The sequence below is a fragment of the Orussus abietinus genome, unplaced genomic scaffold, assembly GCF_000612105.2.
Source record: "Orussus abietinus isolate OABI.00-Male unplaced genomic scaffold, Oabi_2.0 scaffold282, whole genome shotgun sequence".
NCBI classification, from domain to species: domain Eukaryota; kingdom Metazoa; phylum Arthropoda; class Insecta; order Hymenoptera; family Orussidae; genus Orussus; species Orussus abietinus.
Window position 1 is genome coordinate 1 of NW_019394430.1, and position 72089 is coordinate 72089.

The 72089-nt window shown below is 39.7% G+C and overlaps 1 protein-coding gene across 2 annotated transcripts; it reads left to right on the forward strand.

Annotated features, from left to right (window-relative positions):
* The first annotated feature begins 2948 nt into the window (after positions 1-2948).
* Positions 2949-32333, forward strand: LOC105697768 (epidermal growth factor receptor substrate 15-like 1). 2 transcript variants are annotated; one of them, XM_012421406.2, is made up of 14 exons: positions 2949-3275; positions 4653-4697; positions 4771-5004; positions 5068-5337; positions 5543-5749; positions 5815-5978; positions 6052-6211; positions 11345-11590; positions 13199-13261; positions 14536-14879; positions 16362-16557; positions 16639-16752; positions 17001-17324; positions 30498-32333. In XM_012421406.2, exons 1-14 carry the CDS (start codon positions 3249-3251, stop codon positions 31287-31289), a joined length of 3186 nt encoding a protein of 1061 aa, XP_012276829.1. In that variant the 5' UTR covers positions 2949-3248; the 3' UTR covers positions 31290-32333. The 2 variants fall into 2 exon arrangements, with proteins under 2 accessions (XP_012276829.1, XP_012276830.1); XM_012421407.2 differs by lacking the exon at positions 13199-13261 and having other exon boundaries at positions 2951-3275.
* The last annotated feature ends 39756 nt before the right edge of the window (positions 32334-72089 follow it).

The window sequence follows — 72089 nt, forward strand, 5'->3', positions numbered from 1 at the left end:
CGATAATTAGAACAACTTCATTTCGCGGATCCCGATCGGATTTAAGTTCGGTCAAGATCTCGCCCCACGCGGTCTAATAAACCGCGTACGGAACAGTATCTGTCAAAGTTATTTGGTCCCGTTTTTCTCGCTCGAGTGCAATCTGAAAGGTTCCTTGGGTGTTATTGTTATACACTCGATGGCCAATCTTCCTAACGTAGTTTCTAACCATCTTTTCCAGATTCGGCCCGACTAATACACTGAAGAGGGAATAAATTGCGAGAAAATTGATGGTTTAATTTTTCTCAACCTGACATCAAATACATTTCTGTAAAATGCAGTGAAAAGATTGAAGTACGCATAAATTGAACGAATAACGCTGGAAAACCTTAATATTAAAAATAAGTTTATGAAGCAATGAGAAAACCACAGAATTTCTCGTTAATTTTAAAATTTGATTACATGAACACATTGAACTTACGACAGTAAAGGATTCAACCATAATTGGAGAGAAAATATTATATTGTTGAACGAATTGACAGTTTTGCAATATGATATTATATGCAAACAAGTTGTAGAGTATTTCGCGACGATCGAACAGCCCCGTTACAGCCCAAAGTAAATTTAAATGGCCATTATTTCGTTATTTGAGTTCCCTGACGAACATTACACATTGTGGGTAAAGGGACGGAGGGGGGTGAGTCATACGGGAAGCGTTTGACACTCAGCCTGGGCGGTAGCACATAAACGCAGGGCCGGTGCGGAAAGGGGACTGCATACTTGTGTCTCCCTCTCTCCGCCCTAGAGGCCGTGTGTCCGAGTGAGATGGCCTATTTGATGCTTTAACCGTCTCGTAGAGTAAAGACAGACTTATGCGTCCGGGCTTCGAGTCCTCATCAGTTGACGCTTTCGCGCTGGCGTGGCCGGCACGGCTCGGTAGCCGACTAGTGGCTCGAGGGGCGTGGCGTTCTCGCTTGCTCCTACGGGTCGTATGGCCCCGGACTTCCACTACCGCTCTCAAGACTCCGGTCTCGGGCCTCCCACCCCCTGTTGTGAGGGTATCAATGTCGGTTTCCCGATAAGTGGATTACTGTCAATGTTTTCACGTCGGCGAAGAAGATTCTCTTTCAGCCCCGGCCTACGGCCTCGTTCCTTCCGAAGCGTCGTTCTCCCTTGCTCCCTCGCGGATCTTATGTCTCCCGATGGCGTTCTCGCTCGAACTCGTTCACCCGCAAGCCTTTATCGCCCTTTCCTTCCAGGGCTCGCAAGGTGGATTGTCATTTTGCGACGACCGCGATCAAGTAATTGACAGAGGGAAAGGAGGACCGATTCCGTAGCGAAAACTGTCGTCCCGAATAAACTATGCCGTCTACACGTAACTTTAACCTTTCGACGCCCCCGTTTTATTAAGGGGTATGGCCACGGTAGAATTTTCAAAAAAACGATTTTTGTTTTTTTGGCTTAAACGATGCTTTAATATCATAAGAATAAGTTAGCATTCGACTTACAGCGAAAAAAATTTTCTTTATCGACTTTGAGCATGTAACATAAGCCTACTTGTAGCGCGGCCGTGGAGTATCCGAGCGCGCCGCGTGACGACCTCGGATTTTCGGAGCTATACCATTAGAGAGCACTGGTTGTCTACCTGTACGAAAACATACCTATAGAGGATCATCTAATGCCAGTATGACCGTTGAAAGAACGCCATTCAGTTGCTCTTCTGCTTTTTGTGCGTGATTTTGTATTGTGCAAGTTGAAGCATTTTTTGTGAGCAGCCGAAATGAGTGGCCAAAAAAAGGTTTATCTATCAAAGAAGGGGTCAAAATCAAATACTTGGTCTTCGTATAAGACCAATATTTCGAAGCGTAGACTGGTAAATCGATTCTTAGCAGAGGCAGATGCAGAAGGCGTGAGCGCGTCGGCCAAGAAACTACGACTGTCAACGAGTTCGCGTGATAATGACACTAACGCTAAATTCGGTAACAGATTTATAAATTTCGTAACTGTTATGAACGCAATTGCTGAAGTGGTTGTTTGCAAAACGTGCGGTCAAGATGTAAAAATCACTGAATCGGCCATGCGCGGTTTGGGTTTCAAGATCGTAATTTCTCGTAACCAGTGTGAGAAAACTGAAATACCTAATTGCCTTTATGTGAGAAATGGATATGAAATTAATCGCAGAATCACCTTAGCGATGCGATTATTAGCTGTAGGTTTGAATGGTATAAAAAAGTTTAGTGCCTTCATGGAATTGTCACGGCCGATATACCATTCCTTTTATGACAAACTTGTCGAAGCAATTGCTGTAGCAACGAAAACNGTTGATGCGTCGTAAATTTTCCGACGGTATTTCACTGTATATATATTTAGAAACTATTTCTTTTAAGCTAAGATAATATTCTAACTTCGGTTCAGTGAATGGAACAATTGAATCACTAAGAAACTTGTTAACATTTAATAGAACATGTTCTATTATATTCTTTATAAAATTCTGTAAATTATTATTTTACAAAAACTACGTTAGGTGGGTCAGGGACGCTCCACAGTAATACTAAAATAATTTTCATTAATTGTTTTTGTATATAAATATTTATTTTCTTTATGAAATCCATTCTGCCCCTCGAGCGATTCAAATTCCGCGCTGCTCCTGCCGCTAGTACGCTGCGCGGCCGGAGAGGCAGAGCGGACAGGAAGAAACCATCGACGGAATCCAGTGCAAATATAGTCACTGACTCTTTGATCCGGTTCCACGACTCTAGTTAACCGAAGTTTAAGTCGTTTATACATGGTTTACATCTCTTTTAAACTAATTAAACTTTTGTTAACTCTCGTTGTGGAACAGGGCCTAAGTCCGGCATTTTGGTTTCTGTGAAAACCATTGGAAATGCAATTCATGAGTCCTTCCCCAATTCGAAAACCTCAAATAGTGTTCTCATTGGTCACTGTAGTATTTAGGGTTGAAATTGGACCTATCAGCGTGCTGGTATAGGTTCAAGGCAGACGAGTGAGCTTGAGTGAAGTTTGACGCTAGTACACGCCAGTAGGATAACAGCAGATAACGTGGGTGAGGTTTCCGATAGCTGGGTGGGAAAAGTGCTCGAGAACTTGTTCCCGTTTACGGAATTCGAATTGATCGCGAAGAAATCATTTTAAAAAATTGTGTAGAGGTGTTAACGTCGTTAATCCATTCAAAAAATGCAAGAGGAAATCATTAAAATGACATCTATCGATTGAGTGTCTGATTGGTTAAGGCAGTATTCGATGCAAGTATGGCTGCCCTGCCATCACCTACGCAGGTATATAACAATTTTTACGATTCTACTGTGCAGCAGGCCTCGCCGCAATTCGGTTTATCACCGAAAATGAGTCTGTACATTTCTCTTCGGTATTACATGATTAACCAAGTTTACGCGAGGAAAGACTGTCGAGTAAGACCGAGCTGTTAAAGTTGCTCCACTCGACTTCCTCGTAGTGTTCCTGACAGGAACAGAGTATAAGCCGGGAATTGCTCCTTATTTAGGAAACATGTTCTCAAGTATTTAGAACGTAGATGATGGACATGCATACAAACCACAAAACGCATAAACATGCATAAAAAATGCATAAAAACCTTGTATAGCTGTATTTGTATTTATGATTTTGTACCCTGTCAATGTGATATGAGTGTTAACGTCATAAAGTCATTTGGCATTTGATAATACTTGTCTTTTATGGTGTCGAATTGGGGTCAGTGATAGTAATGGAAACAAGATTTTAACTTTAAATATTGTGTACTTAAAAGTGTTGCCAATTTTATTTTATACAAACATACTAAAGCACGTGTAAATTCTAAGGTTGATCATAATACTTGATATGTTTATATATTACTTACATGTGATAAATGTAATTTAATTTCCTAAAGAACCAATGTTTACAACTATATCATACACAGACTTCTGTTAGAACATGGACTGCTAGCATAAACTGTTAGAAATGATAAATTGTGTGATTAACTAGATATCCAGTTGCCCATTACATGCATGACCAAAATGAATGAAAATAAGATCGAAAATACCACCGTTAAAATGAGGTTTGCAGGTTACAGTAGACTTGTTATTTTTTAACAATTACTTTCTTTTTAAAGGAGAACAATAATATTAAATATAAAAAACACTTCTGTTGAAAGTAAAGCACAAAAAACGTTATGTTCTGTAACCTAAATTTCATACATAGATGAGTCTGTACGTGAATAATTTGTTCTAATATTCAAGCAGTCTCGAATGCAACAATATTGTGGTATTACAAAATGTCTATTTTCAAATAGGTCACTTTTTTAAAGTAAAGTATACCATATAGGCACTGGGTATATAACAACTGCTATTAAACAATCTCGTGGCATATAAAGGATATCCTGTAGAACATAGGTTTCATTTCACTATCATCAATCTAGTTTTTAATTGAAATCTGTGTTGTCATGGTATTATATATTCCATTACCCCATTTAATTCTGAACCTGTTCTGTAAATAATAAAGTTGTAATGGTACATATACACATTCATATATACGTGCGCGCGCGCGCGTGACCATGTATCATGGACTTCCGACTAGACAAATGTGGCATCAATTGCGTTTTTTCAAAAGATTATTAGTAAAAATTAGTGATTCATTTATTTTACAATAGTAACTTGTTATAGGTGGCTGGAAGCCATGCTGCCATATATGAAGCATATTACAATCAAGTAGGTTGTTTATTAATTCATATGCTGATTTCATCAGCTCAGGAAGAAAGATAAAGTCTGTCTTTGTTTAAAGGTTGATCCAAATGGATGTGGGCAAATCGGTGCGATGGAAGCTGCTAGATTTCTTAAGAAATCACAGCTCAGCGATGATGTCCTCAGTAAGATATGGGATTTGGCAGACCCATATTCTCGAGGTGCTCTGGACAAATCTGGAATGTATGTCGCGCTTAAACTATGTGCCTTGGCTCAAGCAGGCAGAGATCTTAGTATGGCTAACTTAAGCATTGAAATGCCTCCTCCAAAAATGGTAAGATTCTTTCAACCCATCGTAGTAAAGAACTAAACAATTATATTGTTCAATACCCACCAGGGAGACATTCCAGCAGCTTTAAAGAAGGGTAACATCACGGCTCTTGTGATTACATCCATTAGTAACGGAGATTGGTCCATTAAACCAACAGAACGTGCAAAGTATGATCAACTATTCGATAGTTTGCAGCCTGGAAATGGATATATTCCAGGAAATAAAGTAAAGGGCGTTTTAATGGATAGTAAACTCCCTTTGGATACGCTTGGAAAAATTTGGGATCTTGCAGACATGGATAAAGATGGAATGTTAGATAGACATGAATTTGTCGTTGTAAGTAATTTTTGAATAATGAAAATCATTACTACTAATATTGCTATTGATAAAGTAACTTTGGGATTTAATTGAACATTTAAGAAACTAACATTTGCATATATGAAATGGTACCAGGTGACAGATTTTAAATCATGCTTTTTGCAGCAGTAATTATCCAATCACCTGTCTCTTGGTAACATTGCTGCTTTTTATAATCTCACAGGCTATGCATTTGGTATACAAAGCATTAGAAAAGTATGCGATTCCCAGCGTATTGCCACCAGAATTGATGCCTCCAGGGAAAAGGAAAGAATCAGCAATACCAGTTTCCAAGTCTCCGGTACCACAGGGAATGGGAGGCCCGCCACCTATTCCACCTTTGCCGAATGTACATGCTATTAACACACTAGTCGGCTTAGAAAATGTGAAAGTGAGTTTTACCATAATTTTTAATTTCAAAACCCAATGATATTAAAATATTTTAATGGTTAACAGCCTCCGGCAGTGCTCTCATGGATAGTACCAGCAGAAGATCAGATAGCAGCGGATAAATTATTTTTGCAAGCAGATATGGACATGGACGGGTTTGTGTCAGGAGTCGAAATTAAAGATGTCTTCCTTCAGAGTGGACTTCCTCAATCAGTACTTGCAGACATTTGGTATGATATACAGACAATTATTTTCTAGCTATTCGCATAAGAACCAGTAAATACAAAAATTCGTTGCCTTTAGGGGTCTATGTGATATAAATCAGAGTGGAAAGTTGAACAAGGAACAATTTGCCCTAGCAATGTGGTTTATAAAACAGAAGATCAGGGGTATTGATCCACCACCAAGTTTGGCACCAGATATGATGCCACCAAGCTTAAGGAAGTTGCCGGATGGTGTTGTGGTACGTTTTTTATTTAATCAGATATAATAATTCCTAAGGTAATGTTTAAGGTATGCTTTTACTACAATTCAAACATATATCCTTCATTCAAAATATATGTTGATCTACAGTGCCTGAGTATGAAGTAATGAAACCAAATATTTTTCAACTAATTCTTTGCACAATATCTGTAATATTTATTCAATTATATACATATAACTAAGCGTTATATCGTACTACGCAAAATTAAAATATCATTTAATATCATAGAAAAGTTTGAGAACATCTAAACTGCAGGGAACATAGACAAGTAATATTGTTAACATATTCATTATCTACCGAAAACCTATTAAGTGGTTTTGCGATATCCGTGATTGTCAAATATCCCTAAATTCGCCGGTAAATAATGTGTTAATTTTAAACTTTAATTGCATAAAATTGGTAAATTAATGTTTCGTATATTGCTTGCGACCTGTGAAGGCCCTCCAAAAAACTAAAAATATCACAAAAAGTATAGCGACCCCGCCAATTATAACAACATAGTGGTCAAATTTTATTTCCAATTCTCGAGTTACTTTCAACTTTATGACTCCGGCAAGTTGTCCATTTTGCCAACAACTAAAATCAAAGTAAAAATGGGGCTAAATTTAAAAACTAATTCCTGTGTTGCTTTTAAACAATAGACTTATAATGTACGAATATTGTTATTTGCGAACCTGTAAATGTTGCCGTCTGCAAATTCTAACTTTTTAAACGATATACGTTTTTTCGCGTTAATGCGTATTCTTCCTCCTGTCTGCTCTTCTATGAGAGAAGGTGTGATTACTTGGCCTGCAACTTTCCATTCAATAGGTGTCTCTGAGTTCAGATTTCTAGAAATCATTGATAGTATTTCATTTTGATGATTGAAAAACTAATTAAATTATAAGCTCTATCTCACCCTGGACATGCAATTTCACATTTTGTGTTACATTTCTCATACAGAGTTATTCGAACTGCCGTCGGTAGCAGTTCAGGAACACCTTGAATCATCGAATAAATTCCAGCACTATTATTAGCGGTTTCTATTATTCGACCGAATTTGTCACGTACTTCAAAAACGATGTTTTTCCTGCATTTTACCTGTCATCACGTAAAAGTCCTTTTATTTTTGCTGGTAATATAATTAATAATATATTAAACGATTACTTCATATTTATTTTCGAATTGTTTTTATTTATACGTTTATATTATTATGCTTCTTATTTAAAGTTTATGACTCATACTTATACCTTACTTAGTGCTCAATGACGTTTTTTACGTAATTAAAGACTACCGATAAAAAATATGTTTTAATATTAAAAAGGCTGTATGAGCGCAATCCATTGATTACATATTAATTCCGTAACCAAGGTTATTTAAGAATTACTAACAATTTAAATTGATTACTTACATTGTACACGTAATACCACTGTTACTAATTAATAGTTGTTTCAATATACCTTACAAAAACCGACCATGATCTCTGTTTTTCGGTCTTTCACAACTTTGATATCCTGAATTTTTTTCGGTGTGTGTTTAGATCTGCATGGTAGTTTATTCCTGAAAATGGGTAAAATAGTCTTCATCAGAGTCCCAAGTTCTTCACTGTAAACTTCATCATTCTGAGGTTCAGTTATCCCTACAAAATTTTCTGTTTGTTCATCCACAGATTCTTGATCTTTGACCGTTGTTGATTCTTCTTGGGCCATTATGTCTTCTAATTCACTTTCTTCAACTGTACGTGTTAACTTTGTTATTCTCTTCTCTACTTTATATTAAAATTAGAATGACTAAGAATAATTTTTTAAGCAATGCGTTTGAAATATTTGTGCCTTAAGGTGAAGTGAAACCTCCCTCAAATCAGTCAATTCGAATACAACACTTTTTTTTAACGGTATTGGACCAAACCGTCCGAAGCTTTGACACATTACTCGTGATCATCTAAGAAGTGTCCTGACACATTCAAAATTTGGATTTTTCATATAAATTTTTTAACTTAGCCCAGACCAGAACCAAAATGGCGTCAAGCCATCATATTTCGATCAATACACAATTATCGAAGGCTCTGATATGAGAAACGAAAGGGTCAGGACAATTTTACGCCAATTTAGAACATTCTGGTAATCGATAAACTCGCATTTGAACGGGATAAACGCAAAAAAAGGTGTTGTATGCGCTTCTATGCTAAAACGATGGTAATACGAGGTTTCGGAGTGAAAATTTAATTGACCTGGAAATCACAGATGATGCAGGGGGTCCCTCTGCAGTCAATCAGGGCCCCAGAAAGCATGAATCCAGATAATTTCTAGCATTTTACTTCGATTTCATTATAATTATTGTATGAAAACAACAGGTGGAATATGCCATTTGGTACAATACCCAATATAATTCGACACAGCTGTCAATATAAAAACGAACGTCGGCAACGTAGGCATTTAGAAAAATCTTCTTTATCGACGTTGATCAAGTTCCTCGACGTGTTTCACTTCACCTTAAAGTTACGAACATGTTAAGGTCTGTGTACAATCCTTTTCAAAAGTTTTATTTATCGTAATGATTTTTAATTATCAAGATATTTAATTTTCATTGGCCTACTCCGATTATGCTTTACAAAAATCAAAACAATTTATAATAAATCGACCCTTACCGTATTTTGAACTCCAATGTATATACATAAAGATTGTCTAGGAGAATTGGAAATATCTTACTTTGTCGTTTGTACGGTCGTAAATTTAATTTAGGAGCACTTTCGTTAGCAACGTATCTATGTGCGGAAGACTCTAACAATGACACGGTACAGTAACCGTATTTGATCCTTTTACCAACAATGTCACACATCGAACATTGTGACCAGTCTGTCCAGGTGGAATAAATTTCTATGTCTAATTCTTGAATTACCGAGGGCGGCATTACATGTTTTTTTAAAGGTGCAGTATCAGGATGCACTATATTTATATTATCTAAATTACTATCTATTGATAAATAATAAGGAGCCCCTATTATTTCCACCAATTTGCACCAATATTGGCCTGCTTGGTCCATCTGAGTAAAATTGTATAAAATCACCCTTAATTTGTATACATTACGTGTAAACTAAATGTTAAATTATATAAACATAACGTACGTAAGCATAACGTATAAACGTAACGTAGTAAACATACGATATTTTACAGTAATAGTAAAATAACCCACAAAATATTTACTTGAATATCGAACATGCCCAGGCTTTGATCCTCCAAAGAAAATACAGTGTGTTCAGAATAGTCTACCAGTTTATTGATAACACTATGATTGCTGCTACTATTAAATAGCCACTCTACTGTTTCTGGTAAAGTTATTTCCAGAGGTGAAATACAAATTTGGCACTGTAACCTAGTTAAGAAGTCGGGGGGGTGTATTACTTTGCAATTTCGAAACTGATTTTTTTAACAAATTGATCAGTGACATTGCCCTTGTTTTGAAATCATAATAATGATAAATATTACAAAATGGAGAAATAAAATTGCAATAATACATACGTTATGGATGTTCCTTCCATTGCCGATAACGCAATCGGATATAGTGTTTTTTCTGGGCCAATTTCCATGAACTTTTCTCTTAAGCAATTGTAATACTTTTGCCATTGTTCCCTGTGCATTTGACGAATAGTCTCATTGCTTCCCGGATATTCAAATTCATTAACATCCAAAAATATTTCATTTCCTACGAATAGGGTATATATTCTGTTAAACAAAATTTCTCTGAACATTTGAAAGATTATCACATTTCAAACCTTGCATAAGTTTATTCATTTTGTTCTTTAATGTTCCGTATTTGTCTTTAAATCTTTCTTTCGCGTCAAAAGTAAACACTATAATTATTCTACAGTGCAGCAAAAGCGAAATGCTAGTGAATTCACGTATCATTTCTATCTTCTTGTTACGTTTTTATATAATACTGTAAATGTTTATTTTCTGTTTTAATTTAGTTATGTGTTTGCTCTCAAGCCTTTGACATTCATGTATGCATTATGTATCATTGGTTACTGGATATTTTAAGCTTTCTCTTGTTTACCTGATTTCTCACTTGTTAGATAAATTTTCACAATTCGTAAAAGTCAGTTTTGACATCAGTGCTGAATTTAATGCAAAATGGAGAGGTCAAAGGCCCATAAAAATTTGTTGGATAATAGAGAGCGACAAAATATAAACGTGGAATATTATCTGCACATTTTACCAGAATGCATTCAAAAAACACGATCCTCCATTGATAGCTTTAGCGAGGAAGAAGGCTACAAATTCTTTGTACATAAATAAACTACGTCAAGAAGCGAGGGAGTCAAGATTAGAAGCATTATGTACCCCGGATAATTCCGGAAAGCTTTATCTTAAATCGTTGAAAAAATATAAAAAAGAATTTAGAATTCGCATGTTATACGATAAACATTTTATCCCCATTTCTGAGAACGATAGGCCAAATGAGTTGAAAAATATAAAATCATCGAACATATCACTTAACAAACAAATGTAGATCATGTCTGCAAGGATTAAACAAGTTTGCCGAAAGATTGCATAAGTGATATTCTTTCGGAAGAGTTGTACTACATACTAGTTTAAGGGCCCAGTAAAACCAGGTCAGCCATATTGAATTTTGACGTCAGAGGTGAGGAGAACCCGCAAAATTCCCAACTGGTATTTGGATACATTTTTTTCGTTTTCGTCAAAATGTGGTCGCCGTAGTAATTAATGGATGTGAAAAATGTCAGCTGGTCCATGTTTATGTTGACGTTGTGTTCATTGCCGAATTATCACTTCGGAATCCTAACCTCGTTAACGAGCTAATTATCGGAGAGTGATATCTCGTTTCATTGGGCACGATACGTCATAAACTGACCGGCTGACACATTTCACGAGTACATAGCTTCTTCGCGTCGTGTTTTTTATTAGCAAACGTTATTAGTTTCGTAGAACGCTGATTGGGAATTTCACGCAATTTCGTCGCCTCTGACGTTAAAATTCAATGTAGCTGCCATGGCTTTACTGGATCATCAAGTATTGAACGACCAAGCATTAATATTTATAATTCGTATTTTATTATATCAATTAAATGAGATAATTATGAAAGAAAGAGGTTTGAGTCTACTTAATATTTCAGGAAAACAACAACATTTCTGGTTATTCAAATCCGGAGCTGGACATGATAAGTAAGGACATTGCAGAGTTAGCGCGCGAAAGGCACACAATGGAGCAAGACATCGCGCAAAAGGAAGCAGACATTAAAATAAAAAATGGCGAGATCAAGAGTCTGCAAAGCGAATTGGACACTCTTGCTGCTACCTTGAAACAATTGGAGAACCAAAAGGGGGAGGCTCAAAAGAGACTGAATGATTTAAAAGCACAGGTGATTTATTCATGTTCGTGGCTAATTTCGAATGTCCTGCTTGGTGGACTTGCAGTTTCGCTTAAATATGTACGTGCACTTTTGAACTGCGCGTAAAAGATAAAAAGGACGAATGATAAAGAAGGGTGTTTTCTTTGTGAAATTTGTTGATATAAGTAGTTTCTATTATTTTTCTGGTTTAATCTTGTTGTGTAAATGAATGTTAACCCATCATGTACTAAACATTAATGAAAGTTGCATTTTTGTAAATCATTTTTACAAACGGTTCTTTAAAATACTAATGACGATACAATTATCTATGATACAAAGAATGTCTTAGTATCGACAAAAATATTTTTCTGATATGTTAAGGGGGAATAGTATGTTTCAAAAAAGCCAGAGTGCTGCCACATAATGGCAAGCAGTGGCAACATTTGTGATGTAACACTTGAGATGTAAGCACTGATGCCGTATCGTGCCGTGGACGTCACGGCACCGTGATTTTGATATTAAACAGCCTTATCCCAGTAACGTCAAGCGTTAGTCACCGGGTGCCAGGCATCAATAAAAATTTCATACTTCACGTAAAGAAATAATGACTTTGTTTATGAGAAAATCATTAGTAAACAGATAGCTATTATATTACACACCAAAAGAACTCGGCATTTATCAGTTTCGTGCTTTTTTCATGATGTGTGTACGTATTGCATTTAATGGAAAATTTTACAAGGCTTCGATAAATATGGTAACGTAGCTGGCTGTTTCTGCCGGTCGTCCACTGCGAATCTTCTACAGCGCATAACGTCACGATGCCCTATCAGCGCTCGTGGCGGAAAGTCGGTAAAGTTTTATGCGAGGGAAATGTCCTCATTGACGGCTTCGCATGTTCGCATCCATAAATGTCGAGTTCGGCTATTTAACGGCAGTTCCCAAAGATAGCGTGTGAAGTTGACAAATATACAATTTTCCCTGCGTGGCCCTTTTTTGATATTCATTAGTGGTTTAGTGTAACAATGCCGTAAGCGTTGAACGAGTAACGACACAGGCCATGTTGGACCGCTATGACAGATTCGTGGGCTAGTAATACGGTTTTTACTCATTATTTATATTTTTTTCGAACAAATAATTGAAAAATCTGGCTCCGCAGGGAAAATTATATTTTCCGAAGGCTGTGATTTTATCCATTCAATTTATTCAAAATGCATCCTGTACAAACAGTTTGGGGAGCAAAGTTTCCCCACTTCCAGGTCATAGAAGTGAAAACGCAGACAGAGAAAATGATATACCATTCCCACTTAATGCTGAATATATATTTATCTTCCTCGTCTTGAAATTTTGACTAGGTCGTTCTTTTTATCTAACCGCAGACAAACGAATTGCGATTTGGAAAGCATTAATAATTGCTTAGAAGTATCTTAAATTCGCCAAGCTGTTGCACAATTCGGATATCCATGTAGTTTTGATAAGGAATACACTTCTACTTTTTTTTAATGTAATTTTAATTGTACATTTGTATTTTTTTCATTTTTTATATATTTATTTATTTTTAAAAGTTGCTTATTCCTTCATTAAGATTTTTGCTTCGATGGATATGTTTTGTTATGTTTTTTTGTTATGTTTCGCTTGTAGAGGACCGATGTAGATAGAGAGTTGAGTGAGATCGAACAGGAGATATGCAACGAGCAAGAAAAGGTACACAATAAGCAAAATACTTTTTCCAATGTTAAAATGTCTAAAACATTTTCTATCATTTCAATGCTGAGATATCACTGCTATGCTTTATTGCTATGCATGCAATTCCTCAAATGTATACACAATACCTAATCTTGACGGAGAAATACATAAAAAATATGAACAAAACATTATTAAACTATTGTACAAATTTATAAAAATATTTCATTACATAAGGTGGCAAATTATTAATTTGGATCTAATGACTGGAATATGGAGATTGTAAGAGTACCTGAAGACAGAGATTTAAACTGTGCTATTGACTACATTTCTTTTTAACGATTTATTCTGGTATGTGACTTGCTGCCGTAATGTACTAAGCTAATGAATTGTTGGGTAAATGTGGGGTATAGGGGATCCATGTCCGATGACCTTGATCTTGACTTATATTGTCAAGGTCACCCTGAGTGACTTCCACAAGGTTTTAGCCATCGATCGTTGTCTGTTAAAAAGTTATTATCAAAATAATTTTGATGAGTTGAACGTACGTTTTCGGCATCGGGTGTACATTGAAACTTGACCTTGACATATAGTGTCAGTCACCCTCCTAAATAACCTCCATAAGATTTTAGCTGTCTCTCGTTGTTGAATATACATCTAAAGGCTTGTGTATTACTGTAAGTAACTGGTAGCCCGTCGCCTCACGGTGTCCGGATTCTGACCATTAACGTAACCTAAACCCACATTAACTCAAATTAATCATTTCAAACATAAGAAATACGATATATAAAGTTAAAGGTACGTAAATATTTTTAACCTTTTTAGAACGAATTAATTTGAGTTGATTTAGGTTCAGGATAGGTCATAATTTCGAAAAAAACGTTAATACGTTTACCGAAATGGTGTCTTCTTTTAAATAAGAATTTAGCGAGATAACGACTATGAGTGATAACAGAATATACACAGGAAAAGTCAAAACAGAATAGTAAGTGTATGAATATTTGTATACAATGTGTATATACTACGTTCTGAGCTTTAAATGGGTGGTACATTTTCAGTTCATTAAGATTATTTTGTTATTAACTTTTTAACAAACGACGAGCGACGGCTAAAAATTTGTGTAGGTCACTCAGGAGGGTGACCTTGACAATATATATCAAGGTCAAAGTCATTGGAGGTGGTCCCCTATACCACCAACGTTTACCAATTTTTGTAAAAACTAACACTAATTTTTGACAGGCTAAGAACTAGCACTGATTTAATTAACATTAATCTTTATTTGTTATCTTCTAAAGGTTGACAAATTGCGTCAGCAAGCTGAAGAACAAGAATCAGTGTTACGCGTTCAGGAGGAAGAATTGAATTCCAAACGGCAGGAATTGGAGGGTTTGCGCCAAGAAGAACAAGAACTAGAACAGCAACAGAACAAAAGCAGGGACCAATTGAACGATCTTACGAAAAATCTTCAGAACACTCAGATACAAATTAGCCAAGCAAAAGCAAAGATCACACATCTGGAGGAACAGCAGCGGCAAATGACCGATGCCATTGCGTTGTATGATTCTGCGCTTGCAACTGGAGATGCTTCCATCGTTCCTGATACAACTCTTCAGTACAATCCGGAAGTCGAAGAGCCAGAGTACATACTTTGAACTCATAAATTATACCTGTTTGATCTTTTTAAATTTTCCGTCTTTATATTTATAACGTAGGGTGTTAGAAAAGTTTGAAAATACTTTAATATTTTATGGTACCACTCAAAAAGCCCGAGTTGACCGTGCTGCCAGGTAACGATAAACAGCGGCAGCACTTGTGACGTAAGCGCCGTTGCTCTACCGTGCCGTGGAAGTCATGGCACCGCGATTTTTATGTTAAGCAATCCTATCCCAGTAACGTCGAGCGTTAGAATCCCAGGGTGCCGGGCCTCATTAAAAATTTCAAATTTCGCGTAAAGAAATAAAGACAGTGTTACTAAGAAATTCATTAGAAAGTACATATCTATTGTTTTGCACAACAAAAGAACTCGACTTTTACAAGTTTTATGCCTTTTCATGATGCGTGTACGTACTGCATCTATAGGAAATTCTACAAGGGTCTCGATAAGTACGGTCACGTAGCTGGCTATTTCGGCTAGTCGATCAGTGCGCATCTACAGCGCATGACGTCACGACTAATGCTCGTGACGAAAATACGGTGAAGTTTTATGCGAGGGAAATGTCCTCGTTAACAGCTTCGCATGTTCGCACTCAAAAATGTCGAGTTCGGTCATTCAACGGTAATTTCCAGTGATATGATGTGAAGTTGACAAGTGTACAATTTTCCCTGCGTGGCCCTTTATTTATTTTGATTCTCTTACGGCATCGACAAAACCACTGTTTTGTATAACAATGCCGTAAGTGTTGAACAAGTAACGGCACAGGCATTGTTAGACTGCTGTGACAGATTCGTGGGCTGCCAGTACGGTTTCTACTCATCATTTATATTTTCTTTCTGACAAATAATTTAAAAATATGGCTCCGCAGGGATAGTAATATTTTTGAAAAGCTGTGATTTCGTTCATTCGAGTTACTCAAAGTACATCCTATACAAACATTTTTGAGTGCGAAGTTTTCCTGCTTCCACCTCCCGTAGGTATAAAAACGCACATAGAGAAAATGATGTACCATCTCCCCTTAAAGGGTTTAAAAGTTTTAGTCAATAGCTATATCCGTTGGACATTGAATGAGGAAGAGCATCATTTTCTTAAATGGAATACCCTATTTTTATCATGTAGCGTTATAGATGATTGTGGAAACTTTCTAAAAAAACAAACTGATAACTTGTTTCTGTCAGAAATTGCCTAGTTATGGGTTTTGGAATTAACTGTGCCGCCAGCATCAGCATTATTCGTGGTGCCCCTCGTGAAAGTTGAATAGTCGGATTTCACACACACACATACACACGCAGGGCGGGGGGGGATTTTCAAACTTTTCTAAGCCCCGGTAATTTGCTACGGTATAATAAATATATTGGTTGATAATGGATATATTATACGTAATAGATATGGTAGTCCATAACAGAAATATTATTTTACAGAAAATTTGTATAATCCTAATCCTAAGTAATTTTATTCATTGATTAGATGTAATGGAGACACCCAGAACGTGAATGTTAATGGGGTTAATGGCGAATCAGCATACTCTTTCTCAAAAGCGAATGGACCTGGGGAATTGAGCGGATTTGGAGATCAGGATCTTTTTGCGTCAAGTAAAGCTAAAGAAGCTTTCGGTGCTCCGGATTCCGATCCATTTGAAAATACATTTCAGTCGCAAGCCAACGTAAGTTTTTATTTCATTAAATCAACATGTTAGTATGGTAATTTATCAAATTATAACTTACATATAAAATTTTGATTCCAGCAGGGAGGATTTACTACGGATCCGTTTGCAGCATTTAATAATGGAGCCACCTCAAAACAGGATCCGTACGACCCATTTGGTGATGGAAAGAAAACAGACAACAAGCCTACTGCTGTAAGATGTTTAATTTTTCTTACATAGATACCTAGATACAAATAAAGTACAAATATAATAATCATTTTAGATAAGTATACACGAGACGGTATTACTGCAGAAGAGCAGTTATCGTGTTAATCAGATGAACTGTGCGATAAGTAAAAATTGATTGTATTATGTCCGATGCAATGAAAACAAAAAGGAGACATATCTACCTGTTCGTGCAATGTATAATCAAGTTCATTACAAATATTTGTTTTCTTCAGACCACCGCGGATCCCTTTGGTGAGGATCCCTTCGCAAATCTTCATGCTCCTCCGCGTCCAGAGAGTCCAAGCCCGGCTTTACCACCAAAGAAAGCGAAGCAACCACCACCACGACCTGCTCCCCCGAGACCTGTTCAAGGCCCATCAGGACCCTTGCGAGCAGCACCTGCACCGCCAACTCCCTCGCCTACTCCAGATCCATTTGCTAATGCAAATTCGGATCCGTTTGCTGCCCCGGTACAGGGCATTGCGGACAACAACAACGATAACACCTTCGATTCTCCTTCCACCGGATTTGCTGACTTCGCAAACTTCGATTCTAAGGTTAGTTACAAAAGGCATTATCCTTCATTTTAGCACGATTAACCAAGCTTGCTGAATTTAGTTCCTTAAGAGGCCTTGATGCGTAAGCTAGTTGGTTGAATCTATCGTTACGTCTCTTTTGGAAATTATCTAAACTTTTTTACACGTCGGTGTATTACAATCCACGAGGTTAATTGTCACTTTACAATGTTACCACGTTATTGCCAAATGGTGGTTTACCACTTTGTCAATAGTAACACTTAGCCAACTCAGGAGTCGGTTTCTGTTCGGCGTTTACTTGATGTCGATAAATTCCCCCGCTCCATTTCCCCTCGGTCTATGTCGTTTCAAAACGTAGATTCCCGAAATCACGAATACTGCACCATGTGGCCAGACCCCGCTATTGAAGCAGTTATTAATATTTTTAAAAAATTATAATTCATTACTAGCTTCATTTCTATTAATACTAGTATTATGGAATGATTGTAATAGACAATAATAATTATCATTATTTTTTATTATAATTATTACGAATATTTATTAATAATGGGATAACATTATAGGATATTATAACTTCCTCTCATGAGAGAATGGGTAGCACGCGATTTTTATAAAAATTAATGATAAACCAACAAAAAATGTTCCCAGAAATGGGTACTAGTTGACAATGTAATTGAAAAATTTTGCGTCATATTGCTTAAAAAAAGAATATTCACATAGAACGATTATAAAGTAAACTTCCATTTGTTCATAATAATTTATCACATGAGTGATATAGGTCTTAATTTTTTAATTCATCCGTAATTGTTCGGTTGATAAAAGTATTTTGAATATAGAATGCAATTAAATAGTAGTTTCTGAGTTATAAACAGTATCAAAGAATAATTTTTGGTTACTACTAATTTCAAATTGTTTGTATTTGATTAATCGCCCATCTCAGAATTTCAGATCGGATCTATCCTTAGGTCTAAAATGTTGAACTTAGAGAGTTTCGTTTATGGAGAAGCTGCACTTGTTATGGCCAAATTCAGACCGGGAGCGACAAGTTACTGGCAGCAAGCAACAATCAATGAAGAATGCAAATTTTCTGCACCTTTACCGTCATTTTAGAAACAGTATCATTGATGGTCGCTTGTTACTCGGTTCTTGTCGTTTTCGAATTGAATCTGGCAATAGAGCGCGCAGCTTTTCCATATTAAAAACCCTTTAGGTTCAAAAATTCGGACCGAGAACTGATTCGATCTCAAATTATGAGATGGACAAGCAAACAAACAAATATAAACAATTTCAAATTAATCATAATACAAAAACTTTTTAATGAAAAAAAAAGTCGACTTCAAGACAGACAGTACAAAGTAATAAATAATGGTGTACAAGCTACTTATCTTCTAACTACTGTACATTTTTAAAGCCCTTAGTCACCTTCTTTTAATACGTTAATACGTTATATGCCATAAAAATATGATATAATAAAAAATAATTCGTAAATGACAAGAAGAGAGTATAAAATAACATTATTAGAATATGATAAAATTACCGGTAATTTCAGTTATAAATAAACCGAGTGGAGCATTTAACCTGTTAACTGCGGAATTTACTTACGGGTTACCGACGTGTATATACGTTTTTGGTTACAGTAAATTCTGCGGTAAACAAATTAATTTGAGACACCGTTACGTTTGAGGAACAAAGCATTTTAGTGGAAATGTGTTAAATAAAGCTTCTTCGATTTCGAAACGGAAGTATAATAATAATATTTATTATGCATTCGAAGGTCATTTCAGGATCAGCTTTAATTTTTTTTTTAACTAAAGCCCGATTATTTTATTACAACATTATATTGAATGAAAAAAAAAGTAACTTTCATTAGAGCGATTATTTAATACGGCTTCAGTTTTGCAAGACAATAATGAAAATAATGTCAAAAACGTTTAATTTCGAGTTACCTTATTCAATGGCACCATTCTACTGTTTACATCAGTCAGTTACTACATTTCCACCGGCACCTTAAGGTGATACGAAAAGGTTAGTCTATATATATCTGTGAAGTCAAATCGTTCGTGAGAGGATTCTCCAAATTGAGCGTACAGATTCGTTTCCAATTTTTCCCGTGAATATAAAGGCCCTAAGACAGATCCTGAACCGCATGAAATTTCACTTTTTATTAAACAATTTTTTTTATTTATCACGGACTAAAACCAACATGGCGTCGTCCATGCACGTTTTTGATATTTTGCGCCTTTTGAAGGCTTAGAATCGAAAATGAAGAGTTTCAAGACTTAACTCGAACAAATTAGAATACCATAGGAATTAATTATTACAGAGTTAGATGAGAAAATATGGAAAATACTTTCACGAACGATGGCAAAAGAATGTGGGCGTGTCTTGCGGGTAACGCGTGTTTTTAGAGAAAAAATGTAGTTGCAGCTAAATGTTACAGGTGGCGCTATTGGTTCATTAGAGTATTCAAAATCATGAATCCACGGAATTTCGTCAATTTTACTTGGATCTCTTTATAATTATTCTACCGAAATGAAATATAGAACACTTCATATCGTATCGTTCTCAACGTAGAGTGTAACAGACATCAACATAAATATAAATATCCGTAATGTGGCAGCTTATATCATTTGAATATCCAAAATAGCGTTACCACCAAAAAGGGTATAGATAAATTTTATTTTTATCGCCGATTAATTTTCTTGGCGCTTTTATATCATCTTACATATCGAATTTATAAGTATTGAATGAATAAGTCTGGCATTTAAGGGGATATGAAAGTAGCATCAGAGGAGTCAATCGTTGATGAAACCGTTCTCTGAACTGGGTGTACCGAATCGTTTCAAACTTTACAGTTTGAATTTGGAGACTCTAAGGTAGGTCCTGAAACTCGCGAAATTTCATTTGTTCATAAAGTTGTTTATAGATATTTAAATAAAATTGATGAAAAATGAAATTTCACGGGTGTCAGGACCATTCTTATAGCCTTCATATTGACATTGTCAAATTTGAAACGATTTGGTTTAGCCAGTTCGAAAAAAAGTTTCATGAACAATTGACCTTTCGGCTGTCACTTTCACATCCCCTTAATGTCGTTTCCACCACACTTCCACTGATATTTACAAATCCTGTAATTATTTCTACCGTCAAATCATGGCTTTAAGGTGATATGAAAAACGCTAAGAAATTTAATCGCAGGCGATAAAATAAAATTCATCTGTACCATTTTTTGTTAATATCTCCATTTTGGATACTTAAGTGGTAACATAAACGTGTTATATTACCGACATTTATATTTCTATGGAAGTCTCTTACACTCTACGTTGCGAATTATAAGAAATGAAGCGTTCCATATGTTATTTCAATAGAGTAATTATAGTGAGATCAAAGTCAAACTATCGATATCCCGTGGATTAATGATTTTTTGTACTGTAAGGAATCAACGGCTCCATCTGCAACGTTTAGCTGCAACTAAATTTTTGCTCTAAAAACACCTGTTATCCACGGAACAAGCCAATTTTCTCTTGCAATCATTGGTGAAACTATTTTCCATATTTTTCCATCCGATCTGTATTATTCCATTTCTATAGTATTCTAAATTGTTGAGCCAGATCATGGAACTCTTCATTTTCGATTCTATACTTTCAAAAAGCGTAAAATATCAAAAACGTGCACGGACGACGCCATGTTGATTATAATTCCTGATAAGCAATTTTATTATAAAAAGTTTAATGAGTTTCAATGTCTTACCGCACTCCTTCTTCACGTGGTAAAATTTGAAACGATTCGGCACACCTAATACGGAAAATACTTTCACGAACAATTTGACCTCTCCGATATACAGGATGTCTCAAAATATATTATATAATTAATTTTTCAAGGGGCGAAAGAGGGTGGAATTTTGAACAAGAAGTTCTTTTTCCATTTTTGGCTCAGAACATTTCTCGTCGAATTATGCGTAATTAAAGTTGAGCAACGAGACGGCGCGCAGCCGGAACACGCAGGGGCGCATCGCTTCATGGAGCCCCTTGCTCATGCCTTACGTTCCTCCAGAAAAATTTCATTTTAATATGTCAAATTATTTAATGAATGAATGTCAAATTATTTAGTAAATGACTAAATAAATAAATAAGTAAGAATAAAACAGTTATAAGTTCATCAAATAATTTAAAAATCATTATTTAACTACATAATAAATCAATAAATTATTGATTGAACAATTAATGAACTAATTCATTAATTGTCAGTCAGTAATTTATTGATTTATTATGGAGTTAAATAATGATTTTTAAATTAATTATTTGATCAATTTATAACTGTTTTTATTCTTATTTATTTATTCATTCATTTATTAAATAATGTGACGTATTAAAATGACATTTTTTCTGGAGGAACGTAAAGCACGAGCGAGGGGCACCATGGCGTGCCACAACCCTGCATAATCCGGTCGCGTGCCGTCTCGTTGGTCAACTTTCTATTAACAATGAAAAATGTTCTGAGCCAATAACGGGAAAGAAACTTCTAGTTCAAAATTCCACCATCTTTCACCGCTTGAAAGGATTATCGATTATAGAACACCCTGTATATAGACTGATCATTCTATAACACCTTAAGAAGTTCTTCATACTTACAAATCCGGTACTAGGATATCGATGGAAACGTAGTAAGTGTTCGTATCGGTTCGTATCGGTTCGTATCGGTTGAGAAAAATCACCACAGTTACAAAAAAAATAGAATTACCCTCTTCATTTAAACAAATGTAAAAATGGTAACCTATTGCCCAAAATAACTCTATATAGAACGTTCTTAATATTATTTTTATTATTATCTTACGAAGTTGAAAAGATAAAAAATATTTCCGTTGAACGTTACTACTGTTTCATATAATACGATATTGAAATTAAAAAATAAGGCTTCTATTTAACCCTTTAACTACGGCTGAGTCAGACGTGGAGATGTACCACCTGTACGGATACCTTGACCGCGGAGTGCTAATGTTTTGTTCGAATTCATTTTCTAAGGACTAAATAATGAGAGACGGTTTGATGGAGCTGTATGTTTCCTTATTTTTATTCGCTCTTTTGTGAACGCCCGAGATCCCGCCACTCTCGACACTTTTTTCCCCCCATGCAGATCCTTACTTGACTAACTGTCGCGCGCTCCGCAGCGCCTTCCTCGAGTGCGTCTCGGGGGCGCACTAGCTGACGAGTCCGTTCGGGAATGCGCCGCGTTGGATACATTTGAAAAAGTGCTACAGTTTAACCCTTCCTGACAATGGTTTGCCTCGGGCCTCACAGCCAACCCACCATTCCCGCTGTACGCTTGCATACGTGCACTCTACTCGGATGCAGGGCGTCCTTATCCGAATCCTCGTGGGGACGCCGGGGCCTCATATCGACGGCCTTCCATACTCCCTGGTAGGACCTCTGGGTCGTCTGGTGGTTTTCAATATCTGCGACCACACCTATCATTCCGCAAAACCTAAATGACCTGATATGGCCCTTTGAATCGCGGGATAATCTTTTAGGGTGCACCTGCCGTACTTTCGAAATTTCGGATCATTACATATTCGCCGCTACAGTATTGGTGCGTCTCCTTCTGCTTATTGTCAAAATAACGTTGGTTGCTCGCTTGCAACTTCTCGATCTCTGTCGCTGCTTTCGCACGCATGGTCTCCACATCACGGGTGCCGGACATGACGGTATTATCAACATAGTCTTTGATCGCGTCGCACAATTCGTCTCTGTGATTGATCCCGAACAATAATTTCACAGGAGTCTCGCCCGTCGAATTACTTAAGGAATTATTTAATGCGTATTCCACCTTGCGCAGTACTTTGTACCAGTACTGACCGGATTCGTTGTCGACGAGTTTGCTTATCATTGGCCCTAAAATCCGGTTGACATGCTCAACTTGTCCGTTTGCTTTCGGCGAGCCAGTCGCAATCTATGCATTTTTTATGTTTTCGCCTCGCAGAATTTCTTCTAGCTCGCTCGAAGTGAAGCAACTGCCTCGGTCAGAAAATATATACCGAGGACGACTATAGTCCATAAAATATTGCGGGAACCAATCAATCACTTCGCACGTTGAAGTGGTTTTCACGGGATACAGCTTCGTGAACTTAGTGAACGCGTCGGTCACTACGATAATGTGCTTTTGGATAGCGTGAGCCTTCTCGATCGGCCCATAAGGGTCAATATGTACCGTCTGAAACGGTTGGTTCCCTTTCGTTACGCTATGCAGATAATTTTTCCCTCGATCGAGGGATCGAGTGAAGCATTTGGTTCCTGAATATGAGGATCTTCGGGAACCAAAAGGTAGATCTAATCAGGTCACACGTTTTTTTAATAGATAAGTGGCCCATCTTGTCATGGCATTTTCATATTACATACGCTACCATGCTTTGGGGTACACAAAGCTCACTCTCCTTTCGATACACGATCCCGTTTCGCATCTCTTTCGTCGGGTGTTCCGCTTTCTCAAGCTGATCCCTTAAGTCGCTAATTAACGGATCTCTACCCTGGTTAATAGAATGATTTAATTCGGACGGGTTGTCTTCAATCGCAAGGATTTCCGGGACTCGGTTCAACGCGTCAACATGGCGCATCCGGTCGCTGGCGCAGTGCTCGACCTCGTAGTCGTAGCCCTGAGCTCGGATATCCACCTCGAGATCCTAGAGTTTCTCCTTCCGGCCTAGAGTCAACCCCAGAGAGTTATAATCAGTGACAATTATAAAATTAATCTTGTGCAAGTAAACCCTAAAATGACGCAAAGCATAAATAATCGATAGAGTTTCTAGCTCGAAGCTATGATAACGGCTCTCTGGTTCCGTTGTGCGCTTCAAAAAATAAAAGATAGGATGGAACTTGCGGTCCGTTTTGCGCTACAACAGAACGGCCCCGAATCCATGAGAGTGCGGCTCAATTTCATCGTGCAGGCTATAAATTGACAGGATGGGCGCCTTTGTGAACCTCTCCTTTAACATCTGAAATGCTTTTGTTTCCGTCTCTCCGAATGTGAATATTGCGTCCTTTTTCAGAAGATAGTGCAAGAGCTTCGCGATAATCGAAAACGCCTCCATAAACTTCCGGAAGTACAAGCACATCCCGACGAACCGTTTAACGGCTCGTGAGTCCTGGGGTCGAGTGAAGTCCGCGATGGCCTTAATTCCATCTTCTGTAGAACGTATAAGTACGAACATATCAGTTCCAGAACTTGCAAATGATGATCTAGCGTCTCCGTTGCAATTAAAAAGTCGTCTAGGTATACGACGGCGTCACCTTGCTCAATAAAAGTACGCAGTATCTGGTTTACCCATTTCTGAAATCTCAGCAGTGCGCCTTTCAGCCCAAATGGCACTGTTGTGTACTCGAACTGCCTTAGCGGCCTAACAAAAGTAGTGTACTTGTTCGAGTTTTCAACGACGCTGGCATGGTGTAACCCATCCTTTAAATGTAGGATATTAAAGTACTTCTTGCCGTGCAAGACATCCAGTTGATCTTCGATCAATGGCCACGGATAATTGTCTCGAAGTGTCGCTTTATTTAGCATCGATAATCGGAAAACATGAAACGGAAAACATGAAACGGAAACACTTTTTTCCTTCCCGCAGATCCTTACTTGTTTGTTTGTTGTCTGTTTGGATCTCGGCCCTGCTTACTAAGGACCAAGTACCATTGTTTTTTCACCAACGCTACGCGATGCCCCCCTCTTCGATGGTCACCCATCCAAGAAGCGACCGCCCCCGACGTCGTTTAAATTCGTTGATTTTACGCAAACCAGGGTATCGATGCGGCTTGAGCGTTTACTAGATCCTTACTTGACTAACTGTCGCGCACTTTGCAGCGCCCCGAGTACGTCTCGGGAACGCACCAGCCGACGGGTTTCTTCGGAAATGCGTCGCGTTGGGTACGTCCCGAAAAGCGCCACAATTTATCGCATTGAATTCATGGGAATGAAGGGAGCCACTCTAGTGGCGTTTCGTAATTAAAGGGTTAATAAAAAATTAAATCCACTCTGAAATGACCTTGAAAATTACCAAACAAATGATGAATATTATCACTATACTTCCTCCCCGAAATCGAGAAATATTTATTTGTCCCTTTTATCTCTAAAATGCTTTGTTCGCTAGACATTTCTGTGTCTCAAATTAAATGTCCCATTCGGCAAATATGCCGTCGTCAGAATTTACCATAATTCGGCATAATTAGGATGATGTTCGTTGTACCGTATAAAAATGTCATTCTAATAACGTGTAACTTTAAATATAACATAGCATAATTAATACAATCGTGTGCCCCCTTCCTGTTGTTCGCGAGTAATTTTGTGTTAAAGATTTTTAACTTTGGCTGTCAGAGTTGTTCCTTAATTTTGTATTAAATAGTATTTCTACGTGCATTTCGGTATGCATTTTCATGTCATATGTATTAAAAATTAAAAAAAAAACTGTATCAAGCGGGGATCGAACTTACGCTCTAACGTTTTGAGACCTTGCCCCACTAGGCTACCATCTGATCCTATTTCACGCGATAACTACGTCCTTATGACATGATTGTTCTATTAGCGTTTCACTGTTTTGGTCTTACCTAATCATTGCATGAATCTAATTTTCCGTACCGTCGCAAAGAAATTTTGCTTCATTATTTTAGCAACTACTTTAATTGAGGGATCTGATTGCATAGTACAGCGTTTACGGTCTCGAAAATCTACGTTTTCGAAACGATATAGGCCAAGGGGGGACGGAGCAGAGAGGTCACAATAATAAATGAACTCCGAGCAGAGATCGAGCAAAGCTCGAGTCGTTTTGAAATGACATAATCCCAATGGTTCGTGTCCACGTGCAAGTAAAACTTGCATGAGCTGCTCTCAGATAATTCCTGCCATAGTGTACACGGTTTTGGAAGTGAACTTGCACAAGAACTTGGATTCTCCGGCAAGCGCTTCAAGTTCATAAGTCATCTCGTGTATACGCCTGCGTACGGAAGTTGAAGTTGTACAAGTTGATTTCGAATCAATCTCGAAATTTTTTATGCAAGTGACGGGCGGATTCGTATGTGTTTTGGAATAAGGGGATGACACCTCCTCGCATTAATGTTGTACAGTAATACTACCGCCACCTACGCTAGAAAAATAAAGTGACCTAAGTAAAATTCGAAGAAAAAGTGTTAATTGTACCGGATCTCCCATTCTTAATTTACCGAGTAACATTTCGTGAGCGCCTGAACTACTCTTTCTCCTACGCCATTTTCTAATCCATATTTTTCATATTTTATTTATGATCTCTTAGGTTTATTCTTCTTTTGATTGTACTTATAGCAGCAACTACTATTTCGTTGTACAACATTTTCAATACTGAATATCTCACGCTCAAGTAAAATTGTAGCAAGTTTGTGACTCGGCATAAACTTCACAGCAAATTACTCTAGCTAACCATCCTGCAAGTCTTTGCTAGAGTGATTTGCGGCAAGAAATTTGCTGCAAATTTATTGATAGTGTACCCGCAAATGCAAGTTGCTCTAGCAAGAAGTATCGCAAATTACGTGCACGTTGGCATGAGCCATAAGACCCAATTCTCGAATTCATACGAATTTTTTTCGCATGACAAATTTTACTTTGTTGCGAAGTCGCGTCATTGGTCAACATTTAAAAATCGAATGCGAAAATTGATTGTATGAACTCGAGATTCGGGTCGCAAGGGGTAACTGGGCAGGGGGGTTCATATGATCGACAGTACTCAAACGCCGAAAATAAGATCCACAATCTTAGTTTAGCCGTATCAGTTGTTTAGGCAATGATCATGTCTTCTAAACAATGCTCACGTCTTCTCGCCCGTGATCCCTGTAATAGGGTCGGCCATGGACCTCCGATCACTTTGCCTTTGTCCCTTTGTGAATATTTCTTTCACGATTAAGGTATAAAGAACAAGAGACATAATTTATGAGTAAAATGGTGCGTTGAGCATATTGTAAGAAATTTTCGACTAAAACAAAACGGTTATCCTTTTTCTCGTAAGTATATTAGTAAAAATGACAATTATTTTCTTCCAGTAAATTAATTTGACACCTCTTATACTATTTGCAGTGGAATGTCGCGTTGTTTTGACGCATACGTAAAAACTACAATATTAGTTGACGTACCCATAACCAGAGGGCTGTGGTCACTTTAAAACGTCACGTCATTTTGTAGGATATCAACTATCCAGTTAGTATATAGATCAGTAATAAAATAACAGTTCATGTCTCGAAATAAGAATAGCTTCGTTGACCAGCGTCGATTGGAGATGTTTGCACACGAAATTGTGGTGAAATAAAATAGTCTGAAACGTTATGTCAACTATATCGACTATGTTATGAATTTTTGAATGTACTTCATTTTTAGAGTACATCATATCCAGATTTGATTTTTATTTTAATGAGTTTCCGTTTTGTTGCTGTGGGGGTACGACTCCCAAAGTGATGAAAAGTACAACAAATTAGGAGCAAGTGGAATATAATGATAAAGTCTAAAAAAAATGCATAAGGAAAATAAAAAATAAAGTGTTGCCCTCTAGATCTTCCAATTTTGGTCTCGTAATTTGATTAGCATGTTTCAATTATTTATCGTTTAAATTTTAAGTATATTGTAAATTTATGCCAATAAATTAGATATTGGCGTTACCGGTCTGGTCAGCATCAAGGCCCCTTAATTTCAAATTCTTTCCAATGTTGGATAGGGTAATTACACATCAACAAGTTCAAACATGTCTAAAAATGATCTCAAATTGAGTATTTTCACTAATATCGAAAATGTATGCACGGTCAGAACATTTCAAATTATTTCTATCAATAAGATAATCAGACAACATATTGTTATGAAGTTTCAGTGGCTGCCCTATCAAACATTTTAAGATTCCCTTGGATCTCCTTAAATGTCACATTTTGATTTCTAGTATTCTCACGTGATCTTCTACCCCTATCCGTTTTTCCATGTCCAGTAATTTTTAATACGTTATATCATTCTTATTTCAAATCGATATAATTGGCTAGTATTAAGGGGGAATGGTACTACTCAAAAAACCCTAAGTTGACCATGCTGCCACGCAACGGTAAGCAGTAGCAACACTCGTGACGTAAACGCCGTTGCTGTGCCGTGCCGTGGAAGCAGACTGCAGACCAGTCAATACGTTTAACATTACAGAACTACGTGTTATTAAATTTTCGTCAATCTTTTTGACATTTTGAAAGTAATTTACAGGAAACCATTAATTATGTAATCTATCTTATAGTTATGAGTAAATTAAACTATGGTTAGAGTCGGTTTAATCTGTTGGAAATTTCCAGGGCGTGACTAGAAGTCAGAAACAAAAACACACATTCGGAATAATTTTTTATTTTATAAAAATGGAAAAGTAAATAAGTTGGGATGTTAATGTACAGACAACAACTAATTTGCAGATTATCAGATCTTGCGAGGTAATTTGCTAAATTCTAATAGGAAATGATTCCGTTTTGAATTTTTTACGAGAAAATAATTACATTGAAATTACTGAGTATTGATTGAAATGTGATCGGCAATTATTTGAATAATTAATTATCATGCGAAATACAATTAATAAAACAGTGTCTTCTGCTTTTTAAACTGTTAATTAATTTTTCAATTAACTGTCTACTTTTCTTTAGTCGATAATAAATCNAGAGATGTCACAGGACCCTAAAATACAATACAAAGCAGGTGGAAATAGAAAGAACCATATTACACCGAATAATATATCTTTAAATCAATATGACCTGAATTTAATGTACCCGTGATCGTAAAATAGACTACAATATTTATGTTTTCCTGGAAATGATCTAAAAACTGTCGAAACGATCTATGAAAATTGAGTGAAATGTCACTCCGTGATGTTAAATGTATTGGGGCGGGTCTGTGGTGACGTCACGATGGGGGGGGGGCTTCGACTATGGTGAGTATACGGGTCGAACTGTAGTATAGGATCCTTGGGAAATCTCCTTGACAGCTTCGCACGCTCGCACCCAAAAATGTCGAGTATGGCTATTCAACAGAAACTTTTAGTGATAGAGGGTGAAATTGACAAGTGTACTACTTTGCATGTGTGGCTTTTTTTATTTTCATTGGTGATTCTGGGTAACAGTGCCACAAGTGTTAAACGAGTGATGACACAGGTCATGAAAGGCCACCATGACAAATTTGTGGGCTGTCGTACGGATTTTTACTCATTATTTATATTTTTTCTGACAAATAATTTAAAAATTTGGCTCCGCAGGGAATGTTATATTTTCGGAAGGTTGTGATTTCATCCACTTAAATATTGAAGTTTTTCATAGTGCATTCCGTATAAACATTTTTGGGTGTGAAAACGCACCCATCGAAAATTATGTACCATTCCTTCTTAACTACCGATGAATAATTTAAAAATTTGACTCCGCAGGAAAAATTACATTTTTGGAAAGCTGTGAATAATTTATTTCATCCATTGAAGTTTTTCATAGTGCATTCCGTATAAACATTTTTGGGTGTGAAAACGCACCCATCGAAAATTATGTACCATTCCTTCTTAACTACCGATGTGGTGCTCGAAACATTGAAATTACATAATTCTTTATGTAATATAGCATTCTTGCCATATGCAGATTTTAGTTGATAATATTGCTCAATGTTATTAAATTTGCCATTGAAATCTTAAGTTTCAATGTTACCGGCTGTCTTAAGGTTGTCCTCTTCTTTATTCGCTGTGCTATATTAAATTAATTATTATCCTTTACATTTAGGTAGATGCCGTTCAATTTTCAATTTGTCTGCTGACCTGAGTCTTGGAGCATGCCGTGGACGGTCTTGATTTTGTTTACTTCGTGAAGTATATTATTTTTCGATTTTTAATGTGTTTTCGTCTCAACGACTTAGGAGGTGTCTGGCAAGTGATTAAAATGATTTTCTAATGAAATAAATCCCATTATCAAAGTCTAAGTAAGGGCTAATCAAATAAGAAACACTACCGACCAGCCAGTTCCTTTGTCGTCGTATAAGAGCACGTCATCGCTGTTGACACCGCTTATCCATTGTCCTCATAGCAAAGCATCCATACTCGTATCGTAGCGTATCCAGAGCAGCTCCAGGGATCGGACTAACCAGCGGTATCCGTACTATGTCTGACTTTTCAGTAAGCGATAAAACTGACCCGTGACAAACCTGCTTCAGCCGGAGCCCATTCCCAGCCGAATGGCCCCGCCAAGGCCGGTGAGCAGACCACGAACAACTGCACCAGTAACTGCATCTGCATCAGCATCTGCATCCGCGCTTACGTCTGCTAGGTTGCCTGATTTTACGGAAGACCCCTTCAGAGACTATCGCTACGAGGATCCCTTCGCCATAGCGGATCCCTTCGCTGACGAGACCGAAGACATCAACGCCAACAAAAGCAGCAACGACTCCACGCCCGGTAAGCTGGACCCTTTCGGCTTCGAGACGACCGGGCCCTTTGAGAAGACCGCCAACTTTGCCAAAGACTTTGACTCGGACTTCATCAGTACCTTTCCTCCGAATAAGCCTAAATCCGAAAAAAACCAACTCAAACTGGAGGCTGACTTCAGCAAGGCCTTTCAAGACTCCAACAGAAACGTCAAGCCTTTCGACGTGGATTTCTCGAACAATTTCTCGAACGTTAAGTCTAAAACGATAGATATCGACCAGGCGTTTTCTAGCAAAACTGAGAGACCTGGAAGAAAATCCGGACTAGACATCGCCCATGGTTTTAAGGATAAACTTTCATTTTCCGATAAAAAGAACAGAAGAAACAGCGATAAGTCATGGAATGGAAATCCTCAAGGTGTTAGTCTTACCGAAGAACAACAGTTAGCCTGGGCTTCGCAACAGAGCTTAAAAGCGGAAGAAGAACGTTGTAGGCTTAAAGAACAGGAGGATGCCGATCTGGCTCTTGCCATTGAACTCAGCAGGCAGGAGAAATCAGGGAAGCAGGCAGAAAGGCTTTAAACATTGTAATTTTGTAAGTTCTGCATTCATTCACCCATCGGTGCACACGAGCTACCTCCTGCGAAAATCCTAAGGATGCTGACGTTACCGAAGGTACAGTCCTTAGGTTGAATAGAGCATGTCTTGTGAGTTTCAATGAGACAACTAAGAGCACTGGATGAAACGCGGGATAGAAAGTAATCGAGCACAACGTTTCGGTAGAATCTTCTATGAAGACTTCTGGAACACTTTCTCCAACGCGAATGATAAACGTCAATTAAGCATCCTCCAGGTAAACTAAGAAGCTTTAAAAACGGTCTGGACTGGGTATCATTTCTGTCTCTAAGGATAGACTTTTTTCTTCTGTCCGTAAACGAAAAGGAGAAATAATAGCGAGTCGTAGAGTGGCTATCCCTAGGATATCGATGTCGTCGAGAAACGACCGAGAACCATAATACCGCAGCAGAGTTCGAGGGCTGAATAGGAACAAGAGGGTGTCTCTTGCCATCGAACTTAGAAAACGGGGGAAGTGCAGTAGTCTTTATAGACCCTCATCCTGTGACTTTGGCATATCCTTCCTCGCCGATGCGCATGATCTAAATTTTGAGAAATTCTTTTACGATGACAATGCCGATGGATAAACGATTACTTAGGTAGGTTGGAAAAATATCCTGAAAATTTCAATAAAATGATTAGTAATCCTAACTAAAATATTGAGTAAAAACAGATATGACACAAGACTCTAAAATACAATACATAGCAGGTGGAAATAGAAAGAATAGAAATGGAACATACAGGCAGGTGGAAAAATAGCCAGAAAATTTCAATAAAACTATTAGTAATCCTGACTAAAACATTGAGTAAAAATAGAGATGTCACAGGACCCTAAAATACAATACAAACAATTATAAGTACATGATATAATTATTATAATTTCATGAGTTTTTAAACAAATGTTTTATTACGTTATATGCATTATTTTCAAAAGAAAATCTTAACAACAATTATAACTAATTTTCAAGGAAATTGAGCAATAAATTGATAAGTATTGATGTTTTACAGGAATACTCATTTCTCATAATTTAATGATTTCGCTGAAAACGATACGATTTGTTTAAATTTGCACGTCATTACCCGAAGAATCAACAAAGATTTAAAAGGGTTTTCTAGAAAAGCTGGGATACGTTTAATTGTTCATAGTTCTCGGGGATATTAAAGCTGCTTTGATCATTCTAGTTTTTGAAATTTCTTCTTATGTTTGCAAATGTTACGTTAAAGTTGCTAGAATAATTCAGAAATGAGTTTGCAATGAATGTTTGTAGGTTATGGTTTAAAGGTTTGGTCAATAGTTTCCCATATAGTTGTTACTGATAAATATTTTCTTATTTTCAATGAAGATTTAAAAAAATCCTTTTATAAGTAAACGAGATAGTATTTGATCGAAATTTCATTGGAATTTTTCCACCAGATATCTGAATCATCTTTGCCGTAAAATCAAGAAGTAAGAACATTCAGCTACGAATTATTTGAAACCAAAGGGAACTGTGCGTTAATCACCTACTTGTACCCCATAACGATACATTGTGTACCAAGGGAGCAAATGAGTCTTCTTCCGCCCTGACGTAACTTTGCAAAACGTGTCATAAGGTCGCGGGCGCACGAGCCTGAGACGAGTATTGCAAACACGCGGGACATAAAAGACTTTTGACTCCGTGGTAAACACGATACATTGTATAACAAAAACATGGGATACGCGTCTTTTTTGGCATGCGCGAAGTGCGAAAAATGGGTACATCCTAGGACGTTTTAAAGCTCTTTTCTGTCCTGCCCATCTCCCCCTGTTTGTTACATCCATCGTCGAAGAAAGGTCAACTTTAGGTACGTACCAGACGGTTACAAAAAGACGGATAAACCATGCTTGCATTATATAAATTACTCAAAAGCTATTTATGCTTCCCAGCATCTTCGACATCGTATGCACAAGATATTAACATTTAAAATCGGTGGCAAAACGTAGTAATTCTGAACAGCAAAATGCTCATAAGTAATCCGAGATCATCTTTTGTATCTGAACTTTGTCACCGACATCGATATTCGATTACGAGCTAGTTATACTGTTTCTGTTCGGTATAAAAAGGCGTACTAGAAATTTATATTAAAATTTTCAGGATTTCCTAAAGCGTGCTTTTTAAGCATCCGTCAAACTCGTACCTCTTAGATCCTATTCACCGCCAATCTCCTTGCACACCAGCGAATACTAGTGTAATAATAATTATCTCTGCTATGGCTTTAGATCGTATATAGTTCGAAGCCAGGGATCAGAACTCTTTAAGCAAACTGAAATATAAAGGCAGATTAGTCGATGGACAATAATATGTTGAGCAATTGTAGCTAATGGAATTCCAGTAACAATGAGCATAAAACTATCATGTATGAATATTCGATTACAATGATATGGTTAAATAGTATTTTAGGTACACTCTCGCACACGTGCGCATGTACAGATGTACATTCGCGAGCCTATTCGTTAAGCATATATTACCTTCGTATGTGCACAGAGAGAAAGTGAGTGAGAGAGAAAGGGAGATGTAGAAGCATTTGCACGAGTGAAACAGAACACCCTTCTCTCTCATCTGCAGGACGTTCCGATGTATTCATCTTCATCAGTATTTCTCGCAACCTTCGTAAAGACTTCCTCTTATAATTCTGATTCTCTCTTACCTAAAATTTATTTTAAAGAAAGTATACGTATGTGAATATGTACAGTGGTGGAAATGAATGCCTTCCCATCATAAACTGACGGCACCATATCCGTGGAGAATGCATTCATGCCCGCTAGTGTACGTAACAATTTTTCGCAATTTTTTTTAGCGGCACTACGCGCGCCACGACATGTAATGAATGATATATAAGCAAAAGGTACATCCGCCGAGGTTGTGTGCAAGGTCCCGTTATGTTGCAAAACGTTCGACTGATGAATATTTCATATAGCTTGTGTACCGTTTTTCACAAATCGTACCTATTTCGGTTTATATAATACGGCATAAAAACTCATAATAAACCAATTAAATTATTCCAAAAATATTCCAATCTATTAGAATTTAATTATAGTATGAAATTTAGATCCAGTAAATTTGTACTTAAAATGACTCAAAGGGTTCTGCTTATTTTTTGTACATATTTATGGAGAATTTAAATTCAACATGCCTTGAAAATATGAGTTTGGTCTTTCATGGTTCCATTGAGCATATCGCGTTACGCGATACTATGTAAACAATTAAATCATTTTCATTGATTTCCGAGGTCTTATTACAAAACGATTCCCAGGAAGTGAAATTTTCTTTCTGCTTAAACTAAAAAAATTAGATAAGTAACATGGTTTGAAAGGTAAGACGTACACATTTAAGTGAGTTGTTATGAAATGTGGTACAAAATGTTAGTTCTTCAACGGATACTTTAAAGTATAAAAATGGCATTATGTTTTTGATGAACGTTTTATGTTGGTTTTATTAGGATACATGTTCTATTAATATTTCCAAAGTCGCTGACAAAGAATTCAGAGGTTCCATAGAAGCCCTCATTCTATGTTGACGTTTGATCCTGTAAAAGTTGGCTGATAGATCAGAAGTGGGAGTAAAATGAGATATCGCACGTGTTAGCCAACGCCATCTCACGTATGAGAGGAAGAGAGACGCGTATAGAAAGGCGGGTATTCTGACTAGAAGATCGTAGAACATACGTTAATTATCGTATTTTAAAACCGTATCATTGACTTTTATGCTGTACCTTTTTTTTTTTTTAAATCCCTTAAGGGGTTATATGCAGTTGACATAGGCGAAATTCAAGAATTTTTTTTCATAACTAAAATGCATTTTTTAATCGAAAACAGAACGTCATTTCATAGTACAATTATTGAACTTAATACATCATTTTTTGTTGTCAAGGTATATTCAAAAATTGGCGAGGTGCAGCAATTCTCCGAAAAAGTTTTTTTTTATGGTGACTACGGTATTTCATAAAGTATTTTATCGATCGGCTTCAAATTTTTAGGGCCACTCTACACGTGGAGGACTGCCGAATGAACGAAGAATTTTTTCGAAATTTCGATTTTTACGAAAATGACGGTGGCTTGACTGAAAAATCGCTTTTTTCGTCTAATAACATTTTTGTTTTTCTTTAATAATATAGCAAGTTTTCATAGAAAAAAAAGAATCCATTCAGCAGTCCTCTATGTGTAGAGTAAGCCCTAAAAATCTGAAGCCGATCGGTGAAATACTTTTCGAGATATCGTGGTCACCGCAAAAATAAAACTTTTTCAGAGAATTGCTGTACCTCGTCAAGTTTTAAATATATCTTAACAAAAAAAAATTACATATTAAGTTCAATAATTGTATTATGAAATCACGCTAGGTTTTCGATTAAAAATATATTTTAGTTATGAAAAAAAATTCTTGAATTTCGCCTATGACAATTGCATATAACCCCGTAAGCTGCTATTTAAAGCATTTCGATCTTCCTTCCAAAATTTTATGATCCCAAGCACTTATTCAAATATTTACCTAAGAAGATTTTCGGCTAATCATAATCCTTACATGCAGTCACCCTGATACAGGCAGAAAGGGTGTGTGCCTAAGTCATAGATTTCTATACACAAACTTAGATCGCTAACAATTCCTATATGACTGGAGAAAAATGTATTAGGTTGTCCCATAAGTTTCTTCCCTTTTTTTCATAGGACATGAATACACGCTGCGGAAGGAACTTATGGGACAACCTAATACCATGGCTTCCATCCGCTTTATATCATTTCGGGTTCTATCAGTTACCGTTTGGGGGTGTTGATGCGTACATTTTATAGGGATATTCTAGTTGAGTCGCGCTTCCCGCCCTTCGATGGTAGAACGGGGAAAACACAGAGACAGAATTCTGTACGTCAATTTGACAGCTGTCAATATCGTTAACCTATTGAAAAAACATGATTAACGATATCGAAAGCTTCGGAATTGGCATACAGAATCCGGCTACAAGCCAGTTGAAATACTCCAGGCCGGTTTTTCTAAATTCTCGAAAATTTAATTTCGAGTAATATAACCGAGAATGTTACGCAATCTGGAGATCCCTAGAGAATTTAAAAGAATTTGCGAGAATTCTGATAATTTGTATTTAAATTAATTTATTACTCTTGATACATAATATAAAGTGAAGATACTTATTAGCCAAAAATAGTAACCCATTAATTTGCGATTCCTTTCTTGCTCGCAATGATTTTCTATTTCTGCAATTTGTCTTGGCACTGTTATCTCAAGATACACAAAAGGTTAGGAAGTTAGGTTAACCGATTAACTGTGGCTTGCCCAATTGTTGGAATTCTGGTATTGAAAGTTTATTTTTACAATTACAAAACACGGTTATATTAATACAACACTGTTGCGGCATTTTTTTTCTTTCATTCGTGGAATCAGTAAATCTTACCTGTCATCGTGTGACCATCTGCAATTCCGCGATTTTGCCTGAACGCTTCAAATTACAAACTACCTTGCCCTCTTGCGGCTTTAAAAGGAAACCGAAATGAGGTAAACTGGATATCCCCTTGAACACATTTGGACTCCCAGTGTTAGCGATCTAGATTTATGTATAGAAATTTGTGGCCTGAGTTTCAAAATTCAGACATGGAGCAGAGATTTAATTAACGCGAAATGCCACGGTGATCCTCTTTTTTTTTTCTCGGTTCCAGTACGTCCCAAAGAATATGGTGTTCAAATCTTATGTACCTCCACGATTGCCTATAGGCACTTCTTTTTATGCATTCGATAGGGTTCAAGGAGCCTGCAAATAAAAAAAAAAAACGTTTGACACCGGTTAAATGAATGCGAATAAATTGAAAAAGATGACATGAGTTACAGGTATTCAGGACTTGATTTTATGATAACTTGAGCCTTAGCAAATTTTATTTATTTATTCGTTCGAAACCATTAATCGGTGTCCACTTTTTCTATTCCTAAGCGTGTATTTAAGTTCATACGATTCGTATGTTCCTGTCTGTTATTTTGTTCTAATCTTCGTGCCTTCGGCGCTCGTGTACGATTTTGTGTATGTACATATTGCCGAGAATCTTATATTAATCCTATCGATTTCCTTTTCCGTTATCGCCATTAAAGAGAAACTTCTCGCTAAGATAAAATTTCGTTGTAGCTTTTCTCTTTATTCTCTCGTAGATGATTGTATGATGCCAGTGATGTTAATCGTTAGTCAGGAACAGAGAGAGAGATGAAGAAGGTACGGTTGTAAATTTCACATTAGATTATGTGTTTTTCCAATATTCATATATAATATAAATATTTAAATGTAATCGCATTCTGTGTAAGATTAAGCAAACGTATATGTATATATTATCGAAAGAGTAGTGAGTGTTCGTAAAGTCTTGTACGAGGCAGAATCGTGAAAGTAGAAAAATAAAAATGAAAATAAAACAAAAAAGGTCCAGTCTTTGTTTCGCTGCTATTAATTAACACGTTCCATGCCACGCCGTGTACCAGCCGAGATTAACGCGTATTATCGGTGGTACGCGTGGTGCGAAACGTGTTAATAGTCCCAATGGACTGGTGTACTGCGGTTATAAATGATGAAGTCGCCCATATTGAACTTGCTTTCAAATTAAACCATGGACAGTCTGACAATTTGTGAGAAAATCAACATCCCTTGGATATGACTGAACGAACAAGTACAGATCGTAAACTCCTTTTTGCTACAATGTTGCACGATATTATCTACATAATCATGTACCCGGGCAGCAACGTTTATTAACCTCTTCATTTGTAATATTCTGTGTATATAACTAAGGAGATTTACAACACATGCATGAAAAGAAAACAGTTGAAGCATACACGTATGAGATAGCATAGTGAGGTAATTTATTAACCCTCTCATTCATTATACCTTACCATATTATTTTAGCCGATGCTGCTATGTAAAATTAGCAATAGTTTTCCAATTGAACCTGTAAAAGCTGGTACGAAGGAGTATTCATTCAGGAAATGATGGATTCTAATACTCCATATCACGTGGAAATCACCTGGAACTCGAGTTTATACGAATTGATTCGAATAAACAATTTCACATGCGAACGTTGATCGTATATAGCCGAGAATAGGGTCCCTGGAAATCGTTGGCAATCACCAAAACATTGCCACAATTTTAAGGCCGACTGTCACTTGTTACCGAATTGCATTGTTTATCATATGAAATCAAAGAATCGATTCTCAAAGAAGGAAATCGTTTTTACTGATTCCAGAGTGAATAGCCCCTCGGGCTGGCACAAACTGCACGTGTATCGTTCACTAACAACTGGACCGGATAACAAACTCATTCAAAGAAAAGTTCTGCAATAGTTATCAAACCGTTGAGAAGAACCTAGTCATTCGTAGTCGATTGTTTACCAAATGCATTGTCAAATGACCTAATTGATGAAACTGTTGAATAAATATTGCGCAATATTTTCTTTTAAGTGTCGAGAATATTGCGGATCAATTGGTCTATAGTTGCCCAACAGTTGAGCAACACGGCCACACCGCGCCGCATTGAGCGGACTCGTATGAAGTTCAACTGTTGGCAGATTGTTCGCTCGGTCTCTCCCAGTCGTAAAAGTATTACAAATTGAACCAGAGGTCCACTGAAACAATTAAGACTCCTGTATTCAAACTGATTTTTAATTTCTCCGTTCAGATGATTAAATGAAAATGTTAAAAGTAATCGTCAGATAATATAGAAGTGACTTTAAGAGTATATGACAGTAGTAAAAAAAAGTTACATGAATGTAGCTGAGTTTTCATATCAAACAAATGTTCTTTTGTATTAAGGATGGTATTTTCATATTTTTCGTTTTGTAAAAGTATTAAAATAATGATTGCATATCTTAAAATGGTAAATTGTCCTACCGTCACACCGTTAGGTGTAGGTTCAATGTAAGCAATTAGTCTTCTAAATTGAAATACGTTTTTATGCAAACCTGGAGAATTTTTCAGCAATATGTTTTTAGATGTTTAATATATGTACTAGAAAATTACCTGCGACGGGCGCCGCGGGCAGTAACGCCTTCTCAAATTCAACCCCTTCGCTGTAAATCGAACAAGAGTGGTCGAATTCGATATCTGATGAAACTTTTGACATCCTGGACCCCGATTTCGGGGGGACGTGTATCGGCGATTTTCAAAATACGAACCGGAACCCGCCGAATAAGCGTTCCCATTGTTTCGTGATACACATACATACATACATACATACATACATACATACGTACATACATAAGCACGGAAACAGCGCTTTAGTAAATAGAGATTGATAACGGCATTCAGAGTGACATTTTCATTTTTCCAAGTTGTAATAATTTTTGTGAAAAGTAGTTCAATATGGGTAATCTTATCTAAACATCTAGATAACGTCACTGCAAAATTTTCTGGATTATTTTTTATTTTTATCAATAGTTTATGTAATGAAATAATTTTTCTCTATTGAAAAAACTATAAACGTATCAAAAAGTAAACCGACGATCTAGGAATAACATGAATGTATGACGTACGTCACGATTTGTCGCAGGCTTATATGTAATCGAGTAAAGATAATGTGCGTTTCTTTCGTTACATGCCATGTCAACATTTGGAAGTTCCAGATTAGATACGTACTCGTAGGTTTGACTTTCTCTTCCTTTAGACCCATATACAGCTGAATTATATTTAAATTAAAATCAAACGATACATTGCTTGCAACATTTTTAACAATTAGTGTACATTTTTATCCCAAAACCCCATATGGCATAGGAGAAATTGACATTGCTTTTTAAGTTAGCCATGAGGATTTAACAATAAGGAATACATACCTAAAATGTACCTCCCATCTCCGAAAACATAATCAACGCGGAAGCGAAATGACATTAAAAAATAATCCGAAAATTTAAGAAAACCTAATAAAATTATAATTATAGAAACTTATTATTTAATGTAGGGATTTTAATTTCCCGTATGAAATATGCGAGATATTTTATTTTGGTACTACCTGTGTAGAATTTGGTGAAATCTGTATCAAATCGAAAAAACCAAATGCAGTGTAGAAAAATTTTGCTCGCTTTCAATTTGAACTTAATGGCAAAAAATTGTAATTCTCTTCCCCAGCGGCGATGTATTTCGTGCATTTAACTTTCTTTCGGTATTTTACCGAACTCCGACGTAATACAATGCTAGCGCGTCATACCGACTGAGTAGCATGTAGCCTTTAGAGAGGTCAGGGCACGCTCATTACAGACTGAGTACGTACGACGTATGTTAAAAAAAGTATAATTAAAATCTGCCATTCACGAGGAATCCGATGTTTTCTAATATTGGTCAAGTTTCGCGTCCACGGGCTTAAGACAAGAGATTGACCGATTTTCTTCGCGCGAGTGTATACGCGCAGCTAAATAAAAAGCACGCGGAAGACTTTATACATCGTTTCATAATACTACATATAGTTGCGCATTAAGAGCAGTAGACAAACAGTTGTGTTGTAACCAATGTACAGGTGTATAAATAAAGGAGAAAAAGATGTTGTTCGTTACTCCGATACTGGGATGTGTGATATATATGGAAAAAGAAACTCCAATTTTCGGTATAGAGACCTGCATCGAAGCCATCTCTTTTGAACACGAAACACGATTACTCCTTCACAATTTGATACACCGTGCGCCTTCAATACCTACGAGAGACTAATAAATTAGGGATTATTTAAGGGGGTCATCCCGCGTGATCGATTTCAAAAATCGAATTTCTTTTTTGCATGAATAGCATCCAAATATAGTGTGGAATATGTGGGTAAAGTGATTTTCTGATATTCGAAGTCGTTCGGAAATTATAGCGTTGAACAGGCCAGGTGGAGCATCGGACTCCGTCTCTAGCGCTTCGGTTTCTTACCTGGGTCCTTCAAAAAATCATTTAGTAGTGAAAAAAGAATGTGTAGGACATGTCGAGAAGAGAATGGGAACGCGACTCCGGAATGCTAAGAAAAATAATAAAGGAATTAGTGGAAAAGGGGCTGGAAAACTTACAGATAAGCTCATTAACGAGCTCACTAAATTTTACGGTTTAGCCATTCGCCGACACGCAAACTCAATAGAAGAAATGAAGAAAGAAATTTGGGCAACTTTGTACCACAATTGTTCTACAGACGCAAATCCTCAACATCAAAATTTTCCAGCAGGCGAAGACAGCTGGAGCAAATGGCGCAAGGCTGAAGCCAGAGGAGAACTCACTAATTTCCACCACGATAAGCCACCTCTGACTGCACAAGTTCAAGAAGTCATCAAACCAGTCTACGAAAATTTATCACCAAATAAACTGTTGGCCCGATGTTTAGGAGCACATACACAAAATAACAATGAATCATTGAATTCATTGATCTGGACTTTCGCTCCTAAACACCTGCATTCTGGCACAAAGATCGTTGAAATAGCAACTTTTCTTGCCGTTATTATCTTCAATGAAGGATTTAATGGCATTTTGAAAGTTTTGGTTACTATGGGGTGCCAAATTGGCCACGTATTTCAAGCTTACACCGATTGCCGTAATGAAGCGCGTATCTGCCACTCCGAACGACGCACGAGCGACTTCGCTGAAAGAGCGAGAACTGATGCCAGGGAGCAACAATCGGATTTGTAAGAATTTTTTGACGAAACTGAAGGTTCACTTTATGGACCAGGCATAGCAGATTAAGGGTGAGTCGAAATTTTATTGGTGATAATCGGATTTGAACCTTTAAACGCGTTTTTCTCAAAACTACATTTTTCAAATCGGTAGACACGATATTTCGAAATCTATCGAACGAATTCCTTTGAAATTTTAATGACTTATTCAGTACACATGTAGACAGTTTGCAAAGTAGGATAATTCTGATTCATAGAGCCGTTTTTTTTCACGTTGAAGAAGTCGTGAAAAAACACGAAAATTCACGAAAAAATGTTCAACGAGATGCCAAAAGTTCACCTTTCAATATTTTTTAATAATCCTAGTTCAAAAACTAGCTCATACTTTGCAGATTAAAATGCCGTTTGATTTTTTTGTTTCAGATAAGCAGAACGCCCGCAATCGTAGCAACCGCAATACACTTTTTTTTTTAATGAGTGGTTAAATTGCCGTGTACTTCAGCAATGAGCGATGATTTCGGGCTGAAAAAATTGTAAAGTTTGCTCAAAATATGGATTAATATGTGGTAAAAAGTTCGCAGTTGTATGTTTACTAAGTTCGTAAAAAAAAAAATGCCCGAAAAACGCTAAAAAAAAGAGCCTTCACACGGGATGACCCTCTTAAAGAATCATTAAAAATAGCCGTTCCTACTACATAGAATCATTTTCACATCAAGGGCTCTTGTTGATGAAGCTTTCCTAATGTACACCCCAACTTGTAGCGTTGTACATCTAGCCTGTAGTTGTTACTTTTTAATGAGGTCCTCGTCGATATCGTTCTGGTTAAATGTAAGTTTTGCCTTGACGCTTGTAAACAAATCGTCTTGTGATCTACGATTTCATTTTGGCCCTTAACGAAACTTAGCTGAATTACCTGAATTTTCATTCCCATCGATAGAACTCGTGATTTTTTATTACTTAATTATCAACGTTACTCAAGTTTATCAACGTTTTTTCACTATCGGTGCAAAATTCCATGAGTTATATTGAAGGGCATTCCTCGACCAAAGGAATTATCTCTTACCTAAGAAAGTCCGAACATAATGATTTTTCTTGTTTCTATATACTTATCAACTCTACAAAATAATATGTTTGACTCTTTATAAACGTGTGGGTATTGTCAGATAATAATTTTCTTAATCAATAAGTGATCCTCCGGTCAAAGTATGAACCTGCCGAAATCTTCGAGGATCCCAAATAATAACCTTTGTAATATTAATTTTTTTATTTCATCGCATTCATCACAATGTGATTTATTGCCCCTTAACGGCGTTCACCACCAAAGTGGGGACGATGACTTCCACCGCTAGATGGCATTAGCATTGTACTTTCTCGCTCGGATGAGGGAGACGCGACGCGCAATGGGCGGTGTTTAGCACGGGTGAAAAATGTGTGCATATTTTGCACGTATAGGACTCACACGGTTAGACCCCTCTGGACTAGACGCCGAAACGTGTGTGATACCCGGGCGCACGCACACGCCAGTTGGACGCTCCGCCTAGAGTCAGCACCCGTTGCTAATGAATGCCCAAATTCCTCGCGAGAAACTCGAAAATCCTGAAAAAGGTGCTCCACGGGGACAACGATTTTGAACGTATTTCTCAACCGATTGAGCTCAACGAGTGCTCGTTTTAAAGATAAAATGTTGACGTGTGTTTATATGGAAGCGATTTTGGATTAAGCACCTCCTTCCTAGGTAAAAAGGCATTGAAATTATGTCGTTGCACTTTTTTATATGAAAATGACCACTTATCGAAAATTGCTCCCATATAAATACAGGTCAACATTTCATCTTCGATACGAGCACTCGTTAAGCTCGATCGGTTTAGAAATACGTTCGGAATCGTTGTCCCCGTGAGGCCCTGCAAAATTGCTGGAGTGGTGAGCGCCCTTAATGGGAAAGTCATGCCGAATGAACTTTACGAAAAATGGAACTAGATTTCCTCATACGAATGACGAATAACCGCAGTACAATTATCGCGGGCCGCTAACCAATCCATTCGGACCGGCTCGACACGTCAATTTAATAGAGATTTGGACGAATGGGCCCCCGTGGAGAAGTCTATGTTCAATTTTTCCACATAAGAAAAGGTGTCTCTCCGATTAGGAGAAGCATCTGTACTTATCTCTCTGTCCTCTGTATTCTCCGCGCCATTCCGGGTCCCAAGGAGGCAGTTAACGAACAAAATAGTCGTGCCGGAGTCCTTAGGTACTCCCGGCTCCTGAGCGCATCAATACCCTCCTTCCGAGACTTCAACAATTGGTCCTTTTTTGGGACTTCATCCTATGCCGAGGTCTCCTTTCGTGATCCTAGTCTTTCTCCGACTGTCGCGGCCTTCTTCCTTCTCCCAAAACCTCTTCTCAATGTTCCCCTTCTCCACGCAGGCCCTTCTATAAGCGAAGCCGACTCGCTGCGTTCTCACAAAATACTTGTAGCTCTTGCAATGTCCCCTTATTTTTATTGGGGCTGTCTTCCAGCATACGAAGAAAATAAACTACGCCTATCATATCATATTTTACCGCGTCTTCGAGTGTGGCTCACAAACCGAGCCAAATAGTCACGTTTTCGATCGGGTCTAACTCAGTCCATCCCCGGACTTTCGTCCTACTAATAATTCGCTCGTTCATTTGTTATCCTTAGCACTCGCACGTCCCTACATCTACCGCAAGTCTCATTTTAGTTCACATATGCAGGTAATCTTAGCTTATTCGGATAATGTTCAGATTTACACCTATTTTACGTTGCATCGGACGGGTGCAATAGCAACCTCTACGAGGGAATCTCATCCTCCGGCGGTATACGATATCTTAAATGAATTCGATTATATTGACCTTTGATCGCCGCCTCGTTGGCCGGATCTGCCAGGATCACGGTATTGTCTCCCATGCTCCGAACTATTCGAAAAGATTCGTGGTAAATATGGAAAAACTTATGCATTTGTTTTTCCAGTGCATTAGATGGGAACGGTATTCAAACGAGCACCAAATCTCCAACGGAAAACGTTTCCTTAGACTTTCTACACTGATAAGTCTTCCTTTTCAAGTGCTTCCGCAAGAGACGCTCCTTACCCAGCTCTATTTTCACTTCATGCGCAAGAGGCTCCCCAGTTAGGAATTTTATAATTTTCTGGACTTGATCACAAACTTTCTTATTGAAATGCAATTCGATCGGAGGATACCCGGTGCCTTCATGAGTAACCATATTCAAAATCTCTTCGATCCGTGGTATAAATTTAACCCATTTAGTATGTTTCTCTACACAAAAGGTGCAGAACAATCGTCCTAACTCATCATCCTCTCTGCAGGATTAGACTGCGGATGCCTAATTGATGAAAATATGACTTCAATATCCTCCCGATTCACCGATTCCTCCACTCCCATGACATAAATTGGGTCCCATGAGCAGATAAAATCCTTTTGGGCTTCCCAGCTTCATGTACATATTGTCCAAGAATCTTTTAAAGAGCCACGCAAGTCGTGGCTCACTTGATTGCATACAAACGTACATACTTCGAGAATGCATTTACAGCCATAAAATATATTGACTCGCCCCAATTGACCGAGGAAGAGGGCCATAAAAATCAACTAGCAGCGGGTCACCGTGGCCCTCGGCCTTAACCATTTGGTAATCTCCCTCCGCGCTGCGGGACAGACATTTAATGCGTTGGCGCAGATCGCAAGTCAAAACAATCCCCTTCACGTCTCCAGTCATTCCTTTCCAATAATAATACCGTTTAATTTACTGCAAGATTTTGAAAACTCCAGGGTGCCCCAACCGGAAATACGTTGATCTAACCAGGGTCTTGGTCAGGTCGGTCGGAACCACGACCTGCCAATTGGTGCCTCTCTTTCCTTTATGAAATAATAAATCTTTGTAGACCTGGTCGAATTCGCCCCCCTGTCCGCCCCTACTACGTTTAATTTGTTCCTGAATATCGGCATCTCTCATCTGAGCGTGCTGCAAATTTCTCAGCTGATCTCCCATATCTCAATCTGATTCTAAAGCACAGACAACAACGAACGAGTTAATCATTTCTTCGCACTTCGGTAATTTAATCCAATTCTCCATTGCAGGCACGATTAATGCGTTTGAGTCCTCCTACACGAAATTGCCTTCGGGATTGCGACTAAGAAAATCGGCTACAACATTATCTACCCCTCGACAATGACCAACGATGAACGAATATTCTTGGAGGAGTGAACTCCACCGAACTAACCGGTTATTCCGAAACGGGGTCGTATTCAAGAATGTTAGACTCTTATGGTCGGTTATAATTTCAAACGGATAATCATACAAATAAATTCTAAACTGATAGACGGTGTACACGATGGCTAACAGCTCTTTCTTAGTGGTGGTATAACGCATATGTGTCGGGGATAAACATTGACTGACCAATGATATCAGCCGCGCGTTTCCTCGCGAATCAATTTCATATAACACACCGCTAACCCCACGGTCACTAGCATCCATTTGAACCCGAAAAGGCACATCCGGAATAACATGGCTCAATACCATCGTATTTATAAAATGTTTGCCGTTTCTACGACTCGCTCAGTGTCAGCAGTTTATACACGATCAGTTCTAGTCCCAGGGGAGAAACCACATTGCTTCGTTGATCATCCTCGCGAAAAGCTTCTCCAAGTGTTTGTTGTTGTACGTTACGGTCATAACCGGGTTCTTTCTCAAGACTATGGCACTTCCAATTCCATGGGCACGTCATATTTACCAACGTTGGAATACTTCTCATTACCCAAATCAAAGTTCCCACACGGAACAAAAGCTCTATTACACGTATATATAATGTTTTCATGGCTACGAGATGTTCAGTATATCAGAAGTTAAAAATATACGTATAATATATGTTCACGGAATGTAAAAAATATTCTATTAGATTTTAGATGTACATTATACATATTAAATATGTTACTAGAACATAAAAATTTGCACCAATTAAATACGTTTAGTAAACGTACAATATATCTCTATTTAACAGGAATTTGTATGTGTAGTATTTCACATGCAAAAAACATATAATAGATGTATGTTGTGCGTATATTAAGGGAAGAAGAACTGACCTATCAAAAACGTAAAATGTATATATATTTTATGTACGTAAATATACATTATTTTACTCACATGATTGATATATGTATATTATACGTTACTAGAGCATCCACATATTCACCAATTAAATACGTTTAATAAACGTATAATACATCTCTATTTAATAGACTCCTGCATCTGCGATATTATACATGCAAAAGACATCTAATGAACGTATGTTCTGTGTATATTAAAGGAAGAAAAACTGACCTGCCACAGACGTAAAATATACATACATTCTATGTAAACAAATATAAATTATTTTACTCGTAGGTTTGATATACGTACTTTATACGTTCCTAGAGCAACCACGTTTTCACAAATAAGCGACGTATACTAAACGTATAATATACTTCTATTTAACGCACACTTGTGTCTGACATCACATATACAAAGGATATGTAATATGTGTAAGTTGCGCGTATATTATGGAAATGAACATTAATTTGCCGTATACATATGATATACATACGTATTACATACGTATAATAACAAACATACAGGGAAATTAATTTCTACCCATAAAGTACATAATACAACAAATGCTTGTAATATGTGCCTAGATGTATTCAAATAAAATGGAACATTAAATGCTTCTTTGCTGCATGTTCGTTATATGCTTCATTGGTGTGCGACCTGACTACTGCAGACTGAAAGTGAAGCTCATACAAAATCAAAATGATGTCACGAGACATATCGTTTTGGCCGCGACGGTTTTCTTATACAAGTACAAGTATTTGCAAGGAATATATATATACATGTCCTTATTTTTGGCCAGAGATTGGCAATATAAATGATATTGATTAAACCAAATTTTAATTAAACTTATTACTGTGGTGTTTTCATATGCGAAACGTATCGCATAATCAACAGGACTACGGTAGCTCAGTGGTTAGCACTACTGTAGTCTGTTACCTAAATGATTCAGGTTCGAATTCCGGTCACCACCATGGGGATTTTTTCATTGTCAGATCTTTCTATATCTCGAAGATTTCAGGTCCCAGAACAGATCGTGGTAAATTGTTTCTAAAAAAAAAAGGCATTTAGTGCAAAATAAATAATACTTTTTTCAATTATTCCACCTACATTTGGAATATGTCTTATATATGTATAAAATACGCATAATGTTATACGTGAATAATATGTCCAGTGTACAGCTGTTGGACTTTTGAATGTAGGCATACCATCTATTGAAACTTTTATTTATTAGTTTATTATACGTATATACGTCTGTGTCAGATATCTTATATACGTCTACCATATATCTTGTTTACATATAATATACATACTTTATCCATATGGAATGTATATTAAATGAAAGAGGAATGTTCAAAAATACATATACTATATGTTGACGGCGCGGACACTTGCACATGCCCCAGCACATTCCGTATACTTTCGTATACATTTATTACACATCTGAATGTTTTAGCCAAATATCCTATATACGTATACCATATCTAGTTGTCCGTGTGGGTTGTAATTAACATTTTCTCTATCAACATTATTTAGTTCAGACCATTCGATTGCCGAAATCTCGCTTGCATCTTTCGTAGTCCTAAATAGTTCCTCGGAGCGACACCAGTCCTGGTAAACCATACAAATTAAGTCTCATCTCTCATTTGGCGTTTCTTCGTTCCCCCTATACTTTCTGGTACAATCAATAATTTGCAAGAACAGTTCCCTTTGACACGTTCGAGCATTGAGTCTCTCGCCCGGTTCCACACCATACGACACAAGCTTATCATTTACATAAAATTCACCTAACTTCACGTTCAAATTGGCATAATTAATCACTACCCGATTCCCAAACAACCTCCAAATCATGGGAATTGCCCACCGGGACGCAACTAAAAATCGACTATCGACCCATTCATCTCCTACCAATAGGGTCATCGCTACCTGCTTCCTTACAGGAGTGGCCTTTTTACCTACCGCTGGGGTTACTACCACATTATTTATAAGCAGTTCATTGAAAGTCGTAAGTTCGCACAATTCTTTATAGAAGTCTTCCAACAGACATGTAACTTGACTTCCGCCTATCGACTAGGGCCTGTACTGCAATCCCGCAAGCATAAATCTGAATTTTAGGATATTTGACCCTGTATAGATGATCACATTTTTTCTCCTCACTTCGTTTGCCATCAATACCCTCTTTCAGGTCCTCTACAAAATCTTGAAAATATCGACATACTTGTGGACTTGTTCTCAAGCCGTCCTTTACGACTTTAAATTTTCCGACGACATGCGAAGGCTATTTAATGGTGTGGGGGGCACCCGAGTATCGGGATATCCTATCATAGAATGAATCTGTATTTCCGTCGGCATGACACCCTGGTGGTGTACGACTCGCCCGTTGCCTGAAGGAGAGTATCGTCTGTACGGTCCAGTTCTGTCACGCTGACCGTACCTTTCCATGCGATCTACCATGTAACCGCGAATAGAGCTGACGTGGGCGTGTTCCGGCTTCACATGCTCGCGATAAGTTCGGCCGGTCTTGGGCCGATCGCCCACATTACGCTCCCGATCCCTATCCTTCTGCACGTGATCCATCTGAGACAATGCCTGAACAACTTCCTCAGAATTATTGTAATTGACTGAAGCTAAAACTTCTCTAATACGAAGTGGCAGTTGCTGTACAATCGTAAAATTAATCTCATATGGCGTTAATTAGGGTTAAAAAAATCTAGTTTGTTTCAGTTGCTTATAAAAGTAATCCTGCAATTTTCCATCGCTATACCGGTGTTTTCGTGAGGTCCATGCATTTTTTAGTTTCACGTGAACGGGATTTGAATAACACTCTTCAATAAAAAGTCTCTTGAACGTTTCAAAATTAATACATTGTTCCTTATGAGCCTCCATCCAAATTTTGGCTCGTCCTCTTAAGGTGTTTTCTGCTATTACTTGACATTCGGATCTAATGTTCTTTACTGTAAAATATCTATCTAAATCAGCTAAAAATTCCTGCGGATTTATCGTTTCCTCATTACTAAAATGACGGACTTTCAAACCGACCCGCAAATTTTGGAAGTGGTTCAGTATGCACGTTACGGCCGATCATTCGACCTCCGGCATTCCTGCTGTATTTACCTCACATCCAGCCTTTGTATTCTGCTCGGCCGCTTCACTGTTACCATTTCTTTAAAGCCTGATTTGCTCTAGGTCGGTTCACAAATTCGGAAATTCTGCCTTTGCTGATTTAACACTTCTCTTTCAGTCTCCCTATTCCTATTTAATTGCTTAATTTCATTCAACATTTCCCGATTATCTTGCACGCATACCGCTTTCGATCGAATTTTGTCTAACTCTACCCATTTTTCAGTTAACTTTTTCTGTTCGTCTCGCAATACTTGCCACTGCTGCTCCATCTGCGCTTGAATAGTTTCTAAATCTATCGGATTTGCCATTTTATCGGCTCTATCGCTCCTTCACTCCTATCTTTTTCCGTGCGGCTTTCCATCTCGTCAACATAGATTAAATTTGTTTCCGATAGGTCCACTTTTACAGTGTCGTTAACTATTATACACGAACTCACACAAATTTCTCATTCATACACATTCAATCATGTTAAAACAGTCTTAATCGAGTTACCAGTTCGGGCGCCATTTTCTAACATTCATTTTTTTATTTCATCGCATTCATCACAATGTGTTTTATTGTCCGTTAATGAGAAAGTCATGCCGAGTGAACTTTACGGAAAATGGAATTAGATTTCCTCATACGAGTGACGACGAATAACCGCAGTACAATTATCGCGGGCCACTAAGCAATCCATTCGACCCGGCTCGACACCAATTTAATAGAGCTTTGGGCGAATGGGCCCCCGTGGAGAAGTCTATGTTCAATTTCCCCACATGAGAAAAGGTGTCTCTCCGATTAGGAGAAGGATCTGTACTTATCTCTCTGTCATCTATATTCTCCGCGCCATTCCGGGTCCCAAGGAGACAGTTAACGACCAGGATAGTCGTGCCGGAGTCCTCAAGTACTCCCGGCTCCTGAGCGCACCAATACCCTCCTTCCGAGACCTCCACAATTGGTCCTTTTTTTGGGACTTCGTCCTATGCCGAGGTCTCCTTTCGTGATCCTAGTCTTTCTCCATCTGTCGCAACCTTCTTCCTTCTCCCAAAACCTCTTCCCAATTTTCCCCTTCTCCACGCGGGCCCTTCTATGAGCGGAGCCGACTCGCTGCGCTCTCGCAAGATACTTGTAACTCTTACACCTTGAAAAACGTCGGGACACGTATCTTGCCGGCAACTCACGTAATAAAAAGTTGATTACAAATCCTTTTGACATAACTCACTGCCTTTGGTATCCCTAACGCTACCTTGTACACAATGCAGAGTCTGCGTTGCAACATCCTTAAAGTATATGCATTGTGACGTTATTTTACTGCTCTAACTCTTAAACACAGTTCTGGCAATTAAGGTTCCGATTCTCTGGGGAAGTCACATATAAATAATTAATAAAATGGGGTCTCCGTCGCATAATCGCTCTACAGCAGCATAATTTTGGGCGCCAGGCCCTCCAAAGGGCCAATCCGGGACCCGAACCACACGGGCCCAATCCGTCGGGGCTCGCACCAGCGTACGGGAGCTCACGCACCAGCGATGAGCCTCCCAACCCGCCCACGGATTCGCACCAGCGTAAGGCCCGAAGGGTCGGTCCCTCAACTAACAGCAGCAGAATTATTTAAAAGTCCCAGACACGTAAAAATTGAACTAACGGTAGCGATACGAGACGAGACGCAGCGTCGCCGACGACGAAAAATAAACCGGGCTAGCTCAGTACGCCCAAGCGACCGCGGAGAGGGCGGGGTCCTTTCAAAAAAAGCAAACCAGAGACGGAATTAAATTAAGGGCCTATTTATTTCAAAAGGGAAAATTTTGGCTTTGACAATCTCAAAATGGCCACGGGCGGGCCCACAATCCGGTAGACGAAGCGCGCGCTCGCGCTCAAAGGGACGATGCGCGCGGCGAGGCGCACGGAAAAGAGACGGTGGCTTTAGACAGCCCAAAAATTCAACAACGCGAAATTCAAAACGCGAAATCCAAAATTCCAACAATCCAAAACGCTAAACGGATTTCAATTATAATTGGACTCGACTACGGGACGAGAATATTATTCCAATTAAAGAGAACACGAAAATTAAGAATAGCACGCACTAAATTAAATTCGGAAATGTTACAAAACGAAACTCGCGAAGAAAATATTCAAACGGAGAACAGGCGCAAGAAAATCAATCAAGGTTTACGCGAGTAAGGCAGCGAGACACAGAAAAAAAATACAAGGCAAAGTAGCGCAAGAAAAGGTAGCGAATTCAAAATATCAGCGCAAATCAATTCAAACGCAAGAAACAAAAGATCTCGGACACATGCAATTTTCATAAATTACATAGGCGCGGACATAATTATAATCAAATAAATAGTATCACATAACAAAACTAATATGATAATATCATCGCAATTTCCGGACATAAATTCATGGGTCGATTTAACTGGAACCGCTTAATCGAAGACAGGCACGGTTAAACAAGTAATATTCAGCTCGAACGGAAGAAAGTTAACGGGGTTCGCCTATCGCGAAAACGGATTTTAAATCACGGGGGGATCGCACTTCGCGAACACAAAATGAAATTTACTGAAGTTCGCACTTCTCGAAACAGACTGAACTAACGTAAACTTCGCATTTTGCGACAAAACGGAATCTAATGGGAAAGTCGCACTTCGCGAAACAACGGAAATTAATGGGAAGTTCGCACTTCGCGAAACCAAAGAAGTTTACCAGAAATTCGCACCTCGCGAAATAAACGGAATTTAAGGTGAAGTTCGCACTTTGCGAAACAAAAGGGGTTTAACGGCGTTCACCACCAAAGTGGGGACGATGAATTCCACCGCTAGATGGCATTAGCATCGAATTCGGTGGGAGGTAACCAAAATGTACTTTCTCGCTCGGATGAGGGAGTCGCGACGCACAATGGGCGGTGTTTAGCAACGGGCGAAAAATGTGTGTGTATTTTGCACGTATAGGACTCACACAACGGCTAGACGCCTCTGGATTAGGCGCCGAAATGTGTGTGACACCCGGGCGCACGCACACGCCAATTGGACGCTCCGCCTAGAGTCAGCAACCGTTGCTAAGGAATGCCCAAATTCCTCGCGAGAAACTCGAAAATCCTGAAAAAGGTGCTCCACGGGGACAACGATTTTGAGCGTATTTCTCAACCGATTGAGCTCAACGAGTGCTCATTTTAAAGATAAAATGTTGACGTGTGTTTATATGGAAGCGATTTTCGATCGAGCACCTCCTTCCTAGGTAAAAGGGCATTGAAATTATGTCGTTGCACTTTTTTAGATGAAAATGACCACTTGAGCGAACCATGAGCACTCGTTAAGCTCAATCGGTTTAGAAATACGTTCGGAATCGTTGTCCCCGTGAGGCCCTGCAAAATCGCTGGAGTGGTGAGCGCCCTTAACGTGTCGACCGCTCAAGACAGCATTCTCGAGTTCGGATCGACACGGCTTCTTGATCCGACCGAGGAGAGAGGCAGCAAAAGATAATTTATTTCGAAAAAAAGGCCGCTCACACGAGACTTTGGCCGAAAATATTAAAAGGGCCGCTCTCACGAGACTGGCCGGGAAAATAGATTGAGGCCGCTCACACGAGACTTGGCCAATTGAACGCGGACGGGCCGACCGCGTGGCGCGCGGCCCGACGACGGGTTACCCGGGGAAACGCGAAAACCGCGGAAATTCAACAAAAACACGGTAGACAAAATTTTCAAGAAAACAAAAGGTAAAGTACGCTCCAACCTCGGGCTCAGAGAGTGCGACAGCGCTCCCGCGATGTCCTGGAGGTCCACCCACGGCGACGATGCTCCCCAGGTGACCTTTCGGTTGGAGGTAGCGGTTGCGGGCGAAGGCAGCGAGCTGTTTGGAAGGCATCTACACGGCTCGAAGCTCACGGACCAAGAAGGCCGGGTCTTCGCTGAGGTCCTCCGGGAAGGCTCGACGGATCCTCTTCGGCAGCTCGACGTCCTCGTTGATTGGCCGCCGTCGGCTGCCAAATTGCGTCGGCCAATTGACAGTGGTCGCGTTCGAAATTGCCAGGATTTTGGGTGATGACAGCCGCGGCGCAGGTTCGCGCGCCGGATTTGAAGCGGATCCTGCTGTCCTATCGGGGCGCGCGGCCGGCGCGTGACGTCATCCGCAGGTCCAGGGACGTATCTCCTCGAGGACTCGGTGGCGCCGGTCCTGGGCTCCTTTGAGTCAAGATTCCTCGGGGTTTTGCCCGGGGTTGCCGACATCCCCTGATGCAACGGCTCCCGGGTGAGGGGACCAGTGGGCCCTTCCGCCCTGGGGTCACCGCGGCCTGGCCTCGGCGCAGGAGGGCGACGCAATTGGGACCCCCCCTCACCGCCCTTTTATGGACTCCCTAGAGTCAAAGGTCACGGCGGGGGTCCACGGCCACCGGCAATGGGCCCTCTTCCCGCCATCGTTGAGGGGCCGGAAATCCGGGTGCGGACGCGGTGACCCAGCGACGCCGCCATGGGTCGGCCCTTGCCGTCAAGCGCGGGGTCACGGGTGGCTCTGTGCGGCCCTACTCCGCGCGGCCCCGACACCCATGGGCGGCGGCGGAGCGAGGCCTCTCTGCCACCGTTGTCGTCTGCTTCTGTAGTCCCTGAAGGGCGCCCTTGTCCCGCGATGGCTGTTGTCTTCTTGTGCCGCACTAGCCTCACCGCGAGGCTGTCCTAACGCCTAAGCTATACACAACTTATGCTATCAAAAAAAGTACGCAAGGTAACGCTATGACTATTCGGTCTCCTCTCCTCCTCGGCCTTGAGCGTCGAGCGTGCTGAAATAAGACATGGATGTAATGATACAAGAAAATATATTATCACTGCCTTCGGAAAGGATTTTGATGATTTGCAGGATGGAGGTTTTAGAATATGGAGACCTGGGGCGATCGCCCATCGGGTGCATCGTCACAGCATAATGTATAGAATCTACTTAAAAAGTCATATAACGTATATAATTGCATTATACGAATGATAGGCATATGTGGCTTGCGCATACATTAAATGATTACTTGGATTGTTAACGTATACGCGTATTATAGTGTATTGCACCCGCAATTTATTTCGTTAAGGTTTATAGGAGCTAATTTTCAGTGGCACCTTCATTTTCGATCCATTCAGTCCATTTATACATCTTGCGTTAAACCGGTTTTATAAAGTTACCAGGAAAACCGGCGTAAAGCGACATTTACGCGATGCTTAATGCCAGTAGTTATAATATAGGCAGTTATGAAACCGTTATAAGACAAAATGTGTAAATGTACTAATTTACTGCATGTAAAAGTCATCTCAGTGCTTTCGTTCGAATCTCGCTACTTCGGCCTCACCTGGAGAGTTAAAGAAAATTTTACCGAGGTTTTTTATTAAAATTAATACGAATTCACTGTAGGGACACGAATGACCTCGGACTCGTCAAGGATTCGATTTTCAAACCAAGCCGAATCAAGGCGTGCTTGAATGCACTTAAATCTTTTCAAGCGGGCATGGGTACTGTGCGGACAAAAAAATTATTAACGAAAATTATTAATCCGTCTCAATAATTATTTTAGCAACAAAATACGTTGGAATTACGAATTCAGAATTATATCTCAAGTTCATGTCGCTGACCGATTGAAAAATGCATATGATTTCAGTGGCCATCTTTATGCCGTGACGGTTGACATCGAAGCCACGGTTTCCCTTCAGTTGAAACTTTGTTGCCATTGGCTATCAAGCTCCACTAAACTGCGGTAACGTCCCACGAATTTCGTATACGGAAATTCTCGTACGCTGAAAAAAATTGCATGTGAGAAAGACCATGCGAGACTTTCCGTAAACGATATCAATATGAAAATTTCGCTCGAGAGTCGGCTGAGAGAACGAGGCAAAGAAAGAAAATGACAGAGCACAATTGAGAATCGTACACAGGAATAGATGAGACTGAGCTATGGATGTGCGATTTGATGCGTTATTTTAGAGCATCGATACTTTATCTTCCGACACCCGGAATTTTGTATCGATGCTTCCAATAACGATACATATGAGTATCGATACATTGCGATCCGGCTAATTTTGAAAGCTAGCTTCACATGGACGTGGAGTCGCGAAAAGATGGAGAAATAATAAGAACGAAGTTACACAGTCCAGCAGGGGTCCCATAGAGTGTGGCATGTCACCCTGTCAACCAACCAGAACTGCGCCTCACACCCGCCGTAAGGAAATATTTATTCTGATTGATTGACGCGATGACGTGCCGAGTTCTGTGTGGACATGACAGGCTCTGTGAGGCTTCAGCCTATACAGGGTTTGTCCGAAAAGTAATGACAGTGAGTCGATTTAAAAAAAATGTATAGATCAGATTAGTACAACACATTAAAAGGTTTCCAAATAGACTTCCTCTGCGTCGATAGATCACTTCCAGCGAGATTTCCAGGCATCGAAGGCGGCACGGTAGGCCTCCTCTGGAATGTCCTTTAGAGCCTTGGTGCAAGCCGCTTTGACGTTGTCAGCTGTCCCGAAATCATGTCCTTTCATGGGAATTTTCAAGCGCGGAAACAAAGAAAAGTCTGGGGAAGCCACGTCAGGACTATAGGGCGGCTGGGGGATCGTTGACACCTTTGAATTGGCCAGAAAGCGGGTCACGAGGAAGGCGGTCTGGGCTGGCGCGTTATTATGGTGAAGTTTCCAATCATCCGCGATATCGGGTCGAACGCAATGAACCCTTCGTATGCTACACTAAATTCTACGTGGAAACGCTCAAGAGACTCAAACGAAGGGTTCATCGCGTCTGGCCCGACATCGCGGATGATTGGAAACTTCATCATAACAACGCGCCAGCCCACACCACCTTCCTCGTGACCCGTTTTCCTGGCCGATTCAAAGGTGCCAACAGTTCCCCAGCCGCCCTACGGTCCTAACGTGGCTTCCCCAGACTTTTTATTTGTTTCCACGCTTATAAACTCCCATGAAAGGACAGGATAGTTGACAACGTCAAAGCGGTTTGCACCATGGCTCTAAAGGACATTCCGGAGGAGACCTACCGTGCCGCCTTTGATGCCTGGAAATCTCGTTGGAAGCAATGTATCGACGCAGGAGAAGCCTATTTGGAAACCTTTTAATGTGTTGTACCGATCTGAACTATACATTTTTTAAAATCGATTCACTGACATTACTTTTCTGACAAACCCTGTATACATTGTGACGTGGAAAATACACCCGGGGTCTATCTACCCCTTGCCAAGGCTCGCTGCGCCTCGGTCTCTTCCGCACATCACCTTCGGCCGGTCGCTTCGGGCGGGGCCTGCCGAGAGACTATCGTTTTCCCCCACTAACCCGTAACCTCCCGAAGCCCACCGGGACCCTTCGGGAGGGTACCAGAAACGCGAACTCGCGAGTCCCAGGACTCCACCAGGGCACTCTCCGAGCCGACTCTACAAATGATGCGAAAATTGGGCGCCAGGCCTCCCCCAGAGGCTGATTCTCAACATTTCTCCACAATATATCGCAAATGACCAAAATCTACACGAAGTGTCTCTCGGCCGGCCCTTGGCTCGGACGGCCGGTGCGGCGTGGCTGGCTAGCTCAGAGCGCAGGCGCCAAATTTGGAGAGAGCGGGGTAAGGAACTCTATCGGACCGATTCTCGAAACACTACGTTTTGCTTGACACAACTATTTTATTCGGATTCAAAAACGGGAAATTAACAGGAAAAGGCAAAATCGTCAGACCGGCAATTAATGATGTTACGAGGCTACCCGATTCTCCTCAAAATAGAGAGGCGCGCATTCTATTAAGTATGAGTCAGTTACCGGAAGATAAATATCGAACCCAAAGCAACGACAGTATCGTCCGATTAAACCGAAAGAATAACAACGAGTGGAACAATCATCGAGGAATGTTTTGGCTTATTCGCACGCCCTCTGCATCGAACTGCACTCTGGACCAAAACACGGACCTACTCTTCCGTCAACATAGTGACTACCTCAGCACTTCCGATCAAACTTCTAACAACAAAATCCAGAAACAAAGAAACCGGACCCTGTTCTCACGGACATCTCAAGGATAAGATCTCGTATAAAAGCGGTACCAAATAGCAGCCGTCGGTAGTATAGAAGAGTTCAAGACAGCGTACAGAGCAATCTCGGGAGCGAGGCTGTAGCCCTCTGAAGAGCTGACCCTACCGTAGTAACAGTTCTGCGTTCGGGTACTCCGACATCCACGAGCCAACAGTGAGAAGAACGACGGCGCTGCGAATTCCGGACCAGCGAGAGAATCTTAGGAAGCTCCAACCCTAGGGCACGCCCTGGTTTGAAGGCGTTCACGTGCAGTTCATCGCAACCGGCAGGACGTAGGAGAGACGTCACCGGAAGTAAAGGCCTCTGCGAAGCCAAGGTACAGGTCCTCCTCGACGAATTCCACTCTTCTGGTCGTTAGAAGCGGGTTTCGGAATTTTTAGAAAGTTAAAACATCTGTTCGACAGACGTCGTCTCGTACCTTCGACGAAAACCCTCGAAAAGAGACCCTTTGAGAATGCTCGGACTCAAGTTTTATTGCCCCCCTTTTGAGGATGGCTCGGGTCCTTTCGTGCACGTGGGAAGGACCTCGAGTTTCCGTGGGCCTTGACTCGAGCGATTACAAAAGATTAAGTTTATACTAATAATTAACGCGGATGGGCTATCGACGCTCCATCGAATATTCCAGGCAATATTCGCGAGTACCAAATTGTGTATTTTCCTATAGGTCAAACATGCTCAAGAAATATCAAAAAGGCGTATCCCGAGCGGCGCCTCTCGGGAATCCGCAATCGCAAAGCAAAATCTGTAAAAAGGTTTAAAAAACAGTTTACATTTGTTAAACAGTCGGCGCTAGGTTTCCCCGCAAATCGGGGACCGTCGGACCAGGATTAGCTCTGAAGTCCCGAAAATGGGCTAAATGGCCCTCAGACAACCATGTGACCGGGTGGCCCAAAATCTATACGTCACAACATATAGTATGGACTGAACATCTAATGTGCTACTCTATCCGCAGAATAGAAACTGAAACATGTAAGTGCCACTCTCTTTCTCTCTACTCTTTTCTGATTGGTCACCTCATCAGCTCTGACCAATCAGAAAAGCGTGTAGAGAGAAAAAGAGTGGCACTAACATGTTTCAGTCTGTTTCTATTAGGCGGACAGAATGGCAACATTAGATACTCAGTTCATACTATACAGGGTGTAACAGAACTCATAGTCACGGTTTATACAGCGCTGTCCTTGTCGAAAAGAGAGTCGAAGAACCCTGTACCATTTTTTCCTGCAATACATAAATTTCCTGTAATAACTAATTGAAGCACAGCCAATCAATCGCATACCTCAACGGAACGTATAGCGGAGAGGACACCGGTACGGCTGCATTCGGCTGTCTGCGGCGTAGAACGCTTACCGGCGCACAGTGGGCTAGAATCCGAAAATCCTGGCCAAAAATCGAGAAAGGTAGAAAATTTGTCAAACTATGACGAATTTAAGGTTTTTTGGGTCGTTGATTTCAAATTTGTACTTTCAATTTCAAAAAAACAAAATGGCGGTCTGAAAATAACCACTGTTTGCGATAAAAACTACTTTAAAAAATCCAAATTAGAGTATTCATATTTTCTGCAAATAAGATTTCAATTTAATACTCTCCTCGAAAGAGACACTAAATGACGGACCGGCAGCAACCGCATGTAACCATTTTTTTCGCGATTAAAGGCACTTATTATGATCAAAATTAGAGCATTAATATATTCTGCTAATATGATTTCAACTAAATCACCTTACCAAAAAAAAACAATTTTTTTTAAGAAGCTACATATTTTGATTCGAATAAGATTATTTATATTTTTCGTTAATAAGATTTTAATTTAACTCCCTGAAGAAATGGATGGCCAAAAATAATAAGTACTTTTACTATAAACATGAAAGTGTAGTAATAATGAAATCTGTGTTAGTTGACAAGTGTTTATTAAACATGTGCACAAGGAAAGTAAAATAATATATTAAGATTACAATTAGTCAAAATGTTCGTCGTTATCAGTGGAATTCACTGATACATCATAGGAAGATTCCGCAGATTCGTTTAAACCGTACACCACTGATGAGAAGCCTTTCGAGGTAATCAAAAGTTTCACAGCTTCCGGTGATAGGCTGTTGCTTTTTTGAGGATATTTCCTCATTAAACGGGATATAAGAGGGTCAGACGCTACAAGAAGGCGATGAAGTACACCTTTCATTGTCGCGGTCCTTGAACACTTGCGAGAAAAGCTCTCACGGTATTTTTTAATATCTTTATTACTGAGCCATGAATTAAAGTTCTATGAATTGTTGTTGTCATGGTATACCAGGAATAAAGAGCAACGAAAATCTCAGCTGTCTCAAAACAGTACTCCTTAAATGCACTCACATTTACAGCAAAACCACTGGACATTACTTGCAATATAGTGTAAAATCTTTTCATTAAACTTTCATCGACTCATAATATTCTCGCAGAAACTGTCGTTTTCAAAAATAATTCTTGCAGTATTTCCGTCGTTACCGCTGTCAAATCCTTGTTTTGGCTTGTCTACAATTAAATGTAAATCTTTTTTGAATGCCGCTTGAATTATGCGCCTTCGTTCAGCAACGAAACATTTTTCGTCGCTATTTTGAGCTTGCCACTTATGAAGTCCAAGTTTATAGCCTATGTGCAAAAAGCATTCAAAACAACGAATCCACGCGTGCAGCGTTGATGATCCCAGGTTAAGTCTTTTTACATCAATTTTGATAGTTTTCACTGGTTCAAGGTCATAAAACTGTTTAGGTCATTAAACGTACAATTACACAAATAGCAGCGCATGGCTGATGTTGTCCCTGTTACTGAAATATAAACTTTCGCAACAATCATAGTAAAGAAAAGTTCAAATGAGACTGTTACTTTTTTCCCATCGATAATTGTATTAAAAGGCTCGAGAGATTCAATTTGATTCTAATATACTGCTTTTCGTTAAGCGTAGACGATACAGTTTCTTTCAAAAATTGAACGCGAATTAGACGACAAAAACGCGAGGAAGAAGGCCTGGGATTTTTCCAACCAACTGTTTCTTCATTGAATTCATCTGAGCCCAAAATTTGTAATGGAACCATTGAAGTAAGGAAAACATTGCTATCTGATCTTTCCTTATTAAAAAAACTTTGTAGTCGCTATGACCTGAGCTACCATCGCAATCTCATTTACATATCATTTTCAGCGTTTTTCCAACTTTATGACTTAATAAATTTATAACTTCAGTTTGAACCATCAAAGTTCTATCACACGTATGGTTTAACAAAGATTGTATTTTGACTTCGGCCGATGTCTCAGTTATTGAAATATCTGTATGATAACAACGGGTTTTAGTAGCGGCAAGTTTTTCGTAAGCGGGATAAGCATCGAAACGTTTTCGTCTCTGAGAACTTCTAATATCTAAATACTGCTGTTTTGTCAATTTCGATCCGACAATATCCACGAGGGCTTCATCTCCAGACATCTTAGTTGTGCGAGGTAAGGTTGCAAATTTCATAGCAGCTTCATATATTGAAGCTCTCGTTGGTGATGTTGTGATGTCTTTGATAATATTAGCAGTGTCATTGGCTCCTGACGAACGGAGACCCATTTGAGTAGCGTAAGTTAATTCTGCTACGCTGGTCGAACCATGAATTTTGGCGGTTTTCCTTTTTTTTTCGCTCACTGAAGTCTTCAAAAGATGTTGAAGGTCGTTCTCGTTCACTCGATGAAGACTCTTCGTTGAGCACAGAATAACACTGCAATTGAACGGAAGATTTCGAAAATTGATAAAAACAAAGGCAGCAATGAAAACTCAGAAGAAAATATATTCACCTCAACAGTCATTGAAGTTTTTAACCAATGTTCCTTTTTATTTCAAAATTGGTTCGTTATTCGACGCGATTCTTGCCATTTATTTTTCAGGTACGAAAGGAATTTTGTTAATCGGTTTTCTGTGTTTTCAGCCAAACACGAAGATGCTGACGTTTGCTTTTTAATATGCTCTTTTAGCAATGTAAGCAGCTCGTTTAAATCTAAACTTAGTTTAGATATTGCAGTAGCACAGTTCCAGGATTAGGTTCAGAAGGATTGGAATTATCGTATCTGATAGAAATAAAAAATGCAAAGAAAAGCGTTGCAAAAGTTATTAGACTTGTAGCTATAAAGTTATGATATTATTTCTGAACAGAAAGTTTCACTCACGTCGTAATTGTTCTCTGTATGATCATGTATAATGGTTGACAAATTAAATCAATTAATTCATTAAAAATTAAAGATGCTTTACATTATGCGGGAAACGGGCACGCCAAATATGTTGCTACCAAGTCGGCACGTTCAGGCAGCGTTTGACGTTCGATGTGCGATTTTGTTTATTGTAACATGCATGGCGGAACACTGTAAATAACTCATTCCATTGAATATATCTTTCAATTACTGCTCAGTGAAAAGAAAAATGGACGGTTGTGCTTACAATCTAGTATTCTGGTCTTACTAACTTCCAACAGGAGTTACTAGGTTTATTTTGTGATTTCACAACTTTTTAATCACAATACTTTTCAATCTAAGGCACATGTTTCTGGACAACTGTATTTCTGTGGAATTACATTTATGCAAAGCCTTTCCTTTTAGATTTACAATATAACGGGGAAAAAGGGGAAGGAGGCCAATTTGTAATGATGATTGGATGAGGGGATAGGGAGAGAGAAAGAGAGCACTCGAAAGGGTAAATGCGGATCGTATTTTATTTAACCTACGCTAAAACCTTAACCTCTACTCTTAATCTCTACTTACGTCTAGTTGCTTAATTACGCGAGCGCTGGTGGGCCAAAATGTAAGAATGGCTGGCACCTCGTGGCGGTGGGTCGGTGGCGGCGCGTTGTTGCTGGACGGGCCGGATCGGCAGCAGCGGGGGGCCCTCACGGCCGAGTCGTTCGGTCGCTCAGCTAGCGTTGGCGGGATGTCGGTGCGCCGGGGTGCGCCAGGGTTCGGGGAGTTTGGAGACACACGCTTAGAGCTCTTTCGATCCACCTGTTCCGCACGTAGTCGAGGCGGAAGTCTGCTCGGCGGGCCTCGTCCCGCCGGGCCTTCGGCGCGCATCGGGCCGGCGCGGTGTCCTGGGCCGCGCGCCTAGCGCGGCGGCTCAGGGCCTGAGGGCGCCACTGGCCCGGTGGCGCGGGATTTAAGCCCCGTGACGGCTTGCCCGTCACACCAATTTTTAAAAAATAATATTTTTGCATATAGAATGTACTAGGTGCAAGTTGTTTTACATCGATGGTGTTTTGCGGGTGATTTCACGTCTTTTTGTAATAATAATGTTACAGCATTCGCTCGGGGCCAAGGACGCGGGACGTCCCGCGGCTGTTGGTACATTAAGCGCGAAAGAGGAGGGGCAGTGGGGGCCGGCAGCCGCAATTACTGCTTTTAGTGATACTTAATTATTGTTATTATTAATTATTATTTTTTATCTAATTATTGTTAAAAACTGAAAGGTATGAATTGAGATTAAAATTTCTTTCGCTATTTCTCTGTCTTTTACCTTATTTGCTTTTTCTCTCAATCTTCCTCGCATCCTCTGCCATTCTCTCATGTTTGCTCGTGTTTTGTTGCGCTTTTTCTCACTTTTCAACGTTTTTTCGTGCTGTCTCTTACTACTATATGTCTCACGTTCTTTCGTGTTTTCTTACACCTTCTCTTACCCTTTGACGTTCCCTTGTGTTTTACCATGCGTTCTTGCACTTTTCTCGCTTTTTCACGTTTTTTCACCCTTTCTCTCTCTCTCTCCCCCTCCCCCCTCCATCCCTCTCCCCCTCTGTCCTACCGCTCTCCCCCTCCCGCCCCTATCCCTCTCCCTCCCACCCTCTCGGCGGCGGACCCTTGGGAATGTTCGAATGTTCACTCATTCAAACTATCTTGAACTAGGTCTAACTATCCTCATCAATTTCATGCCTATCTTACGGTAACCAAGTAGAATATTCCGAATTTCCCCGAACAGCTGAGCGATAAGTTGCAACGTACCGGAACCAGAACCGCTTTAAAATCCTAGTTTCCGAGTAGACCACGGAAATCCCATTGTCAGCATTGGAACGCGCTAAGCGATTAACTGCCGTTTTATCGTAGCATCAGAAGCATCATTTTACAAAAACAGAATCACTCGCATCAAACATTCGAATATGCGATTTTAGCGGCCTTCGTATTTGAATGACCTCTGTAATCATCTCTATTGTATCCGATATTCCTAATACAACTACATGTTTATTACGACTTCGAGTCTTACTCACGAAAACCCCTTATACGAGTATATTCACTTGCAAATCTTGCCAAAGGTAATTTAGTCATTTGGATAGACTTCTTCCCTCTCTCAAATACACGCGTTATTTGGCGTTCGAAAATTATGGTCCCAAAAATCTAAGTATTGCGCCAGCCTCATCTGATATACAACCATCACATAATAATAAAAAGTGAATGTAAAGTTAAGGAAAATCCGCACGGATACAAGTGTTACTGCACCGTACACTTTTATAATTTCTTTTTCAGTAAACGTTAGAACAATTTCTTTCTATTATACTGTTAAAATTATTATACTATATTGTACATTATGTTATAATTTAATGTAATTTAACTTATTGTACTTACTTGGGTATAGATCCATGGCCTATAGTTCCTGCGAAACATGAATGAAACCACGTTTCAAGCGGAAGATTCTGGAGGGCCTTCATCTTTGTAAGATGATTATATAATTCTGGATCTTCTCTTTCCAATAAGGTATATGCACATTCCTGTAGACGCCCCACTTCCTTGTGAAATTTCTGGACCTGGTCCAAGAATCCACCCAGCATCCAGTATATATCTATTGATTTTTCATGTTCGTTGTCAGGATCAATTATTTGGCATAAACTCTCAGCCAATTTACCCATTGCTCTAACAAATAAAAGGTCATATAGTTTAATAAGACGTTAAAGAATATAATATTTGAGTGTAATGAAAACTTCAAATATATCATGACAAATACATAATATGGCTTAGCGTATCCATAATCATAAGTAAAACAATTTCTCCTTAGCAAAACTAAAGTTGAAAGGTCGAGAAGAATACAAAAGAAAAAGTGTTATATGTTGTGACGTTATTTTTAATGACATAACTCCCAAACAGAATTCTGGCAATTAATGTTCCGACCCTCTGGCGAAGTCAGAAATAAATAATCTGAATATGAGGTATCTGTCTCGTATTCGCTCAACAACAAAATTTTTGGGGCCCTCCAAAGGGCCAATCCGGGACCCGAACTGTACGGGTCCAATCCGTCGGGGCTCGCACCAGCGTACGGGAGCTCACGCACCAGCGATGAGCCTTCCCACCAACCCACGGATTCGTATCAGGGTAAGACCCAAAGGGTCGGTCCCTCAACTAACGGAACGCTAAAATTATCCTAAAGTCCCAGACACGTGAAAATTGAACGGAAAATAGCGATGCGAGACGATACGCAGCGTCGCCGACGACGAAAATTAACCGGGCTAGCTCAGTACGCCCAACCGACCGCGAAGAGGGCGGGGTTCTTTCGAGAAAGCAAACCAGAGGCGGAATTAAATTAATACACTATTTATTCACAACTGAAAAGAATTGATTCTAACAATTTCACAAAATGGCCACGGGCGGGCCTACAATCCGGTACCGGCCCAGGCGACGGAGCGGCGCTCGCGCTCGAAGGGACGATGCGCGCGTCGAGGCGCACGGAAGAGAAACGGTGGCTCTTAAACAACCCAAAATCCAAAACTACGCGAAACTATGGTTCGATTATAAGATGGGGCTCAACTATGGGACAAGAATATGAATTAAGTCAAAAATAACGCGAAAAGTAAGAATTCCACGCACACAAGTACCTACGCGGAACTAAATTAATTTGGGAAAAACGAACTAACTTCGAAAAGAAAATATTCAAAGGTGAACGGACGACAATCGATTAAATACGCAAGTAAGATAAATTATAGGTTTTGGCGATTAAGGCAGCAATAACACAAAAAAAAAAATACAAGAAGCGCAAGAAAAGGCAGCAATTTCAAAAGGTCGGTGCAAATCAAGTACGCGAAATACAGAGAGGTTGCGGACACATTAAATTTTCATACGCGATATTCGCTCGGAAATAATTAAAATCCGACTAATTTTTATCGGATCGCGAGGCTAACATTTTACAGTGGTTGAAATACCGGACAAATATTCACTTTTCGATCTAGAAATGGAACGGCTAAATTGAAAGCAGGCACGGTTCCATACGGATGCTACACCAAATGTAACGATTATTAATTACCAAAAAGACTTATTCGCATTGGGCCGTCTAAGGCAACATTTTTCCTCGCAGGTTCTTATTTGGCTCGCGACCAAGACAATTCAAAATTATAAGGAGACGTAATAGGGTTCGCCTTCGCGATCAGGCGGAATTTTCCAGAAAGAATCGGACTTTGTAAAACTGAATTAATTTACGGGAAACTTCGCTCTTCGCGAAAAGAAGAAATTCAATAAAAACTCTTCGCGATAAGATGGTATTTGAAAATTCGCACGTCGCGAAAAATGAAATGAAATTAACTAACGATCGCACTTCGCGAAATGAGTTTAAGTTCGCACTTTGCGAAAACGGGGATTAACGTGTCGACCGCTCTAGACAACATCCTTGAGTTCGGTTCGACACGGCTTCTTGATCCGACCGAGGAGAGAGGCAGCAATGCAATATTTTAATATAAAAGGACCGCTCACACGAGACTTTGGCCGCGAAATACGGTTAAGCCGCTCACACGAGACTAGGCTGTCTTAATCGAGTAATGGCCGCTCATACAAGACTAGGCCTACAAACTCGGAAAATAGCCGCTCACACGAGACTAGGCCGAAAGAAACGAAAGAAGCAGATCACGCGGGATTCTGGCAGATCAGATAGCGGAAGAGCCGACCACGTGGCGTGCGGTCCAGCGACGGGTTACCCGGGGAGAAACGCGAAACGGGAAATCTACATCAAATTCTGCTCAAAATCTAATCAATTTATTGCACGCTCAAACCTCGGGCTCGGCGAGTGCGACGGTGCATCCTCGGTGTCCTGGAGGTCCACCAGAAGCGGCGATACGCCCCATAAGCGGCGGCGATCGTCAAGTCAGCTGTAGCAGGGCGAAGGCAAGAAGGCAGCGGATTCGACGTCTTCACGGCTCGACACTCACGGACCAAGAAGACCGGGTCCTCGCCGCGGTCCTCCAGGCAGGCTCGGCAGCTCTTTGACGGCGGCTCGAAGTTCATGTTGATTGGTCGCTGTCGACTGCCACATTGCGTCAGCCAATTGACAGCGGTCACGTTCGGAATTTTGAGGATTTCGTATGATGACAACCGCGGCGTGAGCTGGGCCGGAGTGCAGGTTCGCGCGCCGATTTGAAGTTGCTGCCGCGGTGCAATCGGGCGCGCTGAAGGAGCGTGACGTCATTTTGCGAGTGTTGTCCAGGGGCGTAGCTCCACGGGGACTCAGTGGCACCAGTCCTAGGCTCCCTTGAGTCAAGATTCCTCGCGATGTAGCCCGGGGGTGCCGACATCCCTTGATGCAACAACTCCCGGGTGAGGGGACCAGTGGACCCTTCCACCCTGGGGTCACCGCGGCCTGGCCTCGGCGGAGGAGTGCGACGCAAACGGAACCCCCCCTTGCCGCCCTTGTAGGGACTCCGTTGAGTCAAAGGACACGGGGGAGGGGGGGGGGGGTGTCCACGGCCACCGGCAATGCGCCCTCCTCCCGTCATCGGTGAGGGGCCGGAAATCCGGGTACGGATGCGGTGACCCAGCGACGCCGCCATGCGTCGGATCTTCCCGTAAAGTGCGGGGCCGCGGGTGGCTCGGCACGGCCCCTCTCCGCGCGGCCCCGGCACCCATGGGTGGCGGCGGGGCGAGGCTCCTCTGCCACCGTTGCTGTTCTCTTCCGAGGTCCCTCGAGGACGCCCTTGTCCCACGACGGATGTTGTCGTCGTGTGGTCCGCACTCGCCTCACCACAAGGACGTCCTATCGCCTAAGTTACACGCAACTTATGATACAAAAAAAAAACGAAGGGTAGCGCAACGGATATTCGAACTCCTCTCCTCCCCGGCCTTGGGCGTCGAGCGTGCTGTTATAAGATGTGGATGAAATTATACAAATAAAATATAATACCACTGCGTTCGGAAAGGATCTGAATGGTTTTCAGAATTAATGTTCAACTTGTGGAGCCCTGGAGCGATCGCCCACCGGGTGCATTGTCACAATGTATATCAATGATTGTAGTCAATATTTCAGTAAAGCCCCGTTATAACTAGTGACTACTAATCAATGAAACGTTGGCCTTTAACATTTCGTTTCCTTTTCAAATATATAATACTAATATCATCTGTTATTTTTTTCATTTTACATAGACTACCATTTTAACAACCAAATATTATTATTATTGCTGAATTCGTTCATCGTAGGATGAACCACATTTATTACATTCAATCGTATTGTCAATACTACGTTGCAAAAGTGAAACGATGCGGTACCAGTAGTACAGTTATGGATTAATAGTCACTTCACTAATGTTCAGAAAATCCTAAATAATGGACAAGTTAGTTATAAATAATTATAAATATAATATTCGATGACAGCATTTAAAAACTGAAGAAAGATAATTCTATTGTTCTACTTTAGCTATATTTTCGAGTGCACTTATTAGCCACATTCTCGGAATCGAGTGCTGTTACGTCTCACGTAACGCTCCCTGCGCGTGCATCGGCCCGCGTATTGAACTAGCCCGAGAGGCCCAGGATTTTTCTTCTTTAAAGTAATAGACTCATCGAGTCTAAAATTCGTTCTTTTCAATCCAGACAATCGAGGGCCCCCCATCATAGTTCTCGCGACGAGCTGTTACCACCCTACGTAAATACTAGATATATCGAAAGGGGTCCCGAAGACCTCGAGCCTAGCTGCTCCCCGTAATATTAAAAATATTTAAGACAAGGGGACACGCGATGACGAATACCACCCTAGCACGGGCGAGCTCGTGAGTCCCGGCGAACATTAACAATCTGTCCCCAGAAAAGTAAACATTAACTTCCGTCTCCCGAGGACACTTCTCCTAAATTCTTCGCTCCGAACTCCTCTTCCTAAAAACGTATTTTTCAACCCCTTCTTCCAATAAGAGATTTTTTCCTAACCCTACTCCTTTCCCTAAAACATGGTTCTAACTCTTTTCTCCAATAAGAAATTTTTTCCTAACCCTACTCCTTTCTGTAAAACATGGTTTTAACTCTTTCCTTCAATGGGAGATTTTTTCCAAATCCCACCATCGGGGACTTAAGTCATTTTCATGCCCCATTGCCGGAATTTCGGGACTCAAGCGTCGGGGGTGGAAATAGTATAAAAGCTAGTGTTTAAGCAGCGAGCGACATTATTATTCGTTACTTCTTCGACTTCTGTTCCAACTTGTACTTGAACGACTTCGATTTCTTACGCGTTTTTGAACGATTTTGTTCTTGAACTACGATTACGGGCAGTTAATCCATTTCGCCGTATTATTCTTAACATTACTTCGAAGATCCATCTTCCCGAGAAAGAACTAACGTATTTAAGATACACACACACACGCGTACACACACACTTGTAAATCCCAAAAACCCTTTTTTTAATAAACCTTGTAAAACGAATTCCCCCTTTCTTTACTTTTTTTAATTCCAATAACGATTAGGTTCGCGTAGGACTTGCTGAGGGGCCCACAAAAAATTCCTATTTCCGATTTTCTATTTCCTTTTCCCATTCGATTATATCGAAGGCGCGGTGGCTAGGTCTCGCCCCCTCCCCCCTTCTGTATTCGAATAACTCACACTTTCCTTACATTTCCTTAATCGTAAGGAAGGTGCGGGGGCTCGGTCTCGCCCCCCTTCTCTACACGATAAAATCCTATCTTCCCTCCGAATATACAAAAGGCGCGGGGGCTAGGTCTCGCCTCCCCTTCCGTATACGGATTCCTTTCTTTCACCCAATTCCCAGACGTGACAGTGCCAACGGAAATAAATACCTGAAAATTAAATAATTTAGTCCGTTGCTCCACCTTTTACTATTCGCAGTAATGTCGCGTGGATTACCAGTGGTGACTACGTCTTACGTTAGGCAAAAATTTAGATTCAAGTATGTGAATTTTCGAGAAAGACCGAGAGAAAGAAACGGTATAGAAATGTTGTATTTCAGTCGTATTATTCAACTCGCTCTCTCTCCGAGTTAGCACGGGAACCAATACAGAGTTCGCACAGCTGTTTTTTCAACTTGCTTCATTAAAATTGATGTGATTCGGCTCCCTCTGCGATGAGGGGCGCAGAGGGGTCCTTTCAATAATCAATTAAGGTAAGATCGTTTAGTTTAAATTTGTTTGCTGTAATAAAAGGCGATAATACGTCCTTCGAAAAGAAACATCATGTATGTGCGTGTAAGTGTAAAATGTTTGCAGGACAGATTTGGCGGTTCAAAAAGCTGTCCCTGCTGCCATGGCGCGGAGCATATTAGGAGTTTTGGAAAATGAAATTCAATAATTCTTGGTTAGAGCTTTAGTCATAGCTTCATTCTATCAAATTGATTTTTTAATTTTGCGGCAAAGTTCAGTAGACTCTGAACTTGTGACATACGGGAAACGCATGCGCTGAGAAAACGGAGCCTCTGTGCGTAATGCAGTCGTCACGTTTTTCTTTCGACGTTGCCATATCACATTTCATAATAGCGGTTTTTTAACTAAAAGTGGATTTAAAATAAAGTATGAATAGCGGTCCGGTTGTCTTTAACTAAAAGACGCTTAAAAGCCCCCCATAAAAGTAAGAGCCGAATGATCTGGAAACTCTTATGGATGAAATGAATCGTTTTATATGAAGTACTAAGTAAGTTAAAAGTGGAGCTATGTGCATAATTATTTGAAACTACCGCCCAACAGATTGTCATTTGAACGATTGGCCAATTATGCTTGCTTCAGACCAAGGTACAGTGGTTCAAATAGCGAATGTTGCTGGACAAAAATAATAGTTATAGGCTAAGTTTATAGACGCAGTATTACTATTAAAACGACTCTTGGAGTTATTTTAGCGTTTAACAATGACAATAATGTACTGTTGAATTTACTATAAAAAATAATATTGTACAATATGTATGCGCAGAAATATATGTGGTTGATCAATTCAATTTATATTGATTTAACCATAGAATATGGTTCCACGGACAATCACATATATTTGGTTGACATAGCAAAGTTCTTTGATTAATAAATTTTAGTTAAATACATCAAATATTGTGGTAGATCACATCAAATATAAAAGTAATTGGGAACATTTAATACATATTTTTGGTTTATTGATTGACATGTTTTCTAGAGGCCCGACAAGTTTAGTACTGCGATTAGTAATCTCTTGAATGGTTCAGAATAGAGATTAGTAACTCATACAATCGAGTGGAAGTCATACAATAAGGAAAATGATGGACTATGAAAACATACTAACATACTGTAACGGGTCAAGTGGTTAACGAACGTCACTGTACATTAAAACTAGTACTCGAGCATGCGCTGTAATACTCGGAGTAAGTGGGAGGCCACGAGGAGAGGGGGCCGGAGACCGCGAGCGCGAAGCACCGCGGACAGGGAGCTCTCTTAGATCAGGACTCTGGAAGCGCGCGTGTCGATCAATTTTATTCACACAGATTGTGAGAATTTATCGGGTTCCCGCGACCGCGATTAAAACAAACGTTGAGGAGTCGAATTCGGAGTTCTGGCAAACCACCTCGTTAAGCAGCTGTGCGTTCCTCGGTGACCGGGCATTGCCGCCCACGATCCGAGCCGGACAGTGCGCTGGCGAGAAGTCTCCCTTTAGAGTTTTGTCCCAATTTCGATGACCGAGCATTGCCGCTCACGATTCGATTGCGGAGGAAAC

What these genes read in the sequence shown, in the direction of transcription:
- LOC105697768 (XM_012421406.2), top strand. Translation starts at nt 3,249, where the DNA reads ATGGCTGCCCTGCCATCACCTACGCAG. An exon ending in TGAATGATTTAAAAGCACAG is followed by an intron (nt 11,591 to 13,198) that starts GTGATTTATTCA and finishes TTTCGCTTGTAG; the next exon opens with AGGACCGATGTAGATAGAGA. An exon ending in CCGGAAGTCGAAGAGCCAGA is followed by an intron (nt 14,880 to 16,361) that starts GTACATACTTTG and finishes TTCATTGATTAG; the next exon opens with ATGTAATGGAGACACCCAGA.